The sequence below is a fragment of the Sinohyriopsis cumingii genome, chromosome 9 (genome assembly GCF_028554795.1).
Source record: "Sinohyriopsis cumingii isolate HCF-2022 chromosome 9, ASM2855479v2, whole genome shotgun sequence".
NCBI classification, from domain to species: Eukaryota; Metazoa; Mollusca; class Bivalvia; order Unionida; family Unionidae; genus Sinohyriopsis; species Sinohyriopsis cumingii.
In genome coordinates this window covers 31,771,665-31,843,753 of record NC_142969.1, presented here as the reverse complement: position 1 = coordinate 31,843,753, position 72,089 = coordinate 31,771,665, and positions in this window count along the sequence as shown.

Here is a 72,089-nt window from a genome sequence, read left to right as displayed (position 1 = left end):
AAAAATAAACAAAGCGAACCTTTCTAATCTGGTTTGATGATTAACCTTTCCCACATCTTACCTCACAGTCCAAAATTATTCTGACGGCTAGTGTAGTTTTGTATCCTGTTATAGGTTTGTGTGTTTGTAACAGTTTTATTCAACTTTTAAGATTTGAGTAGATCTTTACGAAATTCTTCAAGTCGATTTACCGCCATTACATGAGACCCCAGAAATGTTGTATATCGACAAAACCATGTAGACATCAGATGTTAAAAGTAATGATCAGAGTGGGCATAGTAAATAACTCTCGTAGTGATTGTGTAAAATATAGTGCATTGCACTCGAAGGTCCGTTGGATAATAAGGAGTCAACCTACCTGTTGAGGAAATGTCTGCAGTAGTACTTAGAGTCCTTTGTGTCGATGATGTCGCCTCGGAACTAACAATCGATGTTTCTGTTAGCAGCCCAGATGCAGTGGCTGTCCCAAATGTACTTGCAATCTGTAGCACACTTGTACTGGAAGGCACGATCGTTGTCTGACTCTCAGATATCGTTAATGCTGGAGATGAGCTATACATCAAGCTTGTTGTGGATTCGAAAGTAAGCGTAATGGTTGGCGTTGTAGACTCTGAGATGGTACCAACAGATACCGTTTTTGTCGAATCAGATGTAGTAGCGAAGATTCCACTTGACATTTCCACCAACGTGCTACTAGCTTGTGCGATAGAAGTGCCGGTGGACTCATCCGATACGCTTATTGGACTTGTGCTGATCGTTGTGGAGGATACTATGGTTGACAATGTGAAAGTAGATGTCTCGCTCATATTTGAAGTATCTTGCCAAATTGTTGGTGAAGAACTGCTTTGGATTGTCGTTGTCGTTCTTGTACTTGTAGAAGCTGTGAAAGAGACTGTCGATTGGTACTTATTTACCATCACATTTACATCACAGGAACATTATACAATACAAATATATTGCAGACTGAATTGTTCAAAACAACTGACAGTAGCCCATTACATTAGTAAAAACCCATTTGTTTCTACAAATGGGAACGATTTTCAAAATTTCGAATATCACTTACATCATTACAAATTAACTTTCGACTTAGTTCCAACTTCATGTAACGATCTAACATTAAAACCAAATATAGACGCAATGCAAGCATAATTAATTAGGCACATTATTTGACGTTCGTTCTGACTTCTCCGGCAAATCATGAACTCTATTTCTCTAGTTTATTAGTGTGTGGGGGGGGTGGGGGGGGTGTTTCATTTGCATTATTAACGTAGCTTTAAAAAGAAATCAGTCATATCGCTACGATGTCGGCAGTGTGGCAGTTTATTACGATCTCTACAAGTGGGGCATCATGACGCAGGCACGTAGTATGATGTCCCACCCAATCAAATTATCCTTACACAAGGCCGACCAGTCCGAACACTAAGCTCTTAATGAAGAGGGCCAAGCGAGGCACATCTTCCTACCATTTTTGTAAGCGTTTTTATGACACGACCGCGGATCGAACCCACGACCTCCCGAATCCGAGGCGACGCTCTAAATACTAGGCCAACCGAGCACTCCTCCAGTGTATGAAAGAAATAGAAAACGACTGTCTCACGTACGAAGGTAGATACTGAATACTTTTTCATTTCAAATATAAATATGTGACCAATATTTTGATTTCGAACACTTTATACACGGGTACGATGTAAGGATGCAATATTGTATTATTCAACTAGACCAATTTCTTCTCCTGCATTTGACCAATATTGCAAACCATAGTCGGGTCCTTCGATATCAGCATTCAATCTGATAATATAATTGTCCTAAACACTATTCAGGATATTCATTCTACGTTTATATCTGCAGCTGTAGATGTAGAAGCCCTAAGTTAATACTACCATCACAACGATAGATTTGCATTGCTCCATGAATAATGCCATCTGGCAAAAATAATAAACAGAGTGTGCCTCTAAAGTCTGATTGAATCTGAGTACATTTGATATGATGTTTATCCTTTCCCATGTCTTGCCTTACTGTATACAACTAATTTGCCGGCTGACACAGTTTTATATCCTGTTGTAGGTTTGTGTGCTTGCAATAGTTTTCTTCAATAGGTCCTTGCAAACTCGCTCAAGTCGGTTTATCACCATTACATGAGACCGCATAAATCTCGTTTATTCACAAAGCCACGGAACCATCAGAGGTTAAAAATAATGATCTGAATGGGCATAATAAATACCTATGAGAGTGCTTGTATAAAATAGAGTACAGTGCACTAGTAGGTCCTTGAGGTAAATAGGAGACAACGTACCTGTCGAGGAAATGTCCGCAGTAGTACTTATAGGCAATTGAGTCGATGATGTCGCCTCGGAACTTCCAATCGATGTTTCTGTTAGCATTGCAGACGTACTAGATACAGTGGCTGTCGCAAATGTGCTTGCAGTCTGTAGCGAACTTGTACTTGAAGGCAAAATTGTTGTCTGACCCTCAGATATCGTTAATTCTGGAGAAGAGCTATACATCAAGCTTGTTGTGGATTCGTAAGTAGGCGTAACGGTTGGCGTTGTAGACTCTGAAATGGTACCTACAGATATCGTTCTTGTCGAACCAGCAGTGCTAGTGAAACTTGTACTTGATGTTACCGCCAACGTGCTACTAGCTTGTGCGATAGAAGTGACGTTGGCCTCAACCGATACACTTACTGGACTGGTACTGATCGTTGTCCAGAAAGATGTGGTTGACAATGTTAAGGTAGATGTCTTGCTCGTACTTGAAGTTTCTTGATCCATTATTGGTGTAGAACTGCTTTGGATGATCGTTGTCGTTGCTGTACTTGTAGAAGCTGTAAAAGAGACGGTAGACTGGCACTTATCTACTAATATTTTTACTTCACAAGAACATATACATTACATAATTATTGCTGATTAAATGGTACAAACAACCGAAAGTAGCACCTTATGGCAATAACTAACCATTACTTTCGACTAGTGTAAACGATTTGAGAAATTTCAAATATCACTTACATGCTTACAAATTAACGCTTGACTTAATTCTCACTTCATGCAACGATATAAAATTGACACCTAATATAGACGCTATGCAAGCATAATTAGGCACATTATTTAACGTTCTTTCCGATTTGTCTCCGGAAAATCACGAACTCTATTTCTCTCGTGGATGAAGAAGAAAAAGGAAAACTTCCCATTGACGTATGAATGTTGATGCTGATTATTTCTTCATTTCATATTTCAATAAGTGGACAATTGTTAGATTTTGTACACTTTATACACGAATAAAGCGTAAGCTTGTAATAGTGTATCTTCAAACAGATTCGTTTCATCTCTTGCACTTGACCAAAAATTCAAACTAACTTCGGGTGCTTCAATGACAACATTTAATCTTAAAATATACTTGTCCTAAAAACAAACATTAACGATATTCATTCTATTATGATTGAAGCAGATGTCAATACCGAAGCCCAAAGGCAATACTCCCATCACGACGATATATTTTCAAGTCATCGTGAGCAATGCCATACGGCAAAAAAAATAAACAAAGCGAACCTTTCTAATCTGGTTTGATGATTAACCTTTCCCACATCTTACCTCACAGTCCAAAATTATTCTGACGGCTAGTGTAGTTTTGTATCCTGTTATAGGTTTGTGTGTTTGTAACAGTTTTATTCAACTTTTAAGATTTGAGTAGATCTTTACGAAATTCTTCAAGTCGATTTACCGCCATTACATGAGACCCCAGAAATGTTGTATATCGACAAAACCATGTAGACATCAGATGTTAAAAGTAATGATCAGAGTGGGCATAGTAAATAACTCTCGTAGTGATTGTGTAAAATATAGTGCATTGCACTCGAAGGTCCGTTGGATAATAAGGAGTCAACCTACCTGTAGAGGAAATGTCTGCAGTAGTACTTAGAGTCCTTTGTGTCGATGATGTCGCCTCGGAACTAACAATCGATGTTTCTGTTAGCAGCCCAGATGCAGTGGCTGTCCCAAATGTACTTGCAATCTGTAGCACACTTGTACTGGAAGGCACGATCGTTGTCTGACTCTCAGATATCGTTAATGCTGGAGATGAGCTATACATCAAGCTTGTTGTGGATTCGAAAGTAAGCGTAATGGTTGGCGTTGTAGACTCTGAGATGGTACCAACAGATACCGTTTTTGTCGAATCAGATGTAGTAGCGAAGATTCCACTTGACATTTCCACCAACGTGCTACTAGCTTGTGCGATAGAAGTGCCGGTGGACTCATCCGATACGCTTATTGGACTTGTGCTGATCGTTGTGGAGGATACTATGGTTGACAATGTTAAAGTAGATGTCTCGCTCATATTTGAAGTATCTTGCCAAATTGTTGGTGAAGAACTGCTTTGGATTGTCGTTGTCGTTCTTGTACTTGTAGAAGCTGTGAAAGAGACTGTCGATTGGTACTTATTTACCATCACATTTACATCACAGGAACATTATACAATACAAATATATTGCAGACTGAATTGTTCAAAACAACTGACAGTAGCCCATTACATTAGTAAAAACCCATTTGTTTCTACAAATGGGAACGATTTTCAAAATTTCGAATATCACTTACATCATTACAAATTAACTTTCGACTTAGTTCCAACTTCATGTAACGATCTAACATTAAAACCAAATATAGACGCAATGCAAGCATAATTAATTAGGCACATTATTTAACGTTCGTTCTGACTTCTCCGGCAAATCATCAACTCTATTTCTCTAGTTTATTAGTGTGTGTGTGTGTGGGGGGGGGTGTTTCATTTGCATTATTAACGTAGCTTTAAAAAGAAATCAGTCATATCGCTACGATGTCGGCAGTGTGGCAGTTTATTACGATCTCTACAAGTGGGGCATCATGACGCAGTCACGTAGTATGATGTCCCACCCAATCACATTATCCTTACACAAGGCCGACCAGTCCGAACACTAAGCTCTTAATGAAGAGGGCCAAGCGAGGCACATCTTCCTACCATTTTTGTAAGCGTTTTTATGACACGACTGCGGATCGAACCCACGACCTCCCGAATCCGAGGCGACGCTCTAAATACTAGGCCAACCGAGCACTCCTCCAGTGTATGAAAGAAATAGAAAACGACTGTCTCACGTACGAAGGTAGATACTGAATACTTTTTCATTTCAAATATAAATATGTGACCAATATTTTGATTTCGAACACTTTATACACGGGTAGGATGTAAGGATGCAATATTGTATTATTCAACTAGACCAATTTCTTCTCCTGCATTTGACCAATATTGCAAACCATAGTCGGGTCCTTCGATATCAGCATTCAATCTGATAATATAATTGTCCTAAACACTATTCAGGATATTCATTCTACGTTTATATCTGCAGCTGTAGATGTAGAAGCCCTAAGTTAATACTACCATCACAACGATAGATTTGCATTGCTCCATGAATAATGCCATCTGGCAAAAATAATAAACAGAGTGTGCCTCTAAAGTCTGATTGAATCTGAGTACATTTGATATGATGTTTATCCTTTCCCATGTCTTGCCTTACTGTATACAACTAATTTGCCGGCTGACACAGTTTTATATCCTGTTGTAGGTTTGTGTGCTTGCAATAGTTTTCTTCAATAGGTCCTTGCAAACTCGCTCAAGTCGGTTTATCACCATTACATGAGACCGCATAAATCTCGTTTATTCACAAAGCCACGGAACCATCAGAGGTTAAAAATAATGATCTGAATGGGCATAATAAATACCTATGAGAGTGCTTGTATAAAATAGAGTACAGTGCACTAGAAGGTCCTTGAGGTAAATAGGAGACAACGTACCTGTCGAGGAAATGTCCGCAGTAGTACTTATAGGCAATTGAGTCGATGATGTCGCCTCGGAACTTCCAATCGATGTTTCTGTTAGCATTGCAGACGTACTAGATACAGTGGCTGTCGCAAATGTGCTTGCAGTCTGTAGCGAACTTGTACTTGAAGGCAAAATTGTTGTCTGACCCTCAGATATCGTTAATTCTGGAGAAGAGCTATACATCAAGCTTGTTGTGGATTCGTAAGTAGGCGTAACGGTTGGCGTTGTAGACTCTGAAATGGTACCTACAGATATCATTCTTGCCGAACCAGCAGTGCTAGTGAAACTTGCACTTGATGTTACCGCCAACGTGCTACTAGCTTGTGCGATAGAAGTGACGTTGGCCTCAACCGATACACTTACTGGACTGGTACTGATCGTTGTCCAGAAAGATGTGGTTGACAATGTTAAGGTAGATGTCTTGCTCGTACTTGAAGTTTCTTGATCCATTATTGGTGTAGAACTGCTTTGGATGATCATTGTCGTTGCTGTACTTGTAGAAGCTGTAAAAGAGACGGTAGACTGGCACTTATCTACTAATACTTTTACTTCACAAGAACATATACATTACATAATTATTGCTGATTAAATGGTACAAACAACCGAAAGTAGCACCTTATGGCAATAACTAACCATTACTTTCGACTAGTGTAAAGGATTTGAGAAATTTCAAATATCACTTACATGCTTACAAATTAACGCTTGACTTAATTCTCACTTCATGCAACGATATAAAATTGACACCTAATATAGACGCTATGCAAGCATAATTAGGCACATTATTTAACGTTCTTTCCGATTTGTCTCCGGAAAATCACGAACTCTATTTCTCTCGTGGATGAAGAAGAAAAAGGAAAACTTCCCATTGACGTATGAATGTTGATGCTGATTATTTCTTCATTTCATATTTCAATAAGTGGACAATTGTTAGATTTTGTACACTTTATACACGAATAAAGCGTAAGCTTGTAATAGTGTATCTTCAAACAGATTCGTTTCATCTCTTGCACTTGACCAAAAATTCAAACTAACTTCGGGTGCTTCAATGACAACATTTAATCTTAAAATATACTTGTCCTAAAAACAAACATTAACGATATTCATTATATTATGATTGAAGCAGATGTCAATATCGAAGCCCAAAGGCAATACTCCCATCACGACGATATATTTTCAAGTCATCGTGAGCAATGCCATACGGCAAAAAAAATAAACAAAGCGAACCTTTCTAATCTGGTTTGATGATTAACCTTTCCCACATCTTACCTCACAGTCCAAAATTATTCTGACAGCTAGTGTAGTTTTGTATCCTGTTATAGGTTTGTGTGTTTGTAACAGTTTTATTCAACTTTTAAGATTTGAGTAGATCTTTACGAAATTCTTCAAGTCGATTTACCGCCATTACATGAGACCCCAGAAATGTTGTATATCGACAAAACCATGTAGACATCAGATGTTAAAAGTAATGATCAGAGTGGGCATAGTAAATAACTCTCGTAGTGATTGTGTAAAATATAGTGCATTGCACTCGAAGGTCCGTTGGATAATAAGGAGTCAACCTACCTGTTGAGGAAATGTCTGCAGTAGTACTTAGAGTCCTTTGTGTCGATGATGTCGCCTCGGAACTAACAATCGATGTTTCTGTTAGCAGCCCAGATGCAGTGGCTGTCCCAAATGTACTTGCAATCTGTAGCACACTTGTACTGGAAGGCACGATCGTTGTCTGACTCTCAGATATCGTTAATGCTGGAGATGAGCTATACATCAAGCTTGTTGTGGATTCGAAAGTAAGCGTAATGGTTGGCGTTGTAGACTCTGAGATGGTACCAACAGATACCGTTTTTGTCGAATCAGATGTAGTAGCGAAGATTCCACTTGACATTTCCACCAACGTGCTACTAGCTTGTGCGATAGAAGTGCCGGTGGACTCATCCGATACGCTTATTGGACTTGTGCTGATCGTTGTGGAGGATACTATGGTTGACAATGTTAAAGTAGATGTCTCGCTCATATTTGAAGTATCTTGCCAAATTGTTGGTGAAGAACTGCTTTGGATTGTCGTTGTCGTTCTTGTACTTGTAGAAGCTGTGAAAGAGACTGTCGATTGGTACTTATTTACCATCACATTTACATCACAGGAACATTATACAATACAAATATATTGCAGACTGAATTGTTCAAAACAACTGACAGTAGCCCATTACATTAGTAAAAACCCATTTGTTTCTACAAATGGGAACGATTTTCAAAATTTCGAATATCACTTACATCATTACAAATTAACTTTCGACTTAGTTCCAACTTCATGTAACGATCTAACATTAAAACCAAATATAGACGCAATGCAAGCATAATTAATTAGGCACATAAATTAACGATCGTTCTGACTTTTCTCCGGCAAATCATGAACTCTGTTTCTCTAGGTTATTAGTGTGTGTGTGTGTTTGTGTGTTTCATTTGCATTATTAACGTAGCTTTAAAAAGAAATCAGTCATATCGCTACGATGTCGGCAGTGTGGCAGTTTATTACGATCTCTACAAGTGGGGCATCATGACGCAGGCACGTAGTATGATGTCCCACCCAGTCACATTATCCTTACACAAGGCCGACCAGTCCGAACACTAAGCTCTAAATGAAGAGGGCCAAGCGAGGCACATCTTCCTACCATTTTTGTAAGCGTTTTTATGACACGACCGCGGATCGAACCCACGACCTCCCGAATCCGAGGCGGACGTTCTAAACACTAGGCCAACCGAGCACTCCTCCAGTGTATGAAAGAAATAGAAAACGACTGTCTCACGTACGAAGGTAGATACTGAATACTTTTTCATTTCAAATATAAATATGTGACCAATATTTTGATTTCGAACACTTTATACACGAGTACGACGTAAGGATGCAATATTGTATTATTCAACTAGACCAATTTCTTCTCCTGCATTTGACCAATATTGCAAACCATAGTAAGGTCCTTCGATATCAGCATTCAATCTGATAATATAATTGTCCTAAACACTATTCAGGATATTCATTCTACGTTTATATCTGCAGCTGTAGATGTAGAAGCCCTAAGTTAATACTACCATCACAACGATAGATTTGCATTGCTCCATGAATAATGCCATCTGGCAAAAATAATAAACAGAGTGTGCCTCTAAAGTCTGATTGAATCTGAGTACATTTGATATGATGTTTATCCTTTCCCATGTCTTGCCTTACTGTATACAACTAATTTGCCGGCCGACACAGTTTTATATCCTGTTGTAGGTTTGTGTGCTTGCAATAGTTTTCTTCAATAGGTCCTTGCAAACTCGCTCAAGTCGGTTTATCACCATTACATGAGACCGCATAAATCTCGTTTATTCACAAAGCCACGGAACCATCAGAAGTTAAAAATAATGATCTGAATGGGCATAATAAATACCTATGAGAGTGCTTGTATAAAATAGTGTACAGTGCACTAGAAGGTCCTTGAGGTAAATAGGAGACAACGTACCTGTCGAAGAAATGTCCGCAGTAGTACTTATAGGCAAATGAGTCGATGATGTCGCCTCGGAACTACCAATCGATGTTTCTGTTAGCATTGCAGACGTACTAGATACAGTGGCTGTCGCAAATGTGCTTGCAGTCTGTAGCGAACTTGTACTTGAAGGCAAAATTGTTGTCTGACCCTCAGATATCGTTAATTCTGGAGAAGAGCTATACATCAAGCTTGTTGTGGATTCGTAAGTAGGCGTAACGGTTGGCGTTGTAGACTCTGAAATGGTACCTACAGATATCATTCTTGCCGAACCAGCAGTGCTAGTGAAACTTGCACTTGATGTTACCGCCAACGTGCTACTAGCTTGTGCGATAGAAGTGACGTTGGCCTCAACCGATACACTTACTGGACTGGTACTGATCGTTGTCCAGAAAGATGTGGTTGACAATGTTAAGGTAGATGTCTTGCTCGTACTTGAAGTTTCTTGATCCATTATTGGTGTAGAACTGCTTTGGATGATCATTGTCGTTGCTGTACTTGTAGAAGCTGTAAAAGAGACGGTAGACTGGCAATTATCTACTAATACTTTTACTTCACAAGAACATATACATTACATAATTATTGCTGATTAAATGGTACAAACAACCGAAAGTAGCACCTTATGGCAATAACTAACCATTACTTTCGACTAGTGTAAAGGATTTGAGAAATTTCAAATATCACTTACATGCTTACAAATTAACGCTTGACTTAATTCTCACTTCATGCAACGATATAAAATTGACACCTAATATTGACGCTATGCAAGCATAATTAGGCACATTATTTAACGTTCTTTCCGATTTGTCTCCGGAAAATCACGAACTCTATTTCTCTCGTGGATGAAGAAGAAAAAGGAAAACTTCCCATTGACGTATGAATGTTGATGCTGATTATTTCTTCATTTCATATTTCAATAAGTGGACAATTGTTAGATTTTGTACACTTTATACACGAATAAAGCGTAAGCTTGTAATAGTGTATCTTCAAACAGATTCGTTTCATCTCTTGCACTTGACCAAAAATTCAAACTAACTTCGGGTGCTTCAATGACAACATTTAATCTTAAAATATACTTGTCCTAAAAACAAACATTAACGATATTCATTCTATTATGATTGAAGCAGATGTCAATATCGAAGCCCAAAGGCAATACTCCCATCACGACGATATATTTTCAAGTCATCGTGAGCAATGCCATACGGCAAAAAAAATAAACAAAGCGAACCTTTCTAATCTGGTTTGATGATTAACCTTTCCCACATCTTACCTCACAGTCCAAAATTATTCTGACGGCTAGTGTAGTTTTGTATCCTGTTATAGGTTTGTGTGTTTGTAACAGTTTTATTCAACTTTTAAGATTTGAGTAGATCTTTACGAAATTCTTCAAGTCGATTTACCGCCATTACATGAGACCCCAGAAATGTTGTATATCGACAAAACCATGTAGACATCAGATGTTAAAAGTAATGATCAGAGTGGGCATAGTAAATAACTCTCGTAGTGATTGTGTAAAATATAGTGCATTGCACTCGAAGGTCCGTTGGATAATAAGGAGTCAACCTACCTGTTGAGGAAATGTCTGCAGTAGTACTTAGAGTCCTTTGTGTCGATGATGTCGCCTCGGAACTAACAATCGTTAGCAGCCCAGATGCAGTGGCTGTCCCAAATGTACTTGCAATCTGTAGCACACTTGTACTGGAAGGCACGATCGTTGTCTGACTCTCAGATATCGTTAATGCTGGAGATGAGCTATACATCAAGCTTGTTGTGGATTCGAAAGTAAGCGTAATGGTTGGCGTTGTAGACTCTGAGATGGTACCAACAGATACCGTTTTTGTCGAATCAGATGTAGTAGCGAAGATTCCACTTGACATTTCCACCAACGTGCTACTAGCTTGTGCGATAGAAGTGCCGGTGGACTCATCCGATACGCTTATTGGACTTGTGCTGATCGTTGTGGAGGATACTATGGTTGACAATGTTAAAGTAGATGTCTCGCTCATATTTGAAGTATCTTGCCAAATTGTTGGTGAAGAACTGCTTTGGATTGTCGTTGTCGTTCTTGTACTTGTAGAAGCTGTGAAAGAGACTGTCGATTGGTACTTATTTACCATCACATTTACATCACAGGAACATTATACAATACAAATATATTGCAGACTGAATTGTTCAAAACAACTGACAGTAGCCCATTACATTAGTAAAAACCCATTTGTTTCTACAAATGGGAACGATTTTCAAAATTTCGAATATCACTTACATCATTACAAATTAACTTTCGACTTAGTTCCAACTTCATGTAACGATCTAACATTAAAACCAACTATAGACGCAATGCAAGCATAATTAATGAGGCACATTATTTAACGTTCGTTCTGACTTCTCCGGCAAATCATGAACTCTATTTCTCTAGTTTATTAGTGTGTGTGTGTGGGGGGGGGGGTGTTTCATTTGCATTATTAACGTAGCTTTAAAAAGAAATCAGTCATATCGCTACGATGTCGGCAGTGTGGCAGTTAATTACGATCTCTACAAGTGGGGCATCATGACGCAGGCACGTAGTATGATGTCCCACCCAATCACATTATCCTTACACAAGGCCGACCAGTCCGAACACTAAGCTCTTAATGAAGAGGGCCAAGCGAGGCACATCTTCCTACCATTTTTGTAAGCGTTTTTATGAGACGACCGCGGATCGAACCCACGACCTCCCGAATCCGAGGCGACGCTCTAAATACTAGGCCAACCGAGCACTCCTCCAGTGTATGAAAGAAATAGAAAACGACTGTCTCACGTACGAAGGTAGATACTGAATACTTTTTCATTTCAAATATAAATATGTGACCAATATTTTGATTTCGAACACTTTATACACGGGTACGATGTAAGGATGCAATATTGTATTATTCAACTAGACCAATTTCTTCTCCTGCATTTGACCAATATTGCAAACCATAGTAAGGTCCTTCGATATCAGCATTCAATCTGATAATATAATTGTCCTAAACACTATTCAGGATATTCATTCTACGTTTATATCTGCAGCTGTAGATGTAGAAGCCCTAAGTTAATACTACCATCACAACGATAGATTTGCATTGCTCCATGAATAATGCCATCTGGCAAAAATAATAAACAGAGTGTGCCTCTAAAGTCTGATTGAATCTGAGTACATTTGATTTGATGTTGATCCTTTCCCATGTCTTGCCTTACTGTATACAACTAATTTGCCGGCTGACACAGTTTTATATCCTGTTGTAGGTTTGTGTGCTTGCAATAGTTTTCTTCAATAGGTCCTTGCAAACTCGCTCAAGTCGGTTTATCACCATTACATGAGACCGCATAAATCTCGTTTATTCACAAAGCCACGGAACCATCAGAGGTTAAAAATAATGATCTGAATGGGCATAATAAATACCTATGAGAGTGCTTGTATAAAATAGAGTACAGTGCACTAGTAGGTCCTTGAGGTAAATAGGAGACAACGTACCTGTCGAGGAAATGTCCGCAGTAGTACTTATAGGCAATTGAGTCGATGATGTCGCCTCGGAACTTCCAATCGATGTTTCTGTTAGCATTGCAGACGTACTAGATACAGTGGCTGTCGCAAATGTGCTTGCAGTCTGTAGCGAACTTGTACTTGAAGGCAAAATTGTTGTCTGACCCTCAGATATCGTTAATTCTGGAGAAGAGCTATACATCAAGCTTGTTGTGGATTCGTAAGTAGGCGTAACGGTTGGCGTTGTAGACTCTGAAATGGTACCTACAGATATCGTTCTTGTCGAACCAGCAGTGCTAGTGAAACTTGCACTTGATGTTACCGCCAACGTGCTACTAGCTTGTGCGATAGAAGTGACGTTGGCCTCAACCGATACACTTACTGGACTGGTACTGATCGTTGTCCAGAAAGATGTGGTTGACAATGTTAAGGTAGATGTTTTGCTCGTACTTGAAGTTTCTTGATCCATTATTGGTGTAGAACTGCTTTGGATGATCATTGTCGTTGCTGTACTTGTAGAAGCTGTAAAAGACCCGGTAGACTGGCACTTATCTACTAATACTTTTACTTCACAAGAACATATACATTACATAATTATTGCTGATTAAATGGTACAAACAACCGAAAGTAGCACCTTATAGCAATAACTAACCTTTACTTTCGACTAGTGTAAACGATTTGAGAAATTTCAAATATCACTTACATGCTTACAAATTAACGCTTGACTTAATTCTCACTTCATGCAACGATATAAAATTGACACCTAATATAGACGCTATGCAAGCATAATTAGGCACATTATTTAACGTTCTTTCCAAATTGTCTCCGGAAAATCACGAACTCTATTTCTCTCGTGGATGAAGAAGAAAAAGGAAAACTTCCCATTGACGTATGAATGTTGATGCTGATTATTTCTTCATTTCATATTTCAATAAGTGGACAATTGTTAGATTTTGTACACTTTATACACGAATAAAGCGTAAGCTTGTAATAGTGTATCTTCAAACAGATTCGTTTCATCTCTTGCACTTGACCAAAAATTCAAACTAACTTCGGGTGCTTCAATGACAACATTTAATCTTAAAATATACTTGTCCTAAAAACAAACATTAACGATATTCATTCTATTATGATTGAAGCAGATGTCAATATCGAAGCCCAAAGGCAATACTCCCATCACGACGATATATTTTCAAGTCATCGTGAGCAATGCCATACGGCAAAAAAAATAAACAAAGCGAACCTTTCTAATCTGGTTTGATGATTAACCTTTCCCACATCTTACCTCACAGTCCAAAATTATTCTGACGGCTAGTGTAGTTTTGTATCCTGTTATAGGTTTGTGTGTTTGTAACAGTTTTATTCAACTTTTAAGATTTGAGTAGATCTTTACGAAATTCTTCAAGTCGATTTACCGCCATTACATGAGACCCCAGAAATGTTGTATATCGACAAAACCATGTAGACATCAGATGTTAAAAGTAATGATCAGAGTGGGCATAGTAAATAACTCTCGTAGTGATTGTGTAAAATATAGTGCATTGCACTCGAAGGTCCGTTGGATAATAAGGAGTCAACCTACCTGTTGAGGAAATGTCTGCAGTAGTACTTAGAGTCCTTTGTGTCGATGATGTCGCCTCGGAACTAACAATCGTTAGCAGCCCAGATGCAGTGGCTGTCCCAAATGTACTTGCAATCTGTAGCACACTTGTACTGGAAGGCACGATCGTTGTCTGACTCTCAGATATCGTTAATGCTGGAGATGAGCTATACATCAAGCTTGTTGTGGATTCGAAAGTAAGCGTAATGGTTGGCGTTGTAGACTCTGAGATGGTACCAACAGATACCGTTTTTGTCGAATCAGATGTAGTAGCGAAGATTCCACTTGACATTTCCACCAACGTGCTACTAGCTTGTGCGATAGAAGTGCCGGTGGACTCATCCGATACGCTTATTGGACTTGTGCTGATCGTTGTGGAGGATACTATGGTTGACAATGTTAAAGTAGATGTCTCGCTCATATTTGAAGTATCTTGCCAAATTGTTGGTGAAGAACTGCTTTGGATTGTCGTTGGCGTTCTTGTACTTGTAGAAGCTGTGAAAGAGACTGTCGATTGGTACTTATTTACCATCACATTTACATCACAGGAACATTATACAATACAAATATATTGCAGACTGAATTGTTCAAAACAACTGACAGTAGCCCATTACATTAGTAAAAACCCATTTGTTTCTACAAATGGGAACGATTTTCAAAATTTCGAATATCACTTACATCATTACAAATTAACTTTCGACTTAGTTCCAACTTCATGTAACGATCTAACATTAAAACCAAATATAGACGCAATGCAAGCATAATTAATTAGGCACATTAATTAACGTTCGTTCTGATTTTTCTCCGGCAAATCATGAACTCTGTTTCTCTAGTTTATTAGTGTGTGTGTGTGTTTGTGTGTTTCATTTGTATTATTAACGTAGCTTTAAAAAGAAATCAGTCATATCGCTACGATGTCGGCAGTGTGGCAGTTTATTACGATCTCTACAAGTGGGGCATCATGACGCAGGCACGTAGTATGATGTCCCACCCAGTCACATTATCCTTACACAAGGCCGACCAGTCCGAACACTAAGCTCTTAATGAAGAGGGCCAAGCGAGGCACATCTTCCTACCATTTTTGTAAGCGTTTTTATGACACGACCGCGGATCGAACCCACGACCTCCCGAATCCGAGGCGGACGTTCTAAACACTAGGCCAACCGAGCACTCCTCCAGTGTATGAAAGAAATAGAAAACGACTGTCTCACGTACGAAGGTAGATACTGAATGCTTTTTCATTTCAAATATAAATATGTGACCAATATTTTGATTTCGAACACTTTATACACGAGTACGACGTAAGGATGCAATATTGTATTATTCAACTAGACCAATTTCTTCTCCTGCATTTGACCAATATTGCAAACCATAGTAAGGTCCTTCGATATCAGCATTCAATCTGATAATATAATTGTCCTAAACACTATTCAGGATATTCATTCTACGTTTATATCTGCAGGGGGCCCCGAGTGGCCGAGTGGTCTAAAGCGCTCTCCGTTACAGATCACTGCCATCTCACCTCTGTCTGCGTGGGTTCGAGTCTCGGATTCGGCTAATGTGGGTATGTGAGAAAGCTTGCCAGTAGCTTCTCGTGGGTCGGTGGTTCTTTCCGGGGTTTTCCCGGGTTCTTCCTCCACCATTAATACTGGCCGTTATGTATAGCCTATCGTGTGCTGAAAAATGGCGTTAAACCCTACAACGACAACGACATATATCTGCAGCTGTAGATGTAGAAGCCCTAAGTTAATACTACCATCACAACGATAGATTTGCATTGCTCCATGAATAATGCCATCTGGCAAAAATAATAAACAAAGTGTGCCTCTAAAGTCTGATTGAATCTGAGTACATTTGATATGATGTTTATCCTTTCCCATGTCTTGCCTTACTGTATACAACTAATTTGCCGGCCGACACAGTTTTATATCCTGTTGTAGGTTTGTGTGCTTGCAATAGTTTTCTTCAATAGGTCCTTGCAAACTCGCTCAAGTCGGTTTATCACCATTACATGAGACCGCATAAATCTCATTTATTCACAAAGCCACGGAACCATCAGAGGTTAAAAATAATGATCTGAATGGGCATAATAAATACCTATGAGAGTGCTTGTATAAAATAGTGTACAGTGCACTAGAAGGTCCTTGAGGTAAATAGGAGACAACGTACCTGTCGAAGAAATGTCCGCAGTAGTACTTATAGGCAAATGAGTCGATGATGTCGCCTCGGAACTACCAATCGATGTTTCTGTTAGCATTGCAGACGTACTAGATACAGTGGCTGTCGCAAATGTGCTTGCAGTCTGTAGCGAACTTGTACTTGAAGGCAAAATTGTTGTCTGACCCTCAGATATCGTTAATTCTGGAGAAGAGCTATACATCAAGCCTGTTGTGGATTCGTAAGTAGGCGTAACGGTTGGCGTTGTAGACTCTGAAATGGTACCTATAGATATCGTTCTTGTCGAACCAGCAGTGCTAGTGAAACTTGCACTTGATGTTACCGCCAACGTGCTACTAGCTTGTGCGATAGAAGTGACGTTGGCCTCAACCGATACACTTACTGGACTGGTACTGATCGTTGTCCAGAAAGATGTGGTTGACAATGTTAAGGTAGATGTCTTGCTCGTACTTGAAGTTTCTTGATCCATTATTGGTGTAGAACTGCTTTGGATGATCATTGTCGTTGTTGTACATGTAGAAGCTGTAAAAGAGACGGTAGATTGGCACTTATCTACTAATACTTTTACTTCACAAGAACATATACATTACATAATTTTTGCTGATTAAATGGTACAAACAACCGAAAGTAGCAACTTATGGCAATAACTAACCATTACTTTCGACTAGTGTAAACGATTTGAGAAATTTCAAATATCACTTACATGCTTACACATTAACGCTTGACTTAATTCTCACTTCGTGCAACGATATAAAATTGACACCTAATATAGACGCTATGCAAGCATAATTAGGCACATTATTTAACGTTCTTTCCGATTTGTCTCCGGAAAATCACGAACTCTATTTCTCTCGTGGATGAAGAAGAAAAAGGAAAACTTCCCATTGACGTATGAATGTTGATGCTGATTATTTCTTCATTTCATATTTCAATAAGTGGACAATTGTTAGATTTTGTACACTTTATACACGAATAAAGCGTAAGCTTGTAATAGTGTATCTTCAAACAGATTCGTTTCATCTCTTGCACTTGACCAAAAATTCAAACTAACTTCGGGTGCTTCAATGACAACATTTAATCTTAAAATATACTTGTCCTAGAAACAAACATTAACGATATTCATTATATTATGATAGAAGCAGATGTCAATATCGAAGCCCAAAGTCAATACTCCCATCACGACGATATACTTTCAAGTCATCGTGAGCAATGCCATACGGCAAAAATAATAAACAAAGCGAACCTTTCTAATCTGGTTTGATGATTAACCTTTCCCACATCTTACCTCACAGTCCAAAATTATTCTGACGGCTAGTGTAGTTTTGTATCCTGTTATAGGTTTGTGTGTTTGTAACAGTTTTATTCAACTTTTAAGATTTGAGTAGATCTTTACGAAATTCTTCAAGTCGATTTACCGCCATCACATGAGACCCCAGAAATGTTGTATATCGACAAAAACATGTAGACATCAGATGTTAAAAGTAATGATCAGAGTGGGCATAGTAAATAACTCTCGTAGTGATTGTGTAAAATATAGTGCATTGCACTCGAAGGTCCGTTGGATAATAAGGAGTCTACCTACCTGTTGAGGAAATGTCTGCAGTAGTACTTAGAGTCCTTTGTGTCGATGATTTCGCCTCGGAACTAACAATCGATGTTTCTGTTAGCAGCCCAGATGCAGTGGCTGTCCCAAATGTACTTGCAATCTGTAGCACACTTGTACTGGAAGGCACGATCGTTGTCTGACTCTCAGATATCGTTAATGCTGGAGATGAGCTATACATCAAGCTTGTTGTGGATTCGAAAGTAAGCGTAATGGTTGGCGTTGTAGACTCTGAGATGGTACCAACAGATACCGTTTTTGTCGAATCAGATGTAGTAGCAAAGATTCCACTTGATATTTCCACCAACGTGCTACTAGCTTGTGCGATAGAAGTGCCGGTGGACTCATCCGATACGCTTATTGGACTTGTGCTGATCGTTGTGGAGGATACTATGGTTGACAATGTTAAAGTAGATGTCTCGCTCATACTTGAAGTATCTTGCCAAATTGTTGGTGAAGAACTGCTTTGGATTGTCGTTGGCGTTCTTGTACTTGTAGAAGCTGTGAAAGAGACTGTCGATTGGTACTTATTTACCATCACATTTACATCACAGGAACATTATACAATACAAATATATTGCAGACTGAATTGTTCAAAACAACTGACAGTAGCCCATTACATTAGTAAAAACCCATTTGTTTCTACAAATGGGAACGATTTTCAAAATTTCGAATATCACTTACAGCATTACAAATTAACTTTCGACTTAGTTCCAACTTCATCTAACGATCTAACATTAAAACCAAATACAGACGCAATGCAAGCATAATTAATTAGGCACATTATTTAACGTTCGTTCTGACTTTTCTCCGGCAAATCATGAACTCTATTTCTCTAGTTTATTAGTGTGTGGGGGGGGGATGGGGGTTTTTCATTTGCATTATTAACGTAGCTTTAAAAAGAAATCAGTCATATCGCTACGATGTCGGCAGTGTGGCAGTTTATTACGATCTCTACAAGTGGGGTATCATGACGCAGGCACGTAGTATGATGTCCCACCCAGTCACATTATCCTTACACAAGGCCGAACCAGTCCGAACACTAAGCTCTTAATGAAGAGGGCCAAGCGAGGTACATCTTCCTACCATTTTTGTAAGCGTTTTTATGACACGACCGCGGATCGAACCCACGACCTCCCGAATCCGAGGCGGACGCTCCAAAAGCTAGGCCAACCGAGCACTCCTCCAGTGTATGAAAGAAATAGAAAACGACTGTCTCACGTACGAAGGTAGATGCTGAATACTTTTTCATTTCAAATATAAATATGTGACCAATATTTTGATTTCGAACACTTTATACACGAGTACGACGTAAGGATGCAATATTGTATTATTCAACTAGACCAATTTCTTTTCCTGCATTTGACCAATATTGCAAACCATAGTCGGGTCCTTCGATATCAGCATTCAATCTGATAATATAATTGTCCTAAACACTATTCAGGATATTCATTCTACGTTTATATCTGCAGCTGTAGATGTAGAAGCCCTAAGTTAACACTACCATCACAACGATAGATTTGCATTGCTCCATGAATAATGCCATCTGGCAAAAATAATAAACAAAGTGTGCCTCCAAAGTCTGATTGAATCTGAGTACATTTGATATGATGTTTATCCTTTCCCATGTCTTGCCTTACTGTATACAACTAATTTGCCGGCTGACACAGTTTTATATCCTGTTGTAGGTTTGTGTGCTTGCAATAGTTTTCTTCAATAGGTCCTTGCAAACTCGCTCAAGTCGGTTTATCACCATTACATGAGACCGCATAAATCTCGTTTATTCACAAAGCCACGGAACCATCAGAGGTTAAAAATAATGATCTGAATGGGCATAATAAATACCTATGAGAGTGCTTGTATAAAATAGAGTACAGTGCACTAGAAGGTCCTTGAGGTAAATAGGAGACAACGTACCTGTCGAGGAAATGTCCGCAGTAGTACTTATAGGCAACTGAGTCGATGATGTCGCCTCGGAACTTCCAATCGATGTTTCTGTTAGCATTGCAGACGTACTAGATACAGTGGCTGTCGCAAATGTGCTTGCAGTCTGTAGCGAACTTGTACTTGAAGGCAAAATTGTTGTCTGACCCTCAGATATCGTTAATTCTGGAGAAGAGCTATACATCAAGCTTGTTGTGGATTCGTAAGTAGGCGTAACGGTTGGCGTTGTAGACTCTGAAATGGTACCTACAGATATCGTTCTTGTCGAACCAGCAGTGCTAGTGAAACTTGCACTTGATGTTACTGCCAAAGTGCTACTAGCTTGTGCGATAGAAGTGACGTTGTCCTCAACCGATACACTTACTGGACTGGTACTGATCGTTGTCAAGAAAGATGTGGTTGACAATGTTAAGGTAGATGTCTTGCTCGTACTTGAAGTTTCTTGATCCATTATTGGTGTAGAACTGCTTTGGATGATCGTTGTCGTTGTTGTACTTGTAGAAGCTGTAAAAGAGACGGTAGATTGGCACTTATCTACTAATACTTTTACTTCACAAGAACATATACATTACATAATTTTTGCTGATTAAATGGTACAAACAACCGAAAGTAGCAACTTATGGCAATAACTAACCATTACTTTCGACTAGTGTAAACGATTTGAGAAATTTCAAATATCACTTACATGCTTACACATTAACGCTTGACTTAATTCTCACTTCATGCAACGATATAAAATTGACACCTAATATAGACGCTATGCAAGCATAATTAGGCACATTATTTAACGTTCTTTCCGATTTGTCTCCGGAAAATCACGAACTCTATTTCTCACGTGGATGAAGAAGAAAAAGGAAAACTTCCCATTGACGTATGAATGTTGATGCTGATTATTTCTTCATTTCATATTTCAATAAGTGGACAATTGTTAGATTTTGTACACTTTATACACGAATAAAGCGTAAGCTTGTAATAGTGTATCTTCAAACAGATTCGTTTCATCTCTTGCACTTGATCAACAATTCAAACTAACTTCGGGTGCTTCAATGACAACATTTAATCTTAAAATATACTTGTCCTAAAAACAAACATTAACGATATTCATTATATTATGATAGAAGCAGATGTCAATATCGAAGCCCAAAGGCAATACTCCCATCACGACGATATATTTTCAAGTCATCGTGAGCAATGCCATACGGCAAAAATAATAAACAAAGCGAACCTTTCTAATCTGGATTGATGATTAACCTTTCCCACATATTACCTCACAGTCCAAAATTATTCTGACGGCTAGTGTAGTTTTGTTCATATATATCTGACATGTAAAAAATATGTATATCTTGTATGTTTTACCATTTTTCCATTGATTCAAAAAGGTTTATTTTGATAAAGTTAATTTTTCAATAATATAATTCACCTTGCTTTCTGCCTTTGTATGATATATGTGTGTGTGTCCTACTGGACGTATCAAAACGTTTATGAAAGTCGTCTGATTAAGATATGAAATATTGCCCCTACACCATCCCCATGTTGTGTATACCTACTGCTGCAAGCTTGATCGCCATCATTTTTAACTTGTAAGAATTTTAGAATAAGATTCCAGTTTTCATCGGTTGATTTCATTAGATCCATTATTGCAAAGAATTGCACAACTGATTTATGGGTAATGTGTGCATTATCGTCTAGTAATGACTATTCTTAAAATTCTGACAATTTTAAAGATTTCATGATCATTGGAACATAATCATCCTAGTAGGCAAAGCAAATGTAATGTGTGGCGGCTTTGAGAGGAACCAGCAGAAGAAAATAAATACGTACATAATTAAGAGGGACTTACCTGCAATCGCCATGACCGCCAAAATGATGCGTGGAAGAACGCGTATCGCCTCTGACCCCATATTGTTTCTGTTGCACTGAAATAATGAACGTTGCAATGTTATTTCGTGCATATGAGAAGATATATCTGTTTTGGGGAGAATAATTTCAACAAAACCTTTCTTCACAAAATAAGGGCTTCGGTTATTTTAGGTCCTACATTTAAATTACAAGCAAATAAGTATCTTTATTGGAGGAGAATCGTTTAGGAATACAACCTAATGTGCCATCTTTTAATTTGTCACTAGGGACCAGCTATCTAAAAATGAGGCCAAACACCTACTGTACCATCTTTTATTGTGTCACTGTACGTTCCTGTCATCTTAGAATGAAGACAAAAAAATAATGTACTATCTTTTAGTTTATCACGGTATGTCCAAGCTATCTTATAATGTAGTCAGTTGTATAGATTTATGTATGCTTTTGAGGTGATGAGTGGTGCTAAATGTATAATCCATGTTATAGTATTACCTTGTGTAATTTCCGTTATTTTCATAAGATATACTAAGATTATTACTACTCGAAAGGGTAACCTATCCCATTGGATGTTCCAAGTATACAGATAACTAAATCATTCCAATGAGTATGAAATGACGACAATGAAAAGCCTAACATCTAAACCTCAAAATGTAAGAATTCAAAAAGCAAATACGCACAAGAGTATGCTTTGATAGTTCAACGCGATTATGATTGACAATTCAGACATTTTTCTGATGTTTCCACGTGCCTATGAACACGAAATTCAGATACATCCGCATATTTCCATTGTTGTGTATCACAGTGCAATATTCCTTGTCCGATTTGTTTCACAATACATGAATCATTTTAAAAAATACCTTGACACGGTGTAAAGCCCTAGATTGGATATTAACTTCAGTGTCAGACTTATAATTGTAACAAGACAGTTTTGTGCATAAATGTTATTTCCCTAAGTGGAACTAGGTGTACCTTGATTTTACCATGTATTGAAAAGCTAATATATTTTCCAAGACATACAAACGCTGATTGGATCAGAGCATATATCTGAAAGTGTGCATACAATTATACACAGTTATTCAAAGTCTAAAACCAACTTTCTAATGTTATTCCCCATTAAGATATGGCGATCTAAATCAGCTTATTATGTTTATTTAGAATACACTGTTCTTGTATTTACCCATTTGTTTTTTCTGAATAGTTTCTTCTTTCATTATTTTGAGTTGCGTTTGCACTGGGCTTTTATCTGTCTTTTTTCCTTCCTTCTTCTGTCCATAGTTTTCTTGTTTACACATATACGATATGACTTTGAATGACAGGAATTAAATAATTCTGAATCGGATGTGATATTTAACCTTTGGTTTTGGTGATTAAGCATCTATTGGATTCTACGTTTTCTTTGTTGTTAAAACTGCGCTTAATTGGAAATATTTAAGCACGTTCTAAAATTTTCGCATTCTTAAAAAGGCTATACTTTGTGTTACAACATTCATATTTCTAAACCATTAATGAATTTTGTTCATATTCTTATATTGATATTGACATTCTAAACAACTAACCAACAATGAATATTGCTTTTGTTCCAAAACTAGTAGGGAATAATATGGTGAGCATATAGGTTAGAGAGCTGAACACCAGTATGCCCTTTAATGTCAGAGAACTGTACTTTGTAGCTAGCATTAAATGAACTCCTAGCCGTAATGCACAATCTTTCTGGTTCTCCTAGACATGATATCATCCCTACAAGGTAAGATGGAACAAGGTCTCGTCGAAAGGTTTGACGTGTTTGGATCACAATGCTAGTCTACCTAATTTACAATTACGCTGAATATGTTTGGAAGTGCAAGATATATATATGAATGTGTGTGTGTGTGTGTGTGTGGAATGTACATGGTCTAAGAAAAATCATATATCTACACATTACAACCGCTGAACAAGATAAACTTACATGTATAAGTTTTCAGAGAGTTTTAATACAATTTTGTTTTGTGCTCAGCAGATAAATAAAGCAAATGGACGGACCTCATATGAGTTATCAGACAAAATCGGCAGCTTTTTCATATAATGCCATTTTAATATATACATAACTGATTCGACGTACGGGAGTCAAATGAGGTTTTTGTCTTTCACAACATATGTCTCTTTCTGAGCATGCAAATGTTATCATAATTACTAGTCCGCTACAGGTAAAATTAACCTTGTGAAATCAAAAAACAAAAATGTATTGTTTGGTGATATGATACATAGTTAAATTAGTTATCTACTAAGTGATGTAAATGAATTACTAACAAAATCTAAGTAGTTTAATTTGTGTTAATTCCAGGGGAATAAAAAACGGTATGGGAATAAGCGACAAACAAAACCAAAAAAGATTATTCAAATGCACATATCACCTCATGCCTAGTGGCATAATGTCTGCTGATAGTGTGGTTTGACAGTATGCAGGATGACGCAATGCACTTTTAATAAATATTGCACAGATCCGATGATGTACAAACTATCGATTGTGTGTATATATATATATATATATATATATATATATATATATATATATATATATATATATATATATATATATATAAATTTGCAAATGTATGTTTAGCCAGTATTCATATTTTTAAAGCAAATATCAAACGTATAGAGTTAAGACACTCCACTCGGTGTCTTGCCCTTCGTGTACCAGAGCTAAAATACATGCATCTCTCAGCATTAAAATGAAGACACTAGCACCCGAAAAATATATAAAAATCCTGGTTTTATATTTAGACTGCAACGTACACGGCGAAAATGGTGTTAAAGCACAACAGCCGAATATACTGCCACCTAAGACAAAATTGGCTATATTAGCTATATTAACTATAATAACACTCACACGCACACATACACACAAATATATATATATATATATATATATATATATATATATATATATATATATATATATATATATATATATATATATATATATATATATATATATATATATATATATATATTGTAGTTTGGTCACGGCGTGCCACTTGAAGCATTTGGCATAATGTCGAAATATTTGACAAGTAAATGAAGGTATCAGAACGTCAGTACATATTACTAGGTCATTAGCCTAAATTAATATTTGGCAGATACAGTCACACTTCAAGGCAAATATATTTCTTTAAATATTGTCATTATTTGATATATGCCCATACAGTCTAAATAAAATTATATTATAAAATTCATATATGTAATTAAAACCGTGAGAGTTGTTGTTTGGAGACCCATAATATGAAGTCTGTATATTCTTCTTTGCGTGTTTGCATGTGAAACAAGAGGCAGTCTAAAATAGAGAATGAGAGCTCTCCCGCCAGATTACGAGCGGCTACTTTCTCTGATCTGCACTCCTTCCAGGCGAATGCTAGATTACTCTTACGAGTTCGAAAGGTGTCATTCTGGTCTGAATTATAGTCAATACTTCTATATCAATTTCGATTGAAAATCGCTGTGGACCGATCCAATCAAACTTACCGGACAATGCCCCTCTCGCTGTCTGTCAACATGGGGACGGATGAAAACACGCTCCGTTTACCTATGGGCTTTACTTTTGATTCCGGAACTAACCTTTAACATATAGGTGCGATAACGTCTAGCCTTTGTTAAGTGGCGCGACCGGTCGACTTTGCCGACACAAGTTCCCGGTCTCTGGATGGTCATAGTAACCGTGCGTAAGGGTTCAACACTAACCCCGCGGCAATGTTTGGCCGCGGTAATATTCCCAAGACAGGTAGTATATAGCTTATACATGACTCTATAGCTGGGGCTTAGTAAACGTGACAAATAAAATAGTATTGTCTCGTGTAATATGTAGGTGGACTTAAATTGAGAGCTTGAAGAGAAGCCTCATTGATAAATAGCCTTAATTTGTGGGATATATATATATATATATATATATATATATATATATATATATATATATATATATATATATATATATATATATATGCTTTCGTAAGCAAATGCCCATAGGAATAGGAACAACACAAGTATATTAATAAAGGTGTTTCTCTGCGTCACCTGTAATATGAACATTATATATGCTTCATATTTACACCCATTTCAAATTAATCACGCCGGAGATAAACATATGTATGTGCATTAGAGAGAACTACAGTGCTTTGGCCTCCGGCTTTTGCCAAGAGGGCAACAAAATCATAATTGTATCACATGTTTCGCATATAGATGTAAATGATTAACAGTTGTAAACGTTCTTAAAATGTTATGTAATGAATGACAGTCGGAGCTCAATTTCATACGCAACGATTTTCTTTGATGCAGTCCCTTTTTCATTATATCTTGGTTGACATCATTCATAATTCTCTAACGTATATTTATGAACTCAATTTGACAGTCAGTGATTCGTTTCAATGACTTACTTAAAGATAATAGTGCAACTGAAAGAAATATCGATTCTAAAAATTGCATTTTTTGTCAAGTTGTAACTTGATTATTTTGTTACTTAACAAGCGTGCTCTCTTATTAGCATAACGTTAATAGCATGAACATTTGGAGTAAATATATCAGTGTTAACGGCTAGAGTATAGGTCTTACGAGCTCCAATCAGGAATTTCTCTTCTTTGAATTTCTGCAAAAATATAAATTATGTTATTCCTATATCTTTTAACATTGTGGACACTATAATTTTGATTCAAGGATTGTATCCTATTCGTAGTAGTATTAAATGATACAAAAGCTATGCATTTAGTCCATTTCGTCCCATTTCGACCCTTGGTGCATGAGGTGGCCAAACCAGTATTTTAACAAGTGTCCATGTGCCTCGACGTGGAAGAAAAACGTGTATGTCAGCTAAGTTTGCTAAGTTTCAACTGGACACGTCTCGTTGCCTATGAGGGCGATTTAATAATTGCCCTATTTTTTCCTCAACTGTTAGTCCGATTATATATGTTTCTTTGACCTACGGAACGGCATATACTGTTTGGTTGCTGCATATGCCATAGGTTAATATATATTAAATGCCCCTGCCTAGTGAAAATGGTGGCTAGCTTCTGCCAATTGTGTCGTTGAATTTAGAACTCAATTGTACAGCAGACAGCATTTAAATCACATTGAATGCAAATGTAACAGCCTGCTACAAACTCACATTTCCTAGTGGATTTCTCCAGTCATAACTGCTCATAAAGCATTGTTTTCCCTTCTTATGATAAGAGTAGCACAATTTAACATATCGGCAAGCACGTACTGGCCGCGTACCTTACAGGAAGACCTTATAACAAAAGTTCAGTTAAAAAATGTATTGTTAATTTTATGCAGGTTAGCAACAGCATGATAATTATTAATTGTATTTGTTACAGCTTACTACAGAGCGATTGCCACAGCTTCTTAGATCTTTACGAAATTGTATAATGCAGCTGATCCAGATTTACTGTTAACAGAATCCGGAAGATGTCCAAATAGTTGTGTGTACCTTTTCTCGGCATGGCAGCAAAATGCTTTTACATACTTAAATTTTGTTAGAATTAATTTATTTTCATTTTTATAACATTTTAATTTTACAAGTTATCATTACATTTGTATTGTATATATTGATTTCACAATATTACTGGCGTTTGTTCCATTAAAGGACAGTCAGTCATTCTCAACAAGCAAGAATCCGATCGAGTTTGGTTTTGTTTGGTGCTTTATGAGTATTCAACACAATCAGGTTATTTAATGTTCATGAAACTAGGGATTAATAGAGCTTCCCTATACATATCCGTGAAGACGATACAGGCTGATCCCAAGTAGGGATTCGAAATTGCAGCGTTTCAGAATCAACTCCAGAAAGCATATCACTGAGCCATTGCAGCATATAAAATCTAGCCGGTACATAAATTTACTTACAAAATTCAATAACTCCCTGCAAAAGAAATACGTTTTATGCAGACAGCACAGAAACATATATTTACTTTCTAGTTGACAACAGCGTTTTAAGAACCAAATATTCAATACTATCCTTACTAATAGTTTTTATTTACAATATTCAGCTGTATCCACAACACGTGGACCGATAATGTGGCTTAGTGGTTAGATCGTCCGCCACGGATGCGGGAGGTCGTGGGTTCGATCCCCGGCCGAGTAATACCAATGACTTGCAGTAATGGTATTAATAACTGCCTCGCTTGGCGCATTAAGAGGTTAGTGTTATGACCGGTCGGCCTGGAGTCAGGATAATGTGACTGGGTGAGACATCATGCTACATGTCTGCGAAATGACGCCTCAGTGTTAGTCATCACTATAAACTGCCACACTGCATACATCGTAGCGATCTGACTGGAAAATTGTTACGTTAATAATCCAAATCACACACAAACAACACAACACGTGAGATTTGCCTGCACAATTATATGTACCGAAGTTATTCTAATAGTCGCTACGGTTTGGTGCAATTTTCAAAGGTGAGAATGAGTTGATTTAACTGTGTATGTGTTGACTTTTTATTTACTACCGTACATCACTGTTTGACTGAAAACGTACGTAAATTTAAATTGTTTTCAATTTTGTAAGAGTCATTGGGTTGCTCGTGTGCTGTTGTAATACCTTGGACATACTATAATGGATATATCCGGATATATAAGCCTCGATTGGGTAAGATTTGAGATGGGTAAATGGGACCTTTATTGGAGATGGCTTCCATTAGAGTAACCTGTACAAATAACAGGTTTTTTCTTCTTTTAATTCATTTATCTTTCTTCTCGTAGTGACGCAAAAAGGTAATATAAAGAAAATGATATAAGGTTTTTCCCCGAGTTTCTAGTACAGCCTAACGCTTTATTTGTATTTAGAGAATCGAAACAAAGAGTACTTTGATCATGTTTTGGACTCATTAACCTCTGAAATGTGAGTAGGAAACACATTTGGGTGCTATTTCTGAATACATTCTAATACATCAACTTCCAAGAGATTTCCGGTTCACCTAATGCCTTGTTGTCTAAGAAACGTCTTGTGTGGTTGAAGACGCGTTAAATTGGAACTATTCTACATTTTTCATAAGTTGCGTCTGTAACAGTCTCAAATGTAAGATTGTATTATGTTAAAATGAGAATTTTACTCACCAAGAAACAAAACATATCTTACAAGGAATTGACTTGAAGGTACGTTAAATGCTTGGATCGTTATGCTGCCATTCCGTATGTCAGTGAGTGTTATTTATCATGTGTGATACTGGTAAAGATGATGTTAAGTCCATAGATCTATATAACACAGTCACCAAGTGATACGTTCAGATATTGAAAGTTGTTTATACATATATATTAAACACTAATAGTAATTACATAGATTTCACAATTATCCTCGTCAACCTCAGAAGCTTCCTTGAAACGAAAAGATGTGACGTCATGATATCAAAAATTACCAAATTTGAAACGAATTTGCTGTTTTATTAATTTCTGATCCAAATGATATGTGCTTTTCATTATAGAGAAAGCTGATATACCATGACATTCGACAACTGAGCACGATCACGGTAGAGAGTTAGTGACGTTAATACTTTTATTCGTTGCATGGGTTTGTTCTTGTATCATTATAATAGTTGCTTAAGTTAAAATAACTTATATCTCTAATATAAGACGCACAAATGTTTCCATCACTTCTCTTTAATATAATGTATTGATTGTTCTTTCTATCGCGATTTACAGAGAGATTAATAAATAAGAAATATAATCTGCCTAACGTTGAAGTTTCTTGTTTAATCTTTCAATTATTTCATTCTAAATTTCATTAAATAAAAGTATTAATAATTAACCTCCCTCCATCAGCAATCTGCTAATTATTAGAAGCATTTTAATAGTGTGCACTCTCCGCAGTCAATATCATCAAAACCATCCAAACACCTTATACCACTCATTTCATAGGTTGATTGAAGCATGCGCTTTGAAACAGGCTTAGAATCTTAAAATATTATATTTTTGAAATAAAATCTCAGGAAAGTACAAATGTATCAGTCAACACCGCTTAAAGTACGCCCAAAGAGTACAAACTGATGTTTCCAATTGTGTGCTCTTTGACATTTACCAGTAAACAACAGCTGTTAGTAATGAAGTTGAAATTGAACAAAATAAAAAAGCACGATTATTGGAAACGGTGCGGAAATTGTTACTTTTTTTAGTTCTGATATATATATATATATATATATATATAGCAAGTATCATATTTCCTAACAATATATGTTGACAGTGTGAGTGTATAAATGACTAAGGGACATTTTAAAAATATGTTCAAACACGTTGCACCTCATGGATAATGTGAACGTTCGTTCATTGCAGATAACATATAATGGTTGACTCTGAGTTCCAGAAATTTGCTCCGTCCTCCATCCATTCTTACTAGCTCATCAAAATCTACTCCAGCTTATTAAAATGTGTGCGATTTCATGATATATTGATTTATGTGAAAGACTAGAAACATATGTAAGCGTAATCCCAGTACCTTAAACCTGTGGCCTGTTACAAACAGTTAATGGCGAATATATTAACTCACCATCTATGGGTGGCACTGATATACATCTGGAAAACTGACAGAGTTTGTAACAATATGATATTGGCATGTTCAGAACACGTTTGATTAATAGTAGTAGTAGTAGTAGAAATATCAGTATATGATAGGTTTAAATCTGTGCATTAATCGTATATTGAGATGACGCACTGATGAATTGTGAATTGTAGGCCGAAAATATTAAAATATAATTAGTATGTGATTTCGAATGAGCGCGCGTGTGTGTGTGTGTGTGTGTGTGTGTGTGTGTGTGTGTGTGTGTGTGTGTGAGTGTTTGAGAAGAGATAGGTGGTGGCAAAACTAAAAACGAGAGAGGAATATAAATAAGTGCATCTTGCATTCGTGTGAAGATTGAAAAAGGCAGATTGAACATATCAGTGAGAGTGAAATAAAGATAAAGTCATCATAATGTCGGTATGAAAACACGAGTTTTCTTCCTTAATGTTACGTAATGAATATATAGCTTTATCATCAAGACTTCTCAAACATTGATGTTCAAGCACGTAGCATGATCGGACCGCTCTATCCCGATAGGTAAATATGCCATCCATGACGTTTATATGATTTTTCCGTTGGTTATACGTTTTATACAAATGAATAGAGAGGATGAATATCATTGATACTGAGATACATTTTTGGACAAGGCAAGTTTGATTTCATTTTACGACGTATTGAAAACATATCCTCATTTTTTATCTTGCACCTCTGGGATAATGATCAAATGGAACCTCAATTCTTAAACGAGTGATTTTCTTTCCTTAATTTTTCTTCAGAATATAAATTTAGCACCTCGAAGGAACGAAGTACCTTTTAAAATTTTAAATTAAACGTTAAGTTTCTCAACTTCATAAAATCATGTTGTAGTATTGCAGATGATGTTCAAAATCTTTTCCGAAATCATTCTTGACTGTTCCAAAATCAATATCGACATATTGCAAGGCCGACTGAAATACCGTTGCTGTAATTAAAAAGCCTAGTACAACATTTGAAGCAACGTTTGCCAAGTATGGCGTTTTGTGTCACAAATCCACTTGCGTAATATAAGACCTCGGGATCACTTGACATTTCATTACATAGGTGTATTCAATTTGCCCATTTTTCCAAGTATTGTATAGTTTGATCAAAATTGGTACTTACCAGCTGCACTGAAATAAATTTATTACCCCAGACTGAGCATTAACATAGTCTATCATACAGGTAAACTCATAGAAATGCGAAATTTAGCTTCTCGTGATTTGGTAATTGATGCAAGTAATAACTTCAATATAATAAATAGACTAAAATAAAACATAATCTTTATTCCAACCGTTATATAAGGACGAACTGCGTATAAGGGTAAAGGTCATAGCTTACATTTATACGCAAAGGAAAACATATATAAAGAAGTTTTTCTTATAAAGACCACCTCCAGAATGATCACAGAAATCTTAACAGATATGTTTGACTCTACCTCGTTCAAAGATAAAAACTTCTCAATGTATGTTGAATGATTAGATCTACATTTCTTTGAGCTGACCTATATAATATGATTGACATGCAAAATCTCGACTGCTTGGTGGAACATGTGTCTCTACGTACTTGATAGGCGGTTAGTCGATGAATTGAAGTTAACGAATGTAATCTGACCCAAACACGGCTCGTCTTGCTAAAGCAAACATCATATACGTGTGCATGAGAGAGAGAGAGAGAGAGAGAGGGGACGAGTATACAAATTGAAGATTGCATATGTAGCTATGTAGCTTCAGTTCATATCAATACGTTCTGTCAGGACGGCTCAGGGTATGCATACACTCTGTCATCGTCACGGCCACGATCGATACTATGTTACACTCCTTTTTGGCTTCGTTTCTCATGAATAAAGATGAACCTATTTAACCAATCACTGGGAACGCCAGAACACGCTGTGACGTAGCATGACCAGAAATGCTGTTTGAATGAGCCATTTGACGTTTCTCTTCAATCGAGTCACATTTCGGTCGATAAAACGGGTACTCTCTTTGATATGTGGTAGATTGTAAAGTTGGAAATTTTATGACAGCATTGTCCTTGCGTACTGTTGAAAAACGAGGAGTATCAGAACAGGCAACCACGTGTCATAAAGGAACGTAGTTGAAAATCGCCCGTGGCTTGCAACTGTGCCACTAAGTTTAGTATGTAATTTGTAAATAATAGCAAGTATTTATCTGCAACTAAACATATTTTTTTCTGAAATGAGCAATGTCGGAATGTCTGCATTTTGATTTAGACATCAAAGTTTCAAGTGTAATTTTGAAAATTTTGCACGAGTGACCCACGAAACCAATTTTACAAGCTGGAATGGAAGGTGGAAAGTTCTTCAAAAGGCTAAATAAATGCACAAGTTCTACATTATATCATAACTTGGGAAAAATCGGACCACACAAAAGCGTACCAAGCTGAGTACATCACTTCCTGAATAATAACCGTTGATGAAACGCCTAATAATTTTTATTTTTATTTCGTTTTGCAGGTTAAATAGGGTCATCATTGTATATGATGTAACACTGTGTATAGTGTCATTATTTTTTTTTTAAATATTGATATTAGTTCTTAGTTTGTTAGATGATTTAGACGATGTATGTCCCTCGTTATCCATGATATCTCATTTTGCCCCGTCTACATTCGTTGTGTCAATAATTATGCTAGTCCATTTTTTAACTTATAGTTCAGACTAATTCTGTAAATAAGTCTTGATTGGTAACGTTGTACCATTTTATCCTTCTTCATGTTACGTTCGAATGGAGCGTCCTTGTGTTTAATTGAGTACTAAGACAATGTGCGTCGATATGACATGGTTGCCCTTAATGAATCATTGTTTACAATCTCGAGACTTCTGCAAATTATTAAGTGCGATTTGTTGTTTTTCATGATGCAACAGACCATCACTGTAAATACGCGCATTTAATAAACAGGTAGAAGTTAACTAGCTTTATTATTATTATTATCATTATTATCATTATTATAAACTTAATGCAATCCGAATATAATAAACTCACTTGTGTTAACAAACATGAATCGGCTTGAAATTCAGTGACTTACACGATGCTTCGTAGTTTGCAGAATATGTTGACAGTGATTGTTGTTGTTGTTATAGGGTTTAACGCCATTTTTCAGCACAAGATAGGCTATACATGGCGGCCAGTATTAATGGGGAGGAAGAACCGGGAAAACCCCGGAAAGAACCACCGACCCACGAGAAGCTACCGGCAAGCTTTCTCACATATTCACATTTGCCGAGCCTTGGACTCGAACCCACGCAGACAGAGGTGAGATGGCAGTGATCCGTGTCGGACAGTGCTTTAGACCACTCGGCCACTTGGGGCCCCCGACAGTGAATGTTTTTATCCACACTTCAAATATCACATTAGACGTTTTGATATATTAGCTTAATTATGCACTCCATGAATAAAAATTTATGGAACCATGCGGCTGCTAGGTTGATGTTTTCTACAACGTATTCTTGATGGTATAAACTTACACACACTTAACATAGCATGATATGTGTTTTTTTTTATATCAGAACGTTATTCACAATCTCCGGCATGTGCTTCTTTATTTTCCTTTTAAAACATCTGAAAAAATTAAAATGAATTTAAATGCATGTAGCATTCTAAGCAATATTTTTTAGTACAATACCAATCATGTGCGCATACCTGTTTTAATATTCAATTTTCTTTTAATTTAGTCTTTGTTCATTGATTTTTTTAAAATGTCTCTCTCGTTTAAACATAGTTTAGTTGCTAAATTCTGCAAACGGAACCGGACTACAAGTTCTCACAACATGAGATTGTCGCAGGATGAAGCCGGGTTGGGACTGGATAAGGGATGACACCAAAGCAACTGCGTTTACAAGATGTTTATTTATAAAAGCAATTTTAATATAAACCCGCTCTTGCTCTTGTAGGAAAATGGCTCCTAATCCCGTATCGGAAGCATCAGTTCTAGATACGAATTATTTATTTAGTTCTGGCAACTTTAGGATCGGAGCACTGATCAATCTTCCCTTAAGAGCGTTTGGAACGAACTTCCTATAAAATCCTATCAACCCAAGAAACAATCGTATCTGTTTCTTGGTTTCTGGCCTAGGAGCGTCTTTGATCGCTTCAATTTTGCCAGGGTCTGGTTTTACCTGCACTGACCCACTTGCTACATAGCCCAAGCATTCCAAGTTAGAATATGCTATACTACACTTGGAGGGTCTCGCTATGAGATTTGCCTTGCGGAGTATGTCGAACAGATCGACTAATAAACTAATATACTCTTCACAGGTATGCGTATATACAAAAGTATCGTCGACGAAACTATCTACGTTATTCATGCTATTCAACAATTTAGGCACACAGGTAACAGATTTTGCTCAAATATCGATAATGACGTTAACAATAACAAAGAAAAAACGTACGCTCAAATAGCGATAATGACGTGAGCTTAGATAGCTATAAGCTCGAATGATGGTATTTCTGGCTTTATAGCAATGATGGTGGGTATTTTATGCTCGAGTAGTGATCATGATATGTAACCTAAAAGGTGGGAGATAACGTGGTGTCCAAAATGACACTCACAGGGTACCTTCAGTCCCACCACTGTCGAATAGTGAAGACCCCATCACGCATGGCCCGCCACTCCCAGCCTACCCATGGATCCCTTGACCCTGCAAGCCCGTTGGTTCCGGTGCCCTGGTTACTCTATACGAGATAACCCCAATCTCCATATGAACTTAACATCACCACCGACAGCAGCTCACTATGTACAAATCAAGTCACAAAGAATCACCACTCGACACCCGAACCAGCACCATGGCTAAAACCTCCCTTTAACACAGCTTCACAGCTGACAACAAAACACCAACAGCTCTATAGTGGCCCAAAAAACACGGACAATCACTGGCTTTCTCATCAGCTCCATCACATCACATTACATACAGTAAAGTTCAGACACAAAGACAGACAGTGTCGACTGCTCCTCCTGAACGAATAATCTAAGGTCCTCGCCCTCATACCCAAACTGTTTGCCCAACTCCACTAGATCTTTGAGTGACGACATAATAAATACTGTCGATAAGAACACCAATCCCAAGTGCACCATCATAACACCTACAATTTTAGGATTACACGAACCGACCGTATAATCCTTCAAATGTATGCAGTATGTATATATAATAAACAAATGGCAACAAAACAAAAACAAAAAAAAAACGAATATGAGTACGGTATTCACTCACCCGCCTGAATTATCTCTTGTCAGGAAGTTCACAATCTGAAACATAACTGAAAAATCTTACCGGAGTCAAGGCCTATGCAAACTAACGTCCCTACTCCTCCTAATCCAATAATGCTCTTCCTAATCCAGGCATCTCACTACTGACAACATTTGTCACAGGATGAAGCCGGGATGGGACTGGATTAGGGAAGACGCCAACAGCAACTGGGAATACAAGATGTTTATTTATAAACGCAATTTAAATATAAACAAATCTGACACCTTTATGAACAAAAAGATAAGGAGAACTATAAAGTTCCTGACATGGAACTATCAACGACAATTAACTTAACGAAATAAAAACACAACATTAATTTAACGAATGGAATTTCAAAACAAACGTGAATTCCTATCACCGATTAACAAAATAAAAGTTATCTACAGCCCAATATAAAGAGTCTTGAATGTATCATTCAAATAACGATTTAGATAACAATGTAATTATGAATGTATCGTTCAAATAACGATTTAGAAAAACAGGTAAATTTGAAAGGATCGCTCATAAACCAATATTGAAAAGCAGTGTAAATTACGAACCTATCGATCGTTCACATAACGATCTAGCAATAGTTATGAATGAAATTACGAACCTATCGATTGTTCATATAACGATATAACAATAGGAATGAATGAAATTATGAAATGCATTTGTGGAAATAACATGGAACACAATAACGATCGTGGCCCCCATTTGATGACCAAGATGTTAACTCCAGATCCACGCGCTCTAGTCAATGGCCAGAGAAGCACCCACGCATGGTCTGCTCCTCACAGTCTGTTGAAGGATCCCTTGAGATCCCTCACATCACAGACCCGATGGTCGCGAAGCCCTGGTCCCTCGCATCGAGAAAACCAGTCCACGCTTTCCGATCCAATGTCACCAAAACACAGCGTATACGTCACACGAAACCCCACAGAGTTATGTGACTCCACATCAAATGATGTATAAGGCATGGCAGGCATGTATAAGGCAGCTCTACAGCTGGCGACTCCACATCAAACTATATATAAAGCATGGCATAAGGCAGCTCTACAGATGGAGATTTGCTTCCGAAAAGGGGTAAGCTTCCTGACATTACTCGGCGTAATGTGATTTGGTTATAGAAAACTTGCTCTATATGTACACTAGCTGTGACAGGTATGCGCAGCTAGGTACTTAGGTTTCCCGCTGTAGGCGATTTCCACCTGCAGGGGTCTGTGTTTCGCTCAGGATTTCGAAATAACTAAAGCCTAAAAAATAAACCACCCTCGGTTGACGCTGTACGCGGTAACGAAACCCGAGTACATTTTTGACAACATATACATATTGATATAACTCCTACACGATTTCGTGACAGAGATAATTCAGTGCCCATAACAATACAGTGGTACAAATTAATCAAACATGACTAGCGGCAGGAGAGAAAAGCACACAGGAGAAATAAATATAAAAAATACAACATCAGCAAATTAGGCATGCTAATAATGAAAGGATAGCACATCGTGAAAACGAAATCGGAAGAAATATATCGAAGGCAAGTAACCAATGATGTTACCAAATTTGAAAATGAATCGAATATAGTATGCAATGCATATACACCACAATCATCTGGCCTCTATACAGTCTCACATAGCAATAATAAAAACCCTTTTATATTTAAAATCTAAGGAAGGAGCATTTGTTGAAACGCTTCATATTTTAATGTACGTCTGACGTAATGTAAAGATGTAAAACTTTTGCTCCGCTGCAAGTTCAGGTGTGCCATTAGAATGTATTTGTAAAAAGCATTTTGTTAAGAATAAGTATTAGAATTTACCTTTGGAGTGTGTATTGTGTAAATGAAAGTATAATTGCGTATTGTTTCTGCCCCACATATTCATAAGTAATGTCTCTTAAGAGATTACCAAACTGGCTTTTTCGAGGTCGATACATTAGTTATGCTATCGATATTATAATCGCCCTAGTTGTGAAGTTAGTCATCTTTAATGATTTAACTTTTATTGCTATTTATTGCCCCTTCCGCATAATTTTATAACGTTTATACTGGTTTTCTCTGACCATCATTTTACCTAGTAAGTATCCACAATATTTCTCACATCACATTCTTCTAATCACACCTTAAATGTAGATATGTTTAACAGTTTACAGTATACGTCCAAATATCATAAGCAAAGTATTTTAATGCTGTATTTATCTTTAGATATGCCTCAATGCTGGTACAATTTCGCTTTTTAACAATTTCATTAATATTACGTTTATATCAATGCCGTATTACATAAATATAATGTCCTGTGTCATGTATATGCTGCAGTGATTTTACTGTTTGCTGTACGACGTGTATAGATAATATTATTAAGGAAGCATATAGTACTGAAACATCCCTAAACCTCAGTCGTGTATTCCCTTCTCCACCTATTGTTTCGAGAAAGTCTTTCAATGTAAAATTCGTTATTTCAAATGACAGTGTAAGTCATTTTCCAATTAACCAATATTAATAGTCAGATATATATCGGTTGATATTAACAATTATTAGTTCTTATACAATATGCTGATGGGAGAAGGAAAAACAAAATTACATAAAAGTTATGGTAAGATTGAGATATTTATGGATGCAGTGTCAGTTGGAATGGACGAAGTTTGGACTGTGTACAGAAGTAAGAATTACATGTGTATTTGTCCTTTTGCTAAAACACCGCATTATCCATTCGGGCAATCGTTATTAGAAACAAATCTAATTTATAACAGATCATGACAATATAGTAAGGAAAGCTAAATCCATGTTGAACAGTATCAATAAAACGATTTGATAATCTGTAAGAAGAATAGGAATTACCATGGAAATTTGTACTATAGTCAACAACGACTACAACAGATAAAATGTATTAAAAACGCAAGCAAAGCCAATAGCAAAGCAATGCAAAATCAACATATATTTTTGAACGAACTACTGTAAGAGAATTATATATTGACAGTTATAGAGAAAAGGGCAATTGAAAATCAAGGTTTCAACAAGGCAATGGCTAATGTAATAGTTAATAATGCGTTACTTTTCATTATAAATCGGCCCACGTTTTATCTAAGAAAAAAGTATATCCCAATGACCTAATGAAAAAGCAACGTTTAACTTTACAACAATGTGGAACCATTCTAAAGTACTCTTTATTTTTGAACCTGGTTGCTTTATTTATATTTGTTACTTGTAAACGCAAGAAAAAAGACACACAAAAATCTGATTTGGGAAACACTATGCAGCATTCTGGAAGCAAGGAAATATATTATAAAAGTATTTGCTTTCAATCGAAATGTTGAAAATGAAGTCAAGCATGAAGTGTATCTATTAGACATGTATCGCAGAAAATAGAAGCAGTTTCTTATATTTGACTATTTCGCTCGAAGTCGGATCAATCATATTTATTATAATTAGTATGTTAACAGCCAAGGTGATTTGTCATCTGTATACGCTTAACTAGTATCTATATATAATACTTCTGAAAATAAGCTTGCACCGAAGACTACCAACCCTGTGATTAAAAAGTAAAATATCATATTCAGATGCTCTTCATCAGGGTTGTTTTCATTCCCAAGACCACCTAAAGCACTTGACTGTGTTCAATAAAGTTGGGAATTTTTAAACAGTTGATTGTATTCGATACAATTACCCCAAGTAATTGAACAATCGGTAAGATCCAAATCTAAAAATGAGGTTTTCCCTTACTAGTATGTAACAATTTATTTTGGTGGAGGGGAGACAGAAGAAGAGTAGGAGCAGGGGCGTATTAACTATTAAGCAGACTAAGCACGTGCTTAGGGCACCAGGACCAAAGGGGGCACCACAAAGTTGAGAAAAGGGTGAAAAGAAAAAAACGAATGGAGATTGGTATTAAAAAATTGATGACACTAGTGCAAATTGATCATAATGTTCTGTTTCTTGATCGTCTTGCACCCTAGGGTTATCTTCCCAGGTGTACGTAAAAAGGAGGGGGCACCAGGATTTGTCAGTGCTTAGGGCACCAGTGAGCCTTAATCCGCCCGTGAGTAGGAGACAGCAATCATCAATAGTTCATCGAATGCAACTTTACATAATAACTAACTCTCTTTCTCTATAATTACATTATCTGATGGTTCGATAACGTGAAAAAAGTGTTGGATGTGATCATGCATTGTTTTAAAACTGGGCAATGAGAAATAAGTATTTGAAATTGAATTTGGAAAATATTCCAAACATGATATTTTACCTGAGGATCTGTAAAACGAACAGTTTTGAAACACCAATACATTTAAAACACAAACACACCAAAAGCACACACAAAGTAATAAAAGGCTGTAAATACATCATCAGTGACACATATTATATTTGTCTTTTTTTTAGAAGTACTCGTGATAATATATTGCATGGTAGTGGTCTTCAATTAGCTATAGTGCACAAATGTATCACATACAACTTAACAGAACAGAAAATGTATAAGACCTTTTCGAGCATATCCTGAATGTCTACCTGAAAGTGATGACTCTAAGATAAAATTGATAGTGACAGATCTGGAGGGTGAACCAGATAAGTAGACTGGCATACAGGTCGATATCAAATCAAGGTACGCGTCGTTAACGTAAACATACTAAACAAACAATGCTAAATTTCACTGTTAGACATTTGGAAATACCTGTGTAGGTGATCGTGCACAAGCACAACTCTATAAGTAAACGTTCTATTTATGAATGTGTATATGTCCTCCTCTACATCAAGGACAAAAAAAAAATACAAATATTATTCGATGAGAAAATTGTTTTTCTGGAAAAACTAAAAGGGTTCGTTATATATGTCTTGACACAAAAACTAAAATTCGAGCTCATGACCTAACGTTAGTTACGAGATTAGAATGTTCTGGATGCGAAATTGTTGACAATTTGGTTTCTGTTCGTTTTCGTTTATTGGAAACATTTTGCGTCTCAGGTCAAGGGTCACACACACACACACAGATATATATGTATATATATATATACATATATATATATATATATATATATATATATATATATATATATATATATATATATATATATATATATATATATATATATATAGATAGATAGATAGATAGATAGATAGATAGATAGATGTATACTAGTATGTAGTTGTCTTCTGCTATTTGTTTAGAGGATTATCTTTATTGACATTATTTAGTGGAATAACAGGTGCTCATTGTCTTTCTTGGTTTAAACACTGCTTCAGATTATTGAGATCAAATTCACAGACATTCTGAACTATATTATTCTGGTGAATCAGGTCACCGAAAATAGTGCAAATCAATTTGGACTTTCCATACCTTTGGTCTTGTGATATAATATTTATAGAATGTGTCATTTACGTCCCAATACTGTAAATGTCTGTTAAATTTTCGCTTTGTATTCCATGGAAAAAAATTAATTGTCGACTGTACTAAACTGTTTGGTTTAGCTTTCTTCCTATAACACAGTTTAAGAAGTAGAGTCGTAATATTTGTTCAAAAGTAGAGTTTTGCTACATCTCAAATCTGGTGTTTCTTGAGAATAATTATGATTATATCTCTTTGTTGTTTTCCTTTACAACTTTGGTTCGTGTTTGTTCGTCTTGAATAGATGTAATCTTGATCCAAACACAAAACTCCTGTTCGTAACCCTTAGCTGACTATTATTAATCTGTTACCATTTATAACGTTTTCCTTTGGTCATTCATTACCATCGCACTACCTTTGTTTAAGCTATGCAGCACCTACGAATAGAGATTATATTTATAGAAGTATATATGCACAAACTATCAGTATCAGACATAAACAGTCTTTTTCTCACTCCCTATTTACAAATGAGTTTCAACGGTAAAAGTTGTAGCAGAATATATTTTAATCCTGACACTAGAATTTTAAAGCACACACACACGCACACACACACACACACATATATATATATATATATATATATATATATATATATATATATATATATATATATATATATATATATATATATGAAGGCTATATCATTTGCTAATTTGTCTTGTTATTAAAAGTCCCAAGTGAATGATTACAAAAGAATTATTTTAACATTTTTTTAAGAAGTACATTCAATTATCTTTAGAACCATGTCCAGACTGGTGTGCTTATGAAGTTTATTTCAACTGTTGGAAAGAAATTTCAGATGTAGTTAATAACTGACCGTATACATGAATATATATATATATATATATATATATATATATATATATATATATATATATATATGCATGCATTTCAGGCCCTCATTAACGCAGCGCGGTTTTCATGTCTTTAGAAGCTATTGCAGAAATGAATAACTGATTCACGCAAAGAAAAACTAGAAAAATAAAAGAACAACGTTTGTGCATCACGTATTCTTTGCAACACCAGCCGGCTTTTTCTCATCCTGCAAAGGAGCCCAGATGTGTATTGAGTATCACCATTTTAATTCATTAAATCAGTCTCATCCAAATGTATGCAACATCATCCATAAGTTAGTCATATGGGACTTACCAAATACAACAATTATAACCTCAGTTTTTATCAGATACTTTAGATTTTCTAAATTAGTTTTTCTAAACCCTTTTAGGACACAAGTTCTGGGTGAGGTCTAGGGAAGGAAAAGAGATCGATCCCTGTATAATGCAAATAAACACCTACCTTGCATAACAAAGAACGAAACATGTTACCCTCCAGATCTGAAGTTTAGTTTCAAAGGTAGGTTATTTGAATATGAATATTGTCCTCGCATATCCGAAGAAACGAATGACTTTATAGAGCAATCAAATGAATACACACAGACACTTATACACCCCCATGTATATATATATATATATATATATATATATATATATATATATATATATATATATATATATATATATAGTGAGTGAGACAGACAGACAGACATACAGACATACAGACCGAAAGACAGACAAAGAAGATAAAGCAAACAAAGTACATGCCTACTTTTTAACGAGTCTCGCTAAAAAACTTTCGAAACAATGTAAAATAGAAACCAAAGCACAAAGCTATATACCCATAAGAAAGCAATGATGTTGCACAATTGTATAAGACTACGTATAATGGAAAAATATTTTTACAGCTGAAGGTATCGCGCATTATTTGTATGGCCTCCGACGTTAGCTGTTTTTATTTGATCTTCTGTGTGTCTGTGTATGTGTCTACTGCATGCGTTCCTTTATCTCAGTGTTCTTTGTTTTTCTTTTGCTTTCCATATGTTGGGAATAATATCGTTACTATTAGTATTTTTCGCTTAAATACTATGCTCTCTTAATAGTGAGTAACTTGTAATCCTACATATATAGACACAGACACGCACACAAAATATCATACAGAATTTGTTTAGTTTATTCTAGATCATAAACTTGCTGCGAGCAGCGTGAACACCATATATATATATATATATATATATATATATATATATATATATATATATATATATAAAGAGAGAGAGAGAGGGAGAGAGAGAGAGATAGATATCTCTCGTTAATGGAGCAGAACAATTTTCTAATGTTTTAAGCTAAACACACTCTTGTTCAAGGCAATTGACATGATACATACTCAATGACTATCAGACTAAACTCAAATGCATATAAAGAATGTTTTGTAATATGTAACTGAATGATAGGCGAAAACATACAAGCAAACTATATAAATGGGACAGACAAATAAGGAAGAAACGACGGACGATCTTAAAACAGATAAACCAGTTGTCTAATTTGTCTCTGCTGTTAGTCTAAACTAGTTATGAAAGAAAATTCAAATAAGTGCTTATTGTTCAAGTGGCAAAGAGAGATGACATTATTATTATCATTATTATTATTATATATATATATATATATATATATATATATATATATATATATATATATATATATATATATATATATTCCTACATGAAGAGCATCTATGATGATGATGCGAAAGCGCTTGAAGGAATAAAGTACTGTGTTAACTAATTTCGTACTGAATTTACTAACGTATTTCTCTGTATGAACCGGCATATGGATATATGCACTTATAATATATCCTGTTCTCTGTTTCAGTTGTATCTGCTTGTTAAATTGCACATCAATAATGCATATTATCAGTTTCAATCTACCCTAGTAGCTGATTAATTTTTTGCCTTGAAGTTAAAGTGTTGAATACATGTTTTGTGATACGAAAATCAACGGGCGACCTATGTTTAGATAGATCTAGATCAATATTGTTGGCTTCATCTGTGCACATGGCGGTGTGCATTCCGTTAATCTTTATTCGATAACACGGAAGAAGAAAAAAATATTTGTACAAGAAGTGTTTAATAAATGGAGAAAAAGAACGTGATAAAGTGACTAAAGTTTTAACACAATAGAGCGTATTTCAGGCAGGTGCACACCATCAAAACCTTTTGGATGCTTCCTATGTGTGTCTTTTGAATAGCTATTCTAAGGTATTTGCCTTTCAAGACGTCAAATACAGATTCATTAGTTTTTTTTAAATAGTCATCAGATTACGATACTTAGTGATTTGGAACGAACAAAGCAAATGCCTAACACTTCTCAAGGAATTTAGTTAAAATTTAAAATTTCCGTTTATATGGTAGAAAACAAGTGTATGTGGAAATATTCAATCAGCAAAATATAGTAATAGTCTTACCTTTCTCTATTTATCTCAACATCATTTGATCAGAATAAAGTACGAAACAAAATTAAATATCCTCAAGTAGAATAAAACAAAAATAATCCAAACGTAAAATAATACAACCGATTAGTTTGAAGGATAAGTTAGAAATCGAGAAGTTTGACTTCCTTATCATACGACAACGCGATCTCTAAGTATTGATTTTCTTAAAAGAGTATTTCAGTGCGTTTTGGGTTGATGTCAAGTACTTAACAGCTAAGTTTCCATTACAACTTGCTTGATAAAATTTTTGATAACATCAAGCCAAGTTAGCTATATCATAACGTGTACGGATTCCTTTTTTTTTTGTTAGACTTTTTATCTTATAAACAATAGCATGGCGCCAAACAAGTAAATGCAAGGGTTATGTTCGTAATAATATTTGTCGAACATGGACCAGTAAATGTTGTCATACCAGGTTGTTCTACGATTCCTACATATTGTAAGACTGGTGAAATAACTGAATGCACATTTTAGCAAACTAACGCACTCATCAGTAGAGTTGAATAAAGTAAGGTCAGCTAATACGTGTAAGTTCATAAATCCCTCTTGAATCCATGTCTTTGATATGAAATATTAATATGACAAAGTTTAATTCTTTAGACGATTTGTTAAAATTGACACCTGTTTCCTGCTGCTGTATTACTTGTTTATTTTACGCGTCTTCTTTCATCAGTGCAACATCTTGAACTTTTATAATTCAGTGTCACCATTTCTGCGTCTAATCGTTATATTTTTTTTAATTAACCAGTAGGGTATATTACAGTTAGCGATAGTAAACATGGAGTGGACGTTAAAACTACTTGGAATCGTTTTTAAACCGTTGAACGTAAAGTAAAGAGGTCATGTTTTCATAAACCCGGACAGCGTTACAACCTGGAAAACTGTACTTTTTTATGACTTGCAGAATCTGTGCTGCTTCAGAGATACTTCAGAGATGCATATTTGTCATAACACATGAGCTAATGGTGACTTACCAAAATACATCCCGTATTATACCATCGTTTTTCTTCAAGATCATTATGATGTATTCACGATCATCGGAACATCATCACATTCGTCATTATTGTAATAAATTTGGAACAGTCAATACGTTTGGTTGTACGATAGAACATTTATGATTATTTGAGATCTAAGTCAAACTACTATATGTTTCCTAAAAAAAAATCACTTCGTAATATAAGAAAATAAAAATTTGTCGATTTTACTATACTTATTGCTTTTGCTTCTTTCTCTACATAGTACAGCACAATATAGTCATACAAAAGGTCATTTGGCATTTGCTTAGTGCTACGATAACTCATTATCTTTAAATTAAATCAAGCAAAAGTCGACATTTTACCATCGATTGAAAGGAAAATGGGCATGTGTGGAATCATGTTTTTGGAGAAAAGCTTTTGATGTGGTGTCACAAAGGTTTTATGGTAACGAAAACGACCTGACATGGGCATAATAGCGCATGACGTGACACCATCAATTAATATTCTAGGGTAAAATACGATACCAAATCATGGAAATAGTATTAGGGCACTTGCAAATTAGGAATGGTACTTGGTCGAAGTCATAGAGGTGTAACACAACATTTCGGCACAATTAACGCACTGATATGTTCGAGTTTTTAGGTCACCTCTTCCTCTCTGTCGTCTATATAGTTGTTTTTACCTCAAGGGAGATACAAACAAGCAAAGTACAAGCAAACAAAAACTTCGAGTGTTTGAAGCAAAGTGATACTTCAGATTTGGTAAATTGTTCATACTACTACCACAAAGATTTGTTTAACAATGGGAATTATAATGTTGTATTTACACTCGTGTAGTCCATATTAATATGCCGTTGAAATGGTACTTCTACAATAAATGACTATGACAAAGTTAACGCAAGTGTGGTTCTGGAGACTCAACAGGGGACATGTAAAAAGTGATGCCTGCACATTTCCACCAGCATATTAAAGCACAAATGCACATCTTCACGCAACAAATACAGGAAACAGATGCAGAGCCGAGATATGGTGCAGAATAAGATCGGCCTGATTTCAGCGAAAGATGAACAGAATAAAGTCTTGCTTTTAATCTATTGACAATATGGCTTCTACACTGACTAACGAATATACTGCTTCGCGAAAACATTTCTTGGCCATGAAACGTTCACCAAAAAGATACCCGAAGGTAAACAGACCATGAATATTGTTTATACATGACAGAGATCGTCAATCATGACAACAGAACAAAACATATGCAATCATATGAAAGGCATGCGAAATTATAGGTTTTGAAGGTTAATGATTCTATAGAAAATGACTGATGTTGAATGAAGATACATATCATTGTAAGCAATAAAGGTACTTACAATGACATTTTAGAAATACACACATATTAAGCATTAATCGTTGATATTCTATTTATGTGACAATTTTATCTGCATAGGTACGTTTTTAACCGGTGTACGTTATAATTACTCTGATAACTGCTGATGAACGAAATTGGTGAAATAGACATTGACGAGGACGTACATGTCAGTTTTCTATTATGGAAAGGAAAAAAATCTAAACGATTTTTCTGTAATACTTGTTGAGTGTTTCGGTGGTAACTAATTTACCTCTGTTGTTCCGAAGTCATTTTTTTGTGATTGATAAGAGACTATACTTCTATAAGAATTTAAACGCACGCACCAGTAGTGTCTACATTTTAAATTATTTTCATATTCATCCTAGTAAATATGTTTTAGGGCTAATTTATCATCACGTTATAATTTTATATGTAGAATGTAATGAATATATGTTTTCCATTAAACGATTTTTGTATAATAAGCTTACACGACTATATGACTATAACGTTATATATGACTAGAAAAGGTATATACATATTGGGGTAAAATTCGTACATCATGTATAGTGCACGTGAGGTCTCTATAACAACCCCCATTGTGCAACACCAACAAATATTAACAAACAATCTACGTTTATCGTATTGTCATCGTTGTTTGGTGTTGCTACTGCTGTGGGTTTAACGCTGTCTTCCGCATATGATGGGCTATACATGGCGGTCAGTATGTCAGTAGTGAATGGGGATGGTATAGGGTCTATGGGACTTATCATTAAAAATACCCTTGGGAACATATGGGTCTATGTAAATTTAACATGGAGAAAAATCATGGGAACATATAGGGTCTATGGGAATTAACATGGCCAAAAAACCCTGGGACAATATAGGGTCTATGTAAATTTAACATGGCCAAAAAAAACCTGGGACTGTATAGGGTCTATGTAAAATTGAAATAGGGAGGGTCTCTATCTTTTTTTTTAAAAAAAAATAAAAAATAAGATAAAAAATAAAATAAAAAAAGGGGTAGGCAATTCAAAGGCTATCTCTTTTCGAGAAATATGGGGGCCCTGAAAAGGGCCTTTGGTTTATGTTAATATGCCCTTAACATAAAGGGCATTTGCGACATCTTCTTGTCCTCAAACTTCGTCTTACAGCAGGGCCATACATCAGAGTCCTCTTGAGGCAACCTTGTCTCTCTATATAGACTCTTCTTATCCACAGGCTGCTGCTGGTCCTGTGGACAACGGTCCACTTGGATCGGACATATATGAGCATGTCCGTCCTGAACATCATTGTTGACACAAGGGTTGAAGATTCAACGTCGGTCCACATGTTGAGGCTCCGAGAATAGGTGAATCAATGCATTGAACGGCGCTTATTTATAGGTACAGGAAGGATTGAAACGGATTGAGTTCATTTACCAATCCGAACACGCGTTACAGAATTCAGTCAGCTCGCATCCAATCCGAAGAGAGCAGTCTGTGACGTCACGTAGTCTATATAGATTCGCTAGCGCTTGTGTGCAGTCAATCTATGCGACAGTGATTCAACATGACGGAAACTCAGAAAACGATCCATTGGGGTGCACCAGCAGGGGAGACTGCCCAAGGGAACTCGGACTTACTTTCAGAAGAGGTGAATTGGGATTTTGTGGATTTTCTCTCCTCGCAAGAATTTGTTCCGGAACCTTCGTTACCTTCTTCATTACCGCAAGTGGAGAATTTTAGACAGAGACAGAAAGAAGAATTGGAGAAATTTATACAACGACAAAAGGAAGCGGAACAGGCTTTTCTCCTACAGCAACAGCAACAAGAAGAAGAGGTAAGAAAAAAACAACAGCAACAACAGCAAGAAGAAGTAGCAGCAAAGAAACAAGAGGGTGAAAATCAAACGGTCACGGTACTGTTGGACATTTTAGCGGAGTTAAGAAGTCTGAAACAAATGTATCAGACTTCTTTATCACGACCGAAGAGAATACGACCTTCCCGAGCTAAACACGTCAACCCTGTGACTAAGCCTACCGTACCACCCTTAGTGATTTCAACCCAATCATTATCATCATCATCATCAACATTACGCAGTCCAGAAGTAGGCCTTGGCCGTGGCAAAGGCATAAGGCAGTTAAAGTTGATTGCTTAAACTCACCCCTACATCATAAAGAGAAAAAGGCCCTTTTCAGGGCCACCCACATTTCTCGAAAAGAAATACAATTTCAATTTGCCAATAACTCAAAAAAAAAACACCACCCATTTTACCCTTATAGTACGTGTCTGTGTATGAGTGCGTGAGTGTACGTTCTTATTTTAAAATCAAAACTCAAAGACACTTACCTTATATCATTAATTTATTCTTTTATCCATTTTTTACAATCCAATTCACAATTCACAACACAACACTTTAATAAAAAGTTCATTGACTTCTTCTTTCTCCTTGTTTAGTCTCTCTGTTTTTTGAATTTCTTCACCGTCTTTTCCTCATTTTCTTCCCTTCTTCTTTTCTTCTTCTCCTGTTTCTTTGCCTCTTGTAAATAGAATTGTCTTTTTTCTTCCTCTTCTTCCTCTGAAGAATCCCTCTCTTCTTCTGAAGAATCCTTCTTTTCTTCTGACTCCTCTTGTTTCTTTTTTGGGCAATCTGGAGACCAATGTCATTTTTCTTTACAATAATAACAGGTATCTTGACTTTTGTCTTTTTTAGTCCCTGTTTTTGTTCTTTTTTGACGGTCTGGACACTCTGAAGACCAATGCCCTTTCTTCTGACAGATATAGCAAGTATCTTGACTTTTATCTCGAAAGGAAGGAGAGTAGTCCGTAGGCTGGTCTGAAGAGAATTTTCTAATGACCCCTCGCAAAGCTCTGACGAAACGTTCCATCTGGTTAGTCTCTTCCATCGTTGTACTCGGCTTGAGAGTGAAATGAATAGTGAAAGGATAAGACACACACCCTTTTATATACGCTGGTCTGCTATGACTATAAAGTAGCTCATGGTGTTTGAACTTGAGTCATTTGACTTTTTGCTTTCAAGATGAAACGATCCCATTCATTCGAGAAGAAAGAAGAAGAAGAAAGTAAGAGGCAGAAACGTGATCTATCGCCTCGAACCAGGGCTGAAATCTTGGCACAAATTCATGCCAGTGATTTTGAAGAGGACATGAGTGAACCAGAATTTGAAACCTCTAAACCAAGTTCACCACCCTTAGTCAACCCTGAAAAATACTATTCCATTCGAGAGACGGAAAAGCGCTCCTCTAGAAAATTTAGAACCACGGCTTACAAATACACGGTGAAGTTTAAAGATTTCAAGCCCGAAGTACCGTTAGAGAAAGCAGAAGGGTTCATCACCGGAGTGTGGGATTCTCTGCTCACTGCACTCAAGCGACAATGTCAACCCAAAGAAGACGATCGCTTGAGACTTTCCATACAACACGACGGTTTGAAATCCCCTGTTTGGATCGAGTTTAGCACCCCTGCAGAATTGACCGCTTCCAAAGTCATGGACAAGATTCAACACGTGCAACAATCTAATGACCAGTTTGACATCACCGATGGAAAAGCCACATTGGACATGACCCACGTCTCTCCTCCTCAAGGGACCGGACGCAAAAAGATGTTATTGGTGAACGACCTTCGCAGCATTAAGCGTAGCCTTGTCCGAATTCACAATCCTCATGACCAGATGTGTTTAGCCCGTGCCATCGTGGTGGGACGAACCTATGCCAACAAGAACGACACGGTAGAATGGAAAAGAGACTGGGAGAACATTCGACAATCGGACCGAGCCAAACAACGAAGTGAAGCAGAACTCCTGTTACGACAAGCTGGACTGTCCAAAGACACACCCTGTGGCATTCCTGAGATGCAAAAATTGCAAGATGCCCTAGCTCCACGATACACCTTGAAAGTGCACCCTCAAGAAGTGCGCGGGTCTTTGTTGTTTCGAGGGCAAGACTTTAAGGACGGAAAATACATTCATGTTTATCAACACGATGAACATTTCGATACCATTACCAATATCACTGGATTCCTGGGATACGGTTATTACTGTGAGAAATGTGACTATGGTTATAATAATCGAGAGCAACACAAGCATTGTGGATGGAAATGCTCAGGATGTTTGGCCTCTTCACCCTGTCTGAGCGAAGAACCAGTGCCTTGTTCAACTTGTCTGCGCACGTTTGTCAGCCCTACCTGTTACCAACAACATCTGAAAACGCAAGGTTCACAGAAGAAATGTGCTTGTCAACTCCTGAGATTGTGCCCTACGTGTGAACAAGTCATACGTACCAATAGTACCAAGGCACACGTATGTCGAGGAAAGAAAAAATGTCACATTTGTCACCACATCGTGGACTTGGAACACCAATGTTACGTGCAAAAATACCAACCCCCACCAGAGAAAGAGGACGGTCACAAGAAGAAAGGCAATTTCATCTTTTTCGATTTCGAATGCATGCAAGAGACTGGCATTCACATTCCTAATTTCTGCGTGGCTCATCGAGCGTGCGAGAAGTGCATTCAAGAACCTATCTTCAGTCATTGCCCTCACTGCAGCAAGATTCCTGGAGGGCGTGAAAAAATCTTTCGGGGACCGAACACGTTGGCTGATTTTTCCAAATGGGTCTTAGACCCCATCGACAAGACGTGGAGCCAAGAGGACATCGAACGTTACGGAGATTGTCATCGTCATGCCACGGTGATGGCTCACAATTTCTCCGGATACGATGGACAGTTTCTTTTGAGGTACTATACGGAACAAGGCACCGAACGTCCTAAAGTGACTTTGAACGGAGCCAAAATCATTTTCATGCAAGTGGGACAAGTACAGTTTAAAGATTCGATGAGCTATTTGGCCATGCCTTTGAGTCGAATGCCTAAAACGTTTGGAATGACAGAAATGGCTAAAGGGTACTTTCCACACTTTTTTCAATACGGAAGCCAATCAACACGCCGTTCTACCCCATTTACCCGAGGCTCACTATTACGACCCCGACAACATGCGTACCGAACAACGAGAAGCTTTCTACGCTTGGTACCAGGCTCACGCCTCGGACCCTTTCAACTTTCAGGAAGAAATGTTAAAGTATTGTCGTTCCGACGTGGACATTTTACGACGTTGCTGTGGAAAATTTCGAGAACTGTTCATGGAACACGGAGGGGTCGATCCTTTGAAAGAAGCTTGCACCATTGCCAAAGCGTGTTCCTTAGTGTATCGACAACGATTCATGCCTGAAAAGACCGTGGCTGTCATCAGTCCTCAAACGACCCACTTTGTCAAACGTCAATACTCGGTCAAAGCCCTACGTTGGTTACATTACTTGTGCGACAAGGAAGACAAGTGGATTCAGCATGCCCGCAACGGAGGGGGCGAAAAGACCATCGGAACGTATTCGGTCGATGGCTGGGACTTAGAAAACCCCAAGATCGTGTACGAGTTTAACGGCTGCTTATTTCACGGATGTCCCGTCTGTTACCCTGACCGTGGCACTAAAAATAAGTTTTTGCAACGAACCATGGAAGACTTGTACCAGGACACTTGTCAGCGGCGCCTAAAGTTAGAACAGCAAGGATACCAAGTGGTGGAAATGTGGGAACACGAGTACGATCACCGTATGAAAACCGATCCCGAGTTTAAACGCCTCGTGGAAAGTTACCAGTTCAGGGACCCGCTGAACCCGAGGGATAGTTTGTACGGAGGAAGGACCAATGCCACCTGTTTGCTGTACCAAGCCGACGAAGAGAAAGGAGAAGAAATCAAATACTTGGACGTGTGTTCGCTGCATCCCTACGTGTGCAAATATTGTCGCTTTCCCGTAGGGCACCCGCAATTGCTGACGGAACACATCGACCTGAAAAACATTCGACAATACGAAGGCTTGATCAAGTGTAAAGTTTTGCCTCCCACGAACCTATACCATCCCGTCTTGCCTCACCATTGTCAAGGCAAACTGATGTTTCCCTTGTGCCGTACTTGTGCCGAAACGTGCAATCAAGACCAACCTTGCCATCACAGCCAGGAAGAACGGGCCTTGACGGGAACCTGGGTCAGCGTAGAATTGTTCAAAACTCTGGACATGGGATACCAACTGTTAGAAGTGTACGAAATTTGCCACTTTCCCAAGACACAACAATACCACAAGGGTGACCCCACGCAGAAAGGCATTTTCGCCGACTACGTGGATGCCTTTTTGAAACTGAAGCAAGAAGCCAGCGGCTATCCTTCCTGGTGTCACACTCCCGAAGACCAAATAAAATTCAAAGAGAAATACTACGAACAAGAAGGCATCACTTTAGACCACATCGAGAAAAACGAAGGCAGGCGATCGTTTGCCAAAGTGATGTTAAATTGCTTGTGGGGTAAAATGGCACAACGACCGTGTTTACCCAAAACGGAATATTTGACAGAACCTTCCCGCTACTTCCAGATGATTCACGACAAAACCAAATACATGAAACACGTGGACGTCGTTCGAGAGAATTTGATCTTGGTCAATTACGAAGAAGATCTGGACTTTGTACAAGACGACCCTTTTGGAAATGTCATCATTGCGGCTTACGTGACAGCCCATGCTCGCTTAAAATTGTACGAAGCTTTAGAACTGTTAGGGGAACGCGTCCTGTACTTTGACACGGACAGTTGCATTTACATCCATCACCCGATTCAACATCACCCTAACATCGAAGGAGACCGTTTAGGAGCCTGGACAGACGAGCATCCCGACGACAAGATTCTAAGTTTTGTCAGTGGCGGTCCCAAAAATTACGGCTACGAATACCGTGACAAACAAGGAGAAGTGCACACGACGTGCAAAGTGAAAGGACTGACTCTGAATTATCGTACCAGTCGTGTGGTCAACTTTGGGGTATTGAAAGAAGCCTTGCAATCGGGAGAGGATGGAAACTTTAAAGTGACCACCTATCAACCGAACAAGATTGTACGTTTACCCACTCACCACATCGTCAGTCGACCCTTGGAAAAAGTCTATCAAATTGTATACCAGAAGCGAGTGCGACTTCCCAATCATTTCACCTTACCGTACGGTCACGTCGGTATTGGTCTGTATATAAAAAAGGAACCCTAGGCAAGATCGATAGTTCATTGTGACTACCAAGACCGAGCGAACAAGATGAATACTTTGAAAGAGGCATCGTTCCAGTTTGGGGATTGTAAAAAAGTTGTATCTTCCTCTAGTGTGACTAATATTGGATGGATAAGACCCATGCATTGCGACGGAAAATGTCCGGAAGGAAACTGCGATTGTCCATGTGGTTACCATTGTAATTGCGTAACGGAGTTTGCAGACGAGTGCGATTGTGAGCCTTGCGATGGGTACGATGCTGTACGTTGTGACCTGAGCGATGCCGTAAAGCATCATGGGAACTTTGTTCTCACTACCCCTGTCATGGAAAGTGATGCTGTGCGTGTCAAACCTGAGGGATGCGAAAGCGATGCCGCTCGTCCTCTTAGACATTTTACCGGGTTTAAAGGGGAATGTTCACCTTCACGTCTACCCCCCTACGGATGTCATCCAGCCCTGAGCAAACTCCTGTTCCTGTCACCCAACCCTCATCGAAACGAACCTGTGAAAAACGAATATTCGTTTCCTGTGCGTTTGTCGGAATACTGCGACTTTGAAAATCGTCTTCAATCGTTCAAAGGAAAATGGCCTAAATATCTGGGAGGACCGACCCCCGAAGAATTAGCCAGAGCCGGATTTTTCTACTTGGGCGAAGGAGATAAAGTCAAGTGCTTCAGTTGCGGTGTGTCACTTCACCACTGGGAACCGCAAGATTCGGCCTACGTAGAACATGCTCGATGGTCACCGAATTGTCATTACTTACCCTTAGTGGGACCGAGACATTGAAGTAACTTACCATGTCGTTGACGAAGAAGAAACCAGATTGGCTAGGAGTCAAATGTTGGACATCACCGAGACCAGTATTTAAACTTCATTTCAAAAACGATATTGAATCATTACCTAAAGAACTACAAGAGAAGATTTACAAGGAAGTTTGGCAGGGGTTTGCCAGAGTGAAATCTCAATGGGTCACTGTAGAACTTTTGTGTCGAGAAATTCATAAGAGGAAAGTGAAAAAAGTCAACCAGTGTGTTAGATTTCTTTGGGTCAAGGGTGCATTCCTCCTATTGTATCGCTTTAGACCGTTTACATGAAAAGAGTTCAGTGACATTCTTGGACGTTACCCTGAATGGCAGTGGTCAGAAATTACTCACTATGTGGATTACTTTTGTGAATTGTACGGACTGACCTATTCATGAATACTTTACAAGAAAACATTCGTGCTTTGCCTGTGGAGTTGAGAGAAAGGATTTACCGAGAGCTGGTCAAAATACAAGTGAAACGTAAAGAACAATTGCATCCGATACGTCACCAGATCTTTAACCACTGGTACCTGAATGGTATAAGAGAACTGATTCGTCAGAAATTCTTTCAATGGTCAGACATTGTTCAAAACTTTGAGGTCGCTAATGATCGACATGTTCATGATTATGGTTACTTCGAGATTCACCTAGTGCAACGCATTGAGGAAGACAAGTTAAAGGATTACCAACATTTGTTACGTGGAATCTACTTAGCGGAAGAGGAAACTTCTAAACGAACTCTGACGTTTCGGTTACAGTATGCAAGATTTAGATTCCCTACTGGAGAACGAAGATCTCTGGCTAGAAAGTACGTGTATTGGATCCGAAAAAAAGAGAATATAAAAACAGGCTGCCATGCCACGGTTTATGTCACATGTCATCCAACAGATTCCGTGGAAGGAACTCAATGACCATATTCAAACCGTGGATCATTACCATCAATTATTACAAGAACTGTATCCATTCAATTTGGGACGACAAGTGGTGTGTGTCTTAGTGACTTGTTTTCTGGGATTTCGTTTACCAGCATATTCTTTGTGGACTCTTTACGATCAGTATTTACCACCTCCATGGCCTTAAATGGTCACGAAAAACTCCTTTTGCTCAAAGCCTTGCGGTTTCATCTGGATACTTCTCGACCTCAACAGGAAAAAAAGATTCGTCAACTTTTAGCTACCCAAGACGTGTATGACGATGTGTGTGTAGCTTGTGACTTACATCCCCATTGGACAGATGTCCGTGCCTGGAAAGAATGGGGTTTTGAGGCTTGGACCCAAGAAGTGGCCCAGTATGCACGAGAGTTGTTCAAGGAAAAAAGTTACTTTTCAACCCGTGTTAGTGACGGTGCCAGAAGAACCCGTCACCCAGGACAGGACTGTCGTGGACAGGCCTGAAAGACCCTTTCGGGAGGACACTTGTGTGACCTTACCCCCTACTATAGAACTGGTTAGAACATTACCCAAAACATGTTGTACAGACACTTGTGTTTATTCCACGTTCATAGTTATCATGTGCCTTTTATTGTTGTACTTAAGCCTTTGGCTTTTATGTATTTTTGTCTTTCGTATTTATGTTTGAAAAAAAAAACATTCAATAAACGTGTTCTGAAAAAGTATATAAACTCTTGTCTTGTTTGTTTTTGTGTCACAAGTGACATTTCTCACACCATGGCTACCTCTGCTGTCTCTGTCCCTCTTCCTCTACTGTCAAAGTCATCGACGAACACTTAGATCGTGCCAGTTGGGAGGCTTTGTATCTTCGCCATCCCTTTAACATGCTCATTGCTGGACCTAGCGGTTCAGGCAAAACCGAATTCGTCAAACGTTTGATCGAACATAAACATCATTTGATCGATCGGCCACCTCAACGGATCGTGTGGTGTTACAAAGAGTGGCAATCGGCGTACAACCTCTTGCGAGAAAGTCAAGGCGATTCCATCGTGTTTGTGGAAGGCATTCCTAAAGAAGACGACGGCATCGTCTCTGACTCCCGTCAAACCCATTTGGTCATTTTCGACGACATGTTAGGAGAAGACGAAGAAGAAATTAAATTGTGGTTCACGCGCAAAGGGCATCACCGTAATGCCAGTGTCGTTTACATCACCCAAAATTTGTTTCAACAAAGTAAAGCCCATCGCACCATCAGTCTCAATGCTCATTACGTGGTCTTGTTTAAAAGCCCTCGAGATAAATCGCAAGTGCAAGTCTTAGCCAAACAGTTAGGAACGCCTTGGCTGACTCAGGCGTACGACGATGCCACTCAAACACCACACGCCTATTTACTCGTCGATTTGAAACCTACGACCCCCGAGGATTTGCGATTTCGTACCCACTTGTTTCACCACTGGTGCCAAGACGGAGGGCCTGTCCTGTACACGTCTCCGTCCTCGACTTCATTTCACTCCCCATGAAAAAATCTATACAAACCTCAGACCCTTTTTCGTCTGTCTCACACAGTGTGAACATGACGTCCCTTCAGTCGCATCTTCCCGTCAAATTGATTCGTGCCTTGTATGGCATCAGTCGAGAAAAAGACCCACAAACACGAGCTCGTGTCTTAGAAGCTAGTCTCAAAGAAGTCTTACGATGGTTCACGGTGACGGCACGTCAATTACTCCAAGGAATCATTCAGATTCCTCATCAAACCAAACGCTTTTTCGATCGAAACAAAGTCGCTTTGGTCCAACTGGCTGATCCCCGCATCGACACTCAAACCAAAAAACAAATCATTTTGAAACCTGGAGGGAGCGGTACTCTAGGAGGGGTCATCATTCGCTCACTCTTAAGATGGGATCCTAATGCCCCCAAAGTTATCCCCAAGACAAAAGTCCAACGAAGCCCCAAGAAGAAAAAGAAAAAGACCAGGTCCCCAAGGAGAACTTCTCCAGTGGCGGGACCCTCCTCTTACCAGATACCACCCCGGAAAAAGTAAAGAAGCCCCCAGAAAAAGAAACAGAGAAACAGTCCCCAGAAAAAGAAAAGCCCACAGAAGAAAACTAGTCGCAAGAGAGGCACTTCGGCCAGGACGCAACCTTACACTCGCAAACCACGACCTGCCACAGCGGTGACTGCGTCTCCGGCAGCCTCACGTTTATCCACTTCTCCGTTGATGTCACCAGGAACTGAAGAGTACTTGGAGACGTTGATCACACCAAGAACTTCTCCGTTGATGACCCCCAAAAGAACTTCCCCAGTGGCAGGACCCTCCAATTTAGTGGCAGTGGCTGCTGCTCACAAAGTACCTTCTCCCAAAATCAAAGTCCATGAAAGATCGGGCATGTTACAAAGTTTACTGGATTTGTCCAAGCAAGAACTGGCTCGATTTAGTCCGTTACGTACCCCTGCACGACGTGTCATGCCTGTCCTCAAACTGATACGCCGTAAAGACAATCAGTGGCGACGCGTTCCAGTATAAAAAAGGCCTGTGACCGAGTAGGGTATCAGTGTTTTTTAGGTGCTCCTAAAGACTCAAAGATGTCACCCTCCAGAAAACCCCAAGGAAAGAAAAGGAAAGGACTGCCACCACGTTTAGCCAAACATGGGGACCTGTTATCTGTCCTGTCCAAAGCTTCTCCACCCCTACGAAAAAAACTCATTCAAACGGCCTCCAAAGAGGTCATCGATACCGTGTGCGAATGTTGTTTGAACGTTTTGAAAGGCACGATCCCTTTGTCCAAACACCAGAAACAATGCTTAAGCAAACATCGTCACGTTCTTCGCCAAATGGTTCGAAAGAAAATTCCCATTCGTCAAAAAAAGAAGATGTTAGTGCAACGTGGAGGCATTTTGCCTCTCTTGCTAGGCCCCATACTGAAAGGAGTCTTGGGAACCATGTTGGGAGGACTGGTGGGAGCAAGATAAAAAGGCCTTCGAAAGTCCCAAGATCTCAGAATCGACCCCTGACAACCCCATGGAAGGATGAAAGCTAGCTTTAGTGCCTTACAAACGATGGATGGAATACCATCGGTGGCAAGAACAACGCACCCCGCATTTACCTCCCAATCCCAATTTGAGCGAGATGTCCCAGTTACAACACGAATTGCAGTCCTTGATGGATCGCCAAGATTTGTCCGAAACAGAAAAATCGCAAAAGTACGGTCAACTCTTGCAACGACTGCAACTCTTTCACCAGAAAGCTTTAGACGAAACAGCTCTACCCACTTTGAAAGATTTTAAGACCTTGATGAAAAGTCCAGCACCATCACCAGTACCAGCACCAGTACCACCAGTACCCGTGACCAAGACAGAAAAAGGAGAAGAAGAGGAAGGGTTTCAAACTCCACCAGAAAAAGTACGCAAGTTAACAACACCACCTACCTCCAGAATTGGATGGATTAAAAAGATGATGGCCACCCCTTCTTCCTCACAAGAGAAAAAGAAAGTGAAGACAGAAGTGAAGACAGAAGTGAAACAAGAACCGATATCCCCCGCTCAGACATCCTTCTCCTCTTCGACACCTATTGCCGGCCGCACACGCAAAGCATTGCAATCCAAGAAAGTACCCCAAGAGAAAAAGAGTAGCATCCTCCAAGAGTGGGTGTCTTATTAACACACCAACCAACACAAAAAATGGAAAAAGTCTTAGCCAGCATTTACTACGATCCCTCCCATCCTGCAGGTTACGCAGGAGTTCAAAAATTGTATCGTGCTGCCAAAACTCGACTGAAAAGTCTCCGTTTACCTCAAGTGCAACGATGGTTACAAGAACAAGCTACCTACACTTTACACAAACCCATTCGACGCAAGTTTGCCAGAAGTCGCCCCCGAGTGGAAGGCATCGATCATCAATTGCAAGCCGATTTAGCCGATGTCTCTCACTTGGCCAGCTACAATCGTGGTTACAAATATTTGTTTTGTGTCATCGACGTCTTTTCCAAATTTGCCTGGGTCGTACCCTTGACTTCCAAATCGAGCAGCGAGTTAGTGCGAGCCCTGCAACGGGTGTTGAAACAAAGCGGTCGTCACCCTTTTCGATGGCAAACGGACAAAGGCACCGAATTTCTGAACCAAGCTTTCCAAAAAGAATTAAAGAAACGTGACATTCATTTTTTTACCACCGAGAATCCCGAAACCAAAGCCAGCATCGTGGAACGTTTTCAACGCACTTTGAAAGGACGCATGTGGAAATATTTTACGCATCACCACACTCTGAAGTACATCGACATCTTACCGCACCTGGTGCAAGCGTACAACCAATCTTACCATCGAAGCATCGGACGTGCCCCGCAAGACGTGACTCCCGACAACGAAGTGTTGGTGTTTGAGCGTCTGTTTGGTACGTCCCCGACGAGGACTGTCCCCAAGAAAAGGGGAGTGTTGGCCGTAGGAGATTGGGTGCGCATTGGCAAAACCAAACGCACTTTCGACAAAGGTTACTTAACTAACTGGACGACCGAACTGTTTCGCGTCACTGGACGAGTGCATGGCCGTCATCCTGCCGTCTATAAATTGGAAGACATGAACGGAGAAGTGCTCAAAGGAACGTTTTATTTGCCCGCGTTACAACGTGTCACCAAAAAAGAAGACGACGTGTACGACATCGAAAGCATTCTCGAACGCAGAACAAGTAAAGTGGGCAAACGACGTGTCAAAGAAGTCAAAGTACGTTGGAAAGGATATCCACCCAGTTTCGATTCTTGGATCGACGCTTCGCAAGTCATCGACTATAAAAAGAAGAAGTGACCATCATGCCCTTTCACACAGCAGACGCAGCTACGTCGACCAGTCCTTCTTCACCCAGTTCTTCTGTGCAAGATTTACAAAAACAACCCTTGTGGGTGTGGTGTGGAGAACGTGTGCCTAAAACGCAAATCGTCTTTTTCTGCCAAATCTTCGTGGTGTATTGTGTCATCGGGGCAGCCATTGCCAATTTGAGTTTGCAACAAGGAGACAAACAATTGTGGACCATTTTATTGAGCAGTTGCATCGGTTACCTGCTTCCCAATCCCTCCCTGAAATTCTCCTCGAACGGGAACGTTGTGTCCAGTGCCAGTGCCAGTCACCACTCCAACCACAATCAGAACCCCATTTTGGGCGGAGACACGCCTCTGACGTCCATCAATAACCCCTCGGACAGCCACAGAACTCTGGAATTATGAGTCACCAAAACCAATTTTACTTAACTTTACCCAGTGACAGTTCCATGGAGGTGTTTCCCCACAACACGTTGTGCTGTTACACGGCCAAATTACCTCAGACCATCCCCTTAGATCACGAAGCCCATTGGGAAGTGGCTTTAGTGGAAATGATTCACCCGACCCAAGTCCTCAATGTCCTTCCCAATCAAAATGTTTTTGATGTGGAAGTTCATGACGAACAATTGCAACAGTACTTGGATACCTATGGCAAATATGACAAGAAAACCCCTGGCACAAAAATCAAAAGTACACCACCTATCACTTGTTCATTCCCCCAGGGTATTATTTTAGTGGTCAACATTTGGTGAGCACCATTACCTCCAGGTTTAATGTCGTGTTTCTCAAAGCTTTGGAAAGTGTCAAAAAAAGTGTCACCATGGAATACCACAAAACAGCTCGTCGCTTCTTGATGAAATTTGACGGGAGTAAAATCCTGTCCATTTTATTTTGTCCTGAATTGTTTGACATGTTGGGCGGAGATATGAACATGAGAATGGCCATGATGAAGAAAAACGAATCACCCATCGTTTACGACAACGAGTCTTTTAGCAAGTTATTTCGTGGCCCGGTAGAACTGAACCAAGGACTGAATTTGATGTTTGTGTACTCCGATGTGGTGGAGTATAACGTGGTGGGACACACCTCTGTACCGTTACTGCGTGTCATTCCTTTCAAAGTGGATTCTGCCACGAACGCTGACGAGGAAGGTGGAAACACTTATCACGTCCACCGCGAATTTGTCCATCCTCACTATTTGCCTGTCAGCAAGTCGTATTTGGACACGGTCAACATTACTATAAAAGGAGATTTGGGACAAAATATTCCATTCACCAAAGGAAAAGTCACGGTGAAACTCCATTTTCGAAAACGGTTCTCTTACGATTCGTAAGTAAGTCATGTATCCAGTGTACCGAGGGGTTGCTCGACAGCGAGGACACGGTTTAGGAGACATGCTGAAATCGGCCTTTCGTTCGGTGGCTCCGGTGTTGAAACCGATGGTAACACGCGGATTGCACGCCTTGAAAGATGCGGCACTGACGCAAGGCAAAGAATTTCTCCAAAATGTCATCATCGACAAACAAAACCCTAAAGAAGCCTTCATGAGGGCAGGCAAAAATGTCTTGCTGCAAACGGGTAAAGACATTTTGGGCCGACGAGACACACCTATAAATGCCCTGCACGCTACCGAGTCAGGCATTCAGCAAGGACAAGGCAGAAAGAGACGACGAAGAAAACACCCTTTCACCAGACTTCAAGCGAGAAAGGCCAAGAAAAGAAGAACCGTTCGAGACTTAGACGTTTTCGATTATTGAGAAAGAGAAAAAAATGATGCACCGAGAGTCTTGCGCTTGTTCCAAGACGGAACTGGACCTGTTTGCCATGCCCCCCACCATGATGACCATGCAAGAACCCCAGTGGGTGGAATTTCATCCCGTCTCCTCTTTGACGGAATCAGCTCCCATCGAGTTTGAAATCAAAGGACAACCGAAGATTACATCGATCTGAATAGCAGTTACCTGTATTTGAAAGTGAAAGTGATCAAAACGGACAACACCAATCCAGGAGGCGATGCTAGAGTAGCTCCTGTCAACAATTTCATGCATTCCTTATTTAGCGAAGTGGACTTGTACTTGAATAACAAACTGGTCAGCAGCAGCATGGATACTTACCCATATCGTGCCTACTTGGAAAATCTCTTGACGTACGGAAAAGAAGCCAAGAATAATCATCTGGATGCTTGCGTGGTATGGAAACCTGACACAGCAGGTGTAGGCACGTTTAGCGACACAGTCCTGACAGAAGATGACAATCCTCACAATGTGGGGTTTAACGACCGTCGTAAGAAAATTCTGCAAGGGCGAAGTTTAGAACTGATGGATCGTTTGCATTTGGACATGTGGTTACAAGAAAAGTATTTGCTCAACGGGGTGGATATCCGTCTGAGACTGAATCGTAGCAGTGCCACTTTCCATCTGATGGCCCATGCCAACGAATACAAAACTATCATTCAAGAAGCCCGACTTTACGTGCGTCGTGTGGAAGTGTTACCTAAAGTGGGAAACGACGTCAGTCAGACGTTGAGCAGAACGACTGCCAAGTATCCGATACGACGCGTAGAAGTGAAAACGTTCACCATTCCTGCTGGACAGCGATCTATGATCGAAGATCATCTGTTCCAAGGACAGTTACCCAAACGTTTGATTGTTGGTATCGTCAGGAATTCAGCCTTCAACGGAACCCACGATCAAAATCCTTTTGAGTTTCAACATTACAATGTGTCCAAGATCGAAGTCAGTCGCGACGGCAAGACCTTGTGTACCCGACCCTTTGAGCCCAACTTTGGTGTCGCAAAGAATTATTTGAGATCGTACTTGTCCCTGTACGAAGCCACGGGACAGTTAGGAACCAACACCAGTCACGGTATTTCGTACGACGATTATGCAGGAGGCTATGCTTTGTGGGGTTTTGATTTCACTCCAGACCAAGGCAGCGACGAGGGACATTTCCACCCTATAAAATCAGGCCAGATTCGTGTGGAACTTCAGTTTGCAAATCCACCTCCAGATCACACAGTGAACGTCATCCTGTATGCAGAATTTGACAATACCATAGAAATCAACAGTTTGAGAGAAGTCATTCTAGATTACTAGAAGTCATGGAAGACTGTTATCCCTCTTTACCTAGTGGAGAAACTTTGGACATGAAATGTGAGGAGACTGTGGAAGAAGAAGAAGTGATCATAATGAAGTCGAGATGGCCAGAACAAGAAGCCCATTTAGTCTCCTGTTTTGCCAAACACTTGGTCGATAAAATGACGGAATTGATCAAGAAAAATTGCTATGGATGTCAAAACGATCATCCCAGTCAAATTCAACACGATAAATGCCTAATGTTAAGTCAAGAAGAAAAATTGGACGAGTATCTGGACGAAGCTTGGAGTCTCATCTCGAACAAAGACGTGTTGCACCAATGGTATAAAGACTTGCGTGAACATTCTTGTCCACCATTAACCACTCAAGAGATCCATCGTATCGAAGCTCTCCTGAATCAGAGTGAGGAAACAGAACGAATAACCGTTTATTCGTCAGACATTTTCAAGCAAAAAGTCAGGATCGAATTGACGACTTATTATTACCTGTGAAGAAGAAAACACAAAACAATGGATACCTGGGAACTTTATTACCTTTTGAACCACAGTTCGTATACGGCTTCTTGGAATCCTGTCGTCTGTGCTAAAGATGAACTCCCTCATCGCAAACCTAAAGACCATCAAGCTTACGTGATCAACACGGACGACAGTCATCTCCCAGGAACCCACTGGGTAGCCGTCTACTTTCCTCAAGAAGGATGTGTGGAATATTTCGATTCGTACGGATTGCCCCCTTTGGAAGACGATATCATCGACTTTATGAGAAGAAATGCTCAAACCACCCGATTCAATAATGTGAAATTACAAGGCACAGATTCCTTGGTGTGTGGACAGTACTGTGTGTATTTTCTGCATCATCGCAGCCTGGGCTATTCCTTAGAACATTTAGTGACTCATTTCGATCCTCGTTCTTCTGCTAGAAACGATGTGAAAGTAGATCGATGGTTTTGTGACCATTATGCTTATCTTTTGTCTCAAGCTAGGAAACGTAGTGTCCATCAATGGCCTAATGATTTCCAACAGTGTAAATCACAATTTCATTCACAACGTTGTCAGCCCTGTTTAAAGTAGGTTGCAAAATGAGAAAAAAATGTTTGTGATTTGAAAAAATTGTTTGATGTTATAGTGTTGGATTATTGTTAAAAATGTTAGAGTTGTTGTTTAGTGTTAAGTGATTTTTGAATAAAAAATGTTGTGTTTTGAAAAGATGCGTTTGTCTTTTGTTTAGCTATAAGAATGTTGGATTGATGCTCTTTCATTTCTTACTATCCCTCTCATGAACGTTGCGGCTCGAAAAACCGTGTGGGGGATGTTTTCCTTGACTTTAAGAACCGGTTTGTTCCCAGTCTAACCATCCATTGTCGACTCATCCTCCTACGAAGATGTGCTCCAAACTAGCTAAGCTCAACAAAGCCTACGTGAATTTGCATAGGGTCAGACACAGTCTGATACCGAAGCCAGAAGAAATAGAGAATGTGAGAATGTTAAAAATCACTGAAGACCTGATAGAAGAGCTCTTCAGAGAAGAAATGAACAGGGAGAAAGAAGAATGGACAGAGAAGTACAGACTTCAGAGACAGCAGCAACAGCAGCAACAACAGCAGCAACCTGAAGCTGACAGAGGCTTTGTCGATTGCCGTATCGACACCAAAGAGTTCTTCTTCTCTTTCCGAAGAAGCAGACCTATCGCCAGAAAGTCTATCCTCAGAGGACATCGCATTCTTAGAAACTAAAAAAGAATGCCATAGCAAAACAAAAAAAAACAGCCCTTTTCAGGGCTACCCAATACTCTAGAAAAGAAATAACGATCCATTTGCCAATGTGTGTAGGTAGAGTAGTGTGAAAATAAACACTAACTCTTTTTTTAAAAAAATGTCAGGGTATGTGTTTGTGTGTTTGTGTTTGTAAGTGACTAAGTAAGTTGGTATGGATAGTAGATTAAAATAATGTCTTTTTTCGTGTTTGAGGTGTATATTTGGGGTTAAATTGGATTGCTTTGCGTATGTAAATAGTCTATTGAAGTGATTTATAAAAAATTTTAAAATAGTGATGGGTAGCATAAAAAGTGAGTGAGTGTTTCTTTTAGGTCCGCGCGTTGTTGTTGTTTTTTTTTGGTCACGATCTAGTTAAGATGAATTTTATGTTTTTAGGGGGATGTTTTCCATCACGTCCGCGCTTTCAGTATAAATTGAAACTCGCTCGGCAGTCCAGCTACCCTTGTTGATTGATCAACACAAGAATGAATAGCAGAATAGTGAAACTGTTAGAACTCCAGATGCACCTGGAATATGCCAGGCGCATAGTAAACGAACTATCAGCGGAGGCTATCGTAGAAGAAGCAAGAATGAAGAAAGAAGAGGAGGAGAGAAGAGAGAGGGAAGAAGAGGAAAAGAAAAGAGAAGAGAGGATGTCGTTCAATATTCCCGAGACAGAGGATTGGGGTGTTGAAGCGAATCATCCTCCCTCTGCGCTCCCCAGAAGAAAGGTGAAAGAAGACTGGGGAAGAAGATGCGTGTGTGGCGCAAGGCCAGGAAGGTGCAACCATTAGATAGGTGCATCTGGAGTTTAAAAAAAACCAACAGCCCTTTTCAGGGCTACCCAATACTCTAGAAAAGAAATAACGATCGATTTGCCAATGTGTGTAGGTAGAGTAGTGTGAAAATAAACACTAACTCTTTTTTAATAGTGAAAGTGTATGTGATTGTGTGTGTGTTTGTGTTTGTAAATGTTGAAGTAAGTTTGTGTTTGTAAATGGTGAAGTAAGTTTGTGTGAATAGTAGATTATGGGTTTATTTATTGATTCTTAGCGTATGTAGAGAGTATAGTTGTGGTTATATGAAATGAGAAAGTAGGAGGATGTTTTCCTTCACGTACGCGCGATGTTAGGTCATGATCTAGGTAAGATCAATTTTATGTTATTAGGGGGATGTTTTCCTTCACGTCCGCGCTTTCACTATAAGAACCCACAGTGTTCGTTGTTCAAACCATTCTGCAAAGAATAAAAAGAAGATGGCGTCAAACCAAATGGACAAAATACAAACCTTGCAAGACGTTTTAGACAACTTAGGAATAATGGAACAGATGCTAATAAGACTCGTTGAAGACCATTATTCCTATAGTCCCCATCGTGTAAAGATGGAAATTAATAACTTAAGAAAAGCAAAGGACAAGATTAGTGGTGTCATGAAAGAGATAAAGGAGGAGAAGGAGGATGAAGAGGAAAGAATAAGAATACGCAAATGGAACGAAAAAATTGAAAAAGAAGAAAAAATGAAAAGAGGAAGAAAGAAGAGGAGGAAGAGAAGAAGAAAGAAGAGGAGGAGAAGAAAAAAAGAAAGGGAAGAAGAGTGTAGGAGATAAAATAAGAACTTGGTGGAGAAAAAGAAGAAATTAGAAGAAGAAGAAGAAGAAGAAAACCCAAAGGCCCTTTTCAGGGCCCCCATATTTCTCGAAAAGAGATAGCCTTTGAATTGCCTACCCCTTTTTTTATTTTATTTTTTATTTTATTTTTTATTTTTTTTTTAAAAAAAATAGAGACCCTCCCTATTTCAATTTTACATAGACCCTATACAGTCCCAGGATTTTTTTGGCCATGTTAAATTTACATAGACCCTATATTGTCCCAGGGTTTTTGGCCATGTTAATTCCCATAGACCCTATATGTTCCCACGATTTTTCTCCATGTTAAATTTACATAGACCCTATATGTTCCTAAGGGTATTTTTAATGATAAGTCCCATAGACCCTATACCATCCCCATTCACTACTTATGTCTGATGGAGTTAAACCAATTAAAACCGCGGGAAGAACCACCGACCCACTGAAAGCTACTGGCAAACTTTATCAGATTACCAAATGTGTCCTTGCTCGCGACCCAGATCCACGCGGACAGAGGTCAAATGCCAGGGATTTGTAAATGTGAGAGCGTTTGTCTACTCGTCCACCTGGATCCCCTCAACGGTTCATGTAAATATATATCTCTATTTTGTTTTCTAGATTCCTGACTCGCACTGTTGTGAGAATGATGTCACAGTTTATTATAAATATAGATATAATGTGTTTCGCTGTTTGTGAAGTACGGGACATTCTTTGACATTGTATGTGTTAGAACTAGTACTTTCTATCTCGAATACTTAGTATGAAAACGGTATTGCATTATTCGTTCAATGAGACGTTAAGTCTCGAATGAAACGACTGCCAATGATCAGGACTAGAAAAGATATTATTTGAAACTAGGAACAATGTCTTATCTGAGAAAAATGTGGAGATAATTTTGAAAAGTTTTACTATGTTTATCATAAATATTTGGCTACACCTATTTGTGTATGAATATATGTCTAGAAGAATATGAATTAAATGAGCGTGATGTGCATATATACAGAAGGAGGAGGAAAGAGGTTCGAACCTATCTTATAATTACTTTCTGATTTGCTCAAATACGGCGGCCAAAGAATGGTAATATAGCGGACCTTTAAAAATCATGCAAATACAACTTTGACAATTTGGATATTCTATCTGCACTGATGCCCAACACTACAAAGATTATTCACTCCTTACATAGATTTGTTTTAATGTTTACAAAATAAAGCGATATGTTTGATCATATTTACGAAATTGTTCAACATAAATTGTGTCATCCAAAAATATCAGTTTTGAACCAACCAGTTGTTGAATAAATTCTTATCTAAGCAAAATGATGCGGACCATTCATTATAATATAGACAATATTTGCAAGATATGAGACGGTATTTAAAAGAAGTTAAAAATAATGTCAAAAATGCAAACACGAGTATCATGTTTATGAATTCGGACCTAGAAATAGTCTTACAAATATCTGAATTAATATTACGGTAAAAGTTATCATATTAATAAAACACTGAATAGAGACCGTGTCCCATTTATTTGACAGTACAGTTGACAATACAATTCCTTCAAGTGTAATATAAAGGCTTTGCTTTGCTCAGTGTATTTATCTTGAGAAAATCCACACTGAGCCACCCGGTGAGTTCCTTGACGTCGTATGATAAAGAATCTTCCCTCGATTTACAAATCAATAGTTCCTAATATAATGGAATTAAATTACATTTTGATTTGTGACCTATATTGCATTGACTATGATTGTTTGTACTGTATACAAATTATAGGTTGACTATGTTCTCTGTTTTAAAGTACTAGTTTTTCCATGAAACTATAAGAGGTATAACGGTATTTTTAGCTCGTATATAAGAACTGGAAATGTCCTCGTGTGTGTCATTAAAAGGTATCTTCACAAGTTCAACATATGCCCTAGACATATTTGATTTCATACTAAGCTTTTTGTACACAACATGTTTTTGATCTCAACCTTTTGGAAACAGACTAAGGACAATTGAGAGTGGCCACGTTTACATGGTAGACTAATCATGAATTAAACATATCATTTTACAACTGTTATGAATCAAAGAGAGAATTTATGTTTTGAGTACTAGATACTAAGATCAGGATATGTTTAACTTATGTTTGCATTAAAGTTGAAATTGTATACTTTAACAGTAGAATTAATTAAAAAATTATATGGTTAATTTCGAACAAGAGATGAAACTTCTCTACTACATAAGAAACGTGTTATTCATGCAAAGACCGACAAGGAACAATTTCGAAATAATTTCGGAACTTTACAAGAACATTTTGTAAAGAAAGAGAATTGAAAATGTCATTATTGGATTAAGCATTATTTTCGTAGAATGAAAGTTGTTGGCGCACTTTCTAAATAATTACTGTTCAAATTGATGCGTGCAAACAATAGTTAACACGCACATTGGTTGTCTCTTTTAAGGCACTATGTGAATTAATTTTGCTAATTTCTTTTGAACAAAGTCTGAATAATAACGTGTTAATTCTGCAGTGTGGTAATACAACCTTTAAGTGTTATGCCGGTTATACAACTATATAATACAGAGCCAGGTTCTTTTCAGTTATTTTCCAAGCATTGGTTTTATGGAGCAGCAACACATTATGAACTAAATGATACTGCCCAAAGTCCAAGCTGACCTGTTTTCCCTGCACAGTCCATACAGCTCTTGCCATCAGCCTACACAGTTGAGGGATGAGAATATATATCTGGCAACCTGAACAACCAGAAGTGACCTTCCGGAGGCAGACATTTGTAACTGGGCACTCTGGATCAATAGTCACATATATTAGATTTTGTTAGGTATTCCTTTTCTAATTGCCTGTGTTTGTTATAACTTACTTTTATATGAGAACACTATCGTAATTACCCGAAAATAACAGCATACGTGCCTACATAATTTGCAAAGCTAAATTTCACATACAATAAAGAGTGGTATCATGACCCTAACGAAGTACTTGCTTCTTTGAAATGTCGGCAGCAGGTATTTAATTATCAGCAGTTGTCATACTTGGCTTTATTTTCGAAGAAAATGCATATTTGAAACAAAAACGGAAATTTATATGCTAACTATAATGCTCTCTAAAAGTTGTTTAAAATTTTTTAATAGGACCGGCCAAACTTATGTTGTCATTAGTACTATCAGGTAGGTTTCACATCGGTCATTAAAAATGTATCGACCTACAATCATTTTAAAGGTTTCTATGGGGTGGATACACGAAAAGCTCGTGTTCATATGGCTCATACAGAGGTAGATAAACTAATTTATCTAGCTATGTAATACGGCTTGTAAAGGTGTGAGGAAACTAATGCCACGCATTCTGTATAATCACTCACGTAAAGAATTATACACAAATAGTTTTTATTATATACTTTCCAAACCTACCCACAACGGCCGTACCTTTAATTTCTTGAGTCTTTTACATTGTTGATCTCTTAATTGATATAAGCAATTTAGAGCATAATGTATCCTTAATTTTCTTCTTCCAAGAAGAAATATTAACAAAAAGTCTTTTTACAGAGCAAGTATGATATAAAAATAGCGTGGCTCTCACAAAGAACGAAAATCTTCCATTGCTGATTATTATACTTTTCTAGCCCTTTTCTGAAACTTGAATGATATCTGAAGAACGATGGAGAATGATATCATGACGGGATCAATGTGACTGCAATCAGCTTAGTCATTTGTTTCGTACGGACTAAAACCCGTCTGCAAAATACGTTGTTTCATATTATCAAATAGTGTTATATATCAATCTTAATTGTAATATTTCGAATAATGGCAGTTAATATGATGCAATTGCATTTTAGACAAGTATACAAATGTGTGACGACAATATTGTCGTACATATAATAGGATTTTCATGTAGCTTTATTTTTAGATGTCTGTATCTGTGTTTGAACCACAAATATGTCAATCATATTTGAACCCATTAAGATCTCGTACATTTTAAAGACTGATTGTTAACTAGACTGATGAGTAAATGGTGTATTACGAATTTATCCATATTCAACAATTATGAATTTTACTTTCTACATATTTTCCTGTTATTTTTATATGGATAATTTCGTTTACATTACTTTATTGAGTTTTGCTGAGATAATGTAAAGTAGGTCACAATCTCAAATTATTGATGATCGTTTACATTATAAAAATCTTTACATCGCTTTCTGTTCTTAAAGTGCCTATAATATAAATTTACAATATATTTTTATTATTTAGATGTCATTGACCTGCAAAGTCTTCCATGGGTGGTTTTCGTAGAAGTGCTTTCATAACTTAATACGTTCTCATGGCGTCGTTAACCAAGATAAAATAAATCCAGAGAGTTTCAAGTTACTTTCAACACGTTTCTCGATTGTATACAATTATGAATAACTGTAACTGAAACAAACGTTGTTTGGGGAACGGCGTATTTATCTTCTTTATGTTCCCAAAGGCAGAACGGGCAAACTAATCTGGGCTTTTCACCTTTCATTAAAATACAGGTTGTATACAACTGAATGCAGATATGGATTGATAATATCTTCTAAAATTACTCCTTCCGTAGGATTCATCTCATCGGTATTGGTCGAAAGTAACTTGCATTCCTTGTTTTTGGATTGTACGCATACTTATTTGTGAATATGTGCTACGTATACAAAAGAGATGTGGTTGTTGTAGGGTTTAACACCATTTTTCAACACCACATATGCTAGACATGGCGGCCAGTATAAATGATGGACGATAAACCCTGGATAACCCGGGTAAAAACCACCATCCCACGAGAAGCTACTGGTAAGCATTATCACATACCGAACCCGAGATTCGAACCAACGCAGGTGAGATGGCCGTGATCCGTAACAGTGAGTGCTTTGGGCCATTCGGCCACATGGGGCCCCAGGAGATATGTAACAAGATGGCATTAAAGTTATCCTTTCAAAGATCACCTCCTAAGAAACATATCAAGTACATACTAAATCAACCATATATATATATATATATATATATATATATATATATATATATATATATATATATATATATATATATATATATATATATATATATATATATATATACTATGCTCACCGGACATAGTAAGTAGATAAATGTGAATGTATGTATATATGCAAAGGTATGGATATTCTTATGAATGTATACAGGGATTCAGGATTAGTTGGAGACTGGACATTCGTCTGATTCATAAATTGGTCT